Source organism: Sapajus apella, unplaced genomic scaffold, assembly GCF_009761245.1.
Source record: "Sapajus apella isolate SASKATOON/1434 unplaced genomic scaffold, GSC_monkey_1.0 scaffold26, whole genome shotgun sequence".
NCBI classification, from domain to species: Eukaryota; Metazoa; Chordata; class Mammalia; order Primates; family Cebidae; genus Sapajus; species Sapajus apella.
Window position 1 is genome coordinate 734,028 of NW_022436966.1, and position 69,698 is coordinate 803,725.

The window sequence follows — 69,698 nt, forward strand, 5'->3', positions numbered from 1 at the left end:
CGAGATGGAGCCACGTGGGGGCAGGATCGAGGGAGGGCAGCGGGTCAGTTGGATGGACACGTGGGGTTGAGGAGCCTGTGGGATGTTGGCTCTGCATCCGGAATGAAGAGAGAGGCTTAGACTGGAGGGGTAGAAGTAGAGGATACCAACATGTGAATGGTGCTGGAAGTGAGTGAGGGTGGTAGGTGAGGCTCCCACCCTGGTGGAGTCCAAGGACAAGCAGCCAGGGGGTGAGGGCAGAGCCGGACCACATGTGATCAGGGTAGGTGGGCATCCACATGGTTAGACTCTGCGAGAGGTCACACTTCATGACATTACAGAGTATCCATTGGTGTCTCAGGCAGTATAGCCAGACCCTGTCACCAAAGAGGGGGTCCAGGTGACAGGTGAGGGGAAAAATGAGAAAGACAGGTCCACAGCTGCAACAAGATGTGAAATTAGGAGGGGCTTTTATTTATGTATTTGTCCTTTTTTTTTTTTTTTTTTGGGGACACAGTCTCGCCCTGTCACCCAAGCTGGAGTACAGTGGCACGATCTCAGCTCACTGCAATCTCCACCTCCCAGGTTCAAACAGTTCCCTGCCTCAGCCTCCCGAGTAGCTGGGATTACAGGCACTGCCACCATGCCTAGCTAATTTTTGTATTTTTAGTAGAGACAGGGTTTCACCATCTTGGCCAGGCTGGTCTCGAACCCCTGACCTTGTGATCCTCCCGCCTCAGCCTCCCAGAGTGCTGGGATTACAGGCGTGAGCCAGCACGCCCAGCCTATCCTTGTTTTAAATGGGAGAGACAGGGGCTTGTGTAAATGCAGTAGGGAAGGCACCAGGAGAGATGCTGAGGACATTGAGAGGATGGTGCTGGGGGAGGAAAGTCCATGAAGAAGAGGGGGAACCAGAGCACAGACAAGGGGATCAGCCTTGGCATGGGGAGACCCCTCCTCACTTCAGTAGGTGGAAGAGGAGTGGGGTGGGAGTAAGATGCTGCTGGGTATGGGGTTCAGGGGTGGGAAAATTGAAGAAGTTGTTCCAGTGGCTCCTGTGTTCTTGTGACTGAGCAGAGAGGAGTGGAAGGGACAGAAGGTCAGGGGTCTGAGAACACAGAGAAGGGATGAGACATCCAGAGGGGAGAATGAGAGGTGAGGGAGGCTGAGCAACACATAGTCTGGGGGTATGGCCAGGGCCTGTTCACCAGGAGGTGCTATGAGCCAGTACAGGGAGGGCCATAGGTCCTTTCTGCTGGAGTTTTGTCAGGTTGGGAGTAAGGAGGCTTCAGAGATGGGCAGCAGCCTGGAGGAGCCGAGGACCACGGGATCCGTGCTGGGTTGGTGTGAAGGTGGGAGCTAAGCTGACGGGGAGGAGCAGACCCAAGAGGGCCCAGAAGGTGTCTGCCCTGACTGAGCTCACAAGAAGGCAGGGGCTGTGGCCAGAGAGAGTTGCTTCTGAATCTGTGATTTCAGGATGGACCTGCTTCAGTCAGGGCCCCATGTGAGGTGGGGGAGAGGTAAGGGCTCCTGGAGAGAGAAGTTGGGGAAGTGAAAACAAGAGGCTGGGGGTGTTGTGGCTTCGAGGACTTAGAGCAGGAGGAGGGGGTGACCCGCCTTAGGCCCCAGTGTCACTGGGAGGCGAGACCTGGGGTGGCTTCCTTCCAGAGCCCCAGAGTTTGAGGAGGAGACTCTGTGGGAGTGGGACTCCTGTCTTGGGGGACACCATTCAAGACACACCAGGATGGAAGCCAGCAGGACCTCATCTCATACCCACAGGGCCCAGCCTTGTCATGGATGCTAGGATGCTCCCACCCCCACCTCGCACCCCGGGAAAGCTGCAGTCTGGGAACTCCAAATGGAGCCGTGGGCTCTGGGTTGCCTAGGAGCCCTGAAGAGGGAAGGGCGGGTATTTCTCAGTGGTCTCTGGCATCCCTGTCCCAGCCCAGCGCACTGTTAAGCCATTGTGTCTGTCTGTGCAATCAGCCTGAGCCCAGGGTCCTAGGCCAGGGCCAGAGTCACCCATGTGCTTGTATGTACCTCTGTGCTTCTAGTAGCTCTCATAACTCCACATGCCTGCACAGAGAAGGGACCTAGGGCAAAGAAAACGCATGACACAGAATTAAAGACCCTCCCAATTGGAAGGATTTTCAGGGTCATCCAGTTCACCTTGCTCCTGGCTTTGCTGGGGAAATGGTGGCCCAGAAAAGCCATGGTACCAGCCCAAGGTTGCAAAAGCCAGATGCTCATAGGAGAGGAAACACCAGAGGGCCACACTCCAAGTCCAAGCCCCTAGGAAATGCTACATCTGATTGTTTTCTGTGGCTGGGTTTCTCTCCTTAGTCAACCACATTTCCTGCCTTGGGACAGCTAAGAGAAGAGGGAGCTGGGGGCCGTACTGCGGTGGGAAGAGTCTAGAAGTGCTACAGGTCTTTGGCAGATGTTCCTCTGGGGCACATAATGGGGAGATGGCCACATTCAGCCACCAGGCCTCCAGCTCTGGCTGCAAAGCAGTGGTGGAAAGTGAGCCATCCTGGTCTCACAGATGCTGCAGGTCAAAGCCCAGGCTCCCCTCTCCCGCCATGCCTACCTCGAATAGACATGGGAGTTAGTTCTTCTGCGTATTTAACCTAAGTCCCTCTTACTGCAATCCAAGCCCCTCTCTCTAGATTGGGAAGAGGATAGTCATTGCATGTTAAGTCTTTGTCCTCTTAGAAGCATGATTTTCAGAGCTTCCTCCTCAGCTACATGGATCCCAACAAGATGCAGGCTGGCCTGGGCATTATGGGGTGTTTTGAGGCCTGTCTGGGACCCATGGCACCAAAACCTTCAGCCAACTTGCTGAGAGGACCTTGTTCCCCTGTTCACTCTTCCAATTAATTCTCCCTAACAAGGTGCTGCCTCTGCCATACGGGGATCATGTCTCATGTCCCAGAAGCCAGTGGGATTTGCCACAATAAGTCTGGGCTTGCTTGGGCTGACCCAACCTTGCCAAAAGCCACCAAGGTTGTCAACAGAAGTAATCACTGGAACACCAATTAATTAATCAGGGGACTCGGAGATGGAATTTAGGAAGTAGTTCCTAAAATGGGTGGCCTGCAGTGATTGGTATGGGGTTTCCAACTCATTAACCCCAGAGATTGAGGCAAGGACTTCAATCCTTCCCACAATTCCTGAGGGAGAGTTTTGTCTGCTCTTTTCAAATTAGTAGTTTTGCCTGTTAAAATGGTACTGAGGGTCAAATTGCAAATAATAATAATGGTTACTATTTGCCAAGTATCTATTGGACCAGGCAGCGTGCTAGGAGCTTGGCATGCCTTACTGTATTAAGTCTTCCTAATGCCCTTTAAGTCCAAAACATTGAACATCAAGTGGTGATTCCTAAACAGTCAGATGGCTCTGGGGAGAGATTTTGGCTGGAGATATGGAACCTTCAGTGCATAGGGGAAAATTGAAGCTGAGAAAGGGGATGTGGTCAACGACAGGAGAAAGAAAAACCATCAGGAAGGGAAAGAAGCAACCAAGGGCACAGGGAGAACCCAGATGGAGTAGCTTCATGGAAGCTTCAAAGAGGAGGGGCTGTCTGCAGAGTAGGTGAGTGCAGCGAGGACTAGAAGGAGCGGAGGAGACTTGGGTAGCCATAGCTAGACAGGGCAGTCTAGGAGGCAACATGGTAGTCAGTTTCTTCTTTGTTCAGAATATTGAGCTCAGGGATGGGGAACAGTGGGAGAATACAGCAATGAAACTGTGAGATGGAGATTCGGGGGGGCTTGGAGAGAGGGCAGTGATGGGGAAGGAATGCCCAGAGCCCAAGGTGGGAAGGCATGGCCTCTTTGGGGTCCCCGGGTCCAGTGAGTAGAGGGGCCTAGCTGGCTATGGTGGGGAAATGGGGGCCCAGATCCTGACAGTTCTCCAAGGTAGGTACCAATATTCCTTGTTTACCAATGAGGAAACTGAGGCACATTAAGATAAGACCTTGTCCAAGAGCCAAAGTTGCTGACGATGGAGCAGGCTTTGTACCCAGGCAGAAGGAGCCTGACTCCCCCCAGCCCACCCATAACTTACTATAGAAAGAAGAGGCCCACTTCTGGGCCCCAGACTGCTTGCTGCTAATTTATCAGCAGGAACATCCCAGTGCCCTCACCCAGCCCTCCTCCCTTCTGCAGGAAATCTGTGTGTTTCCACAGGGACCTTTTGGAGTAAGTGTTTATGTCATTTCCAACCCAGAGTTGAGGAAGGGGCAGGGCAGTGGAGGGGCTGGAGGGAGGATAAAGGGCCAACAGGTGGGCAGGGAACCTCCTTGTGGTTGTGAGAACTGGGGAGCGGAGCCTGGGCTCCCTTCTGTACCCCAGTGCTCTTGCCCATGCAGGGAGTACAGGGTCTGCCCTGGTGGATGAGGTGGATCTGGAAACCTACCCCACCAGCCTGTCCCCAAACTTGGATGGGCCCATCATACCCAGAATCTGCTCCCTGCCCCATGGAGCCTGGGCACTTTCCTCTTTTTCTTGTTACAAGAATAGCCACTTAGGAGCCCTTTGGTCTCAGCGAGCCTCCCTGCTGGTGGTAGAGACAAAACTCAATAAACAAGAACTGTCAGGTGACAGCACAGGTCATGATGGAACTAAAGCAGAGGCTGCACTGCAGCTTGCCAGGGCCTCTGTAGGTGGGGCTGGTGGTGGATGCCTCCCTTGTGGTAGGGCCAGATTGTGGTGGCCTTTCTGTCCTTGTCCCCATTGGCAGTTAGAGCTCTGGATTCCAAGCAAATGGGGTCCTCTCTCTCTTCCCCACCACAACACAGATATACATTGGGGCCCAAGTCCCTCGAGGGAGATGTGCAGGGTCCAGTGTCCGGGAATATGGGCTTGGCTACCACAAGAGGCTGGAGCGGGTGGTGGCAAATGTCCCTCTAAGTCTGACAGCCGGTATTCCCTACCTGGGAGTGCTTCCAATCCCATTTAATGATCCTCATGTTTCTCTGGAGCAGACAGCAGTACCTTGGCCAAGGCCCCTCCCCACGTCCCTGCCTCTGTTTCTGCCTCGATCTTTCTTTGTGCCTCTTTCTCCCTTCCTTGATTCCTCTGGGGCTCTCCCCCACCCCAGTCCCCTCTCTTTTCCCCACTCTTCCCTCGGGAGCTCGGGGGCTGGGGAACGGGGCTGCACGTACAAGCCGGAGCCATTGTTCAACAATCTGTTTTTGTCTTCATCTTGTTGGCAGGCGGCAGGAGAGGAGCAAAAGGTTAATGAGGCACTGTGCAGCGGGATTACTGCGTGAACGGGCGGGCGGCGGGCGGGCGAGCCAGCCGTGGTGACAGGGAACTAATTAGGAGCAGTTTAACAGGAGGAAAAAGTGAAATCTCCTCTTCACCAACTGTCAATAATTAGCTGATTTGGTGAGGCTGAAATGTGTCCACAGAAGGTGGGGCTTGTCTGTGGATGAGGGAGGCGTGGGGAGTGGGGGGCAGCCAGGAGCTTGACCCCGTCCTTAGGTGATGTTGGGGTGGAGGGGCCATCCTGTGGCCCCAAGGCCTGCCCCCTGCTCCTCTGGCTGGCATCCCTCTGCCTCAACTCTCCTTATGACTTTGGGTCTTAACCTCAAAGACCCAGTTTCCCCAGCTGGAAGATGAGGTGTTGGAACTCAGTTTCTTCCTGTAAGAACTGAGTTTCTCCCAGCAAGATTAGGGAATTGAAAACTCGAGACAGGGCCCTGGTGCTAGACAGTGGGCTGAGTGAGTCCACTTAAGTCATGCGCTGCCCCTCAGGTACCTGGCCTGCAGCAAGGGTGTGCCCTCTGGGAGCCACCCTCCAGGGCTGGACCGGGCAAGTGGGCAGGGCCTTGGCCTTCCTGGGAACTCGTCTAATGGCCCCTAGACCCTCAATGGCTCCTTGGTCTTCCCTGCAGCTGTGGGGGCTGAGGTGTGGGATGAGAGAGCTTGGGCAGTGTGCCCCCTGGCTGGGGCTCCAGGCAGGGGAGAGGGCCCTGGGCTGCCCTTGTAGGGGCTGGAGGCCATGAGCGTGTCTCTTCCGTGCCTCAGCTGTTGCAGGGGCCCCTGGGGGCAGGAGTGAGGCTCACTGGCCAGGAGGCTTGTTTCCTGTGGGCCTGTTCCCTCCTGGTTGTCTTGTTGGTTTGTTGGCCTCTGGCCTCTGCCTTCCCTGAGGCCTCAGCGGAGAACCAGTCTCCCCCTGCACCTCTGCCACCTGCTCCTGCCCCTTCTAGCTTTTGCAAAGTGCCTTGACTAGAAGAAAAGTCATCCTAAGAGATCCCCAGGGCCAGGGCTTCCTGCTGTGAGCCTCCCATGTCAGCCCTGGGAACTCCCCAGGCCCCTGCCTCTGCCCTGAGCCCCTCGTCACGTCAGCTCTAGAGGGTTCTAGGGATTAGAAGCCATGTTCTGAGGAAGGCTAAAGCCTTCCCTGTGTTCTCAGCACCATTTATGAGCCATGTCCCATCCTGGCCACAGAGGGTGGCTCTTAGGGGCCACACCCATGTGGTAGATGAGGCAGGAGGGCCAAGCCCAGCCACCCCTTACTTCTTCCTGCCTCCCCACTTACAGCTGTCAGAGTTAAGAAACAGAGGCACACCCTCCCTTATAGGCAAAAATGTGGGTACCCAAACCTCCACTATCTCTACCCTCTTACCAGCCCTGATGAAAATGGCAGTCCTGATGAGCCAGCCTGGCTAGACAGCTGTGAGCCACCAGAAGCAAAGGTCCCCCCTTCTTATCTCCCTTTCTCTGAGAACGTATTTGGACCCCCAACCAAAAATGGGGAAGAGTAACCAGAAGTAAATGTTCCCCCCAGCTTATCTCCCTTTCTGTGAGAAAATATTTGGACCCGCAACCAAGAATAGGGAAGAGTTGGGAATAAGCTGGAATGTGAGTCCACATTCAAACTGTTCTAGAAATGGCGCCTCCTCCAGGAAGTCCTCCCTAATCTTCCCCACCAGGATCTGTCTCGCCTCACCTGTGTAGGCACTGGTGGTGTGTGTTCTGGTTTGCATCTTCCCCCTTGAGACAATAGACCTTTCTCCCTTCCTTGACACATAAGGTGTTCCTATAGCTAAGAACTGGTACTCTTTATCAATACCAAGTACAGAGCATGGCTCATTTGGGTTCACTGTGACTTTGTTGGCTCCTGCTTCTCCCACTCTTCCAGGGTTTATGCGAGGCTAGAGACAATGTCTAGGGGACATTGTGTCCCTCCCAAGTCCAAAGCAGCGTTCAGCGTCTCCCAGAGCAGGGGCCTCCTCCCCTCCAGTCTTAAATCCATCTCCTACTTTGCTTGGAGATGTTTGTTTGGGGTTTTTCTCGTTTACTGGTTTAATCAGTCCCTACTGAACTCTAAAGTGGGCTATTTTTGCCATCAGAAATCTGCTGCCTCCCCGCCCGCTGCTTTCTTGGAGTTTGCCCACAGGACCCCCCAGGAGGGACGGATGGGAATGGCAAAGCCGCTCGGAGCCCAGGAACGCCAACGCCACCTGTCATGTTGCCTGTTCCCCACACCCCCACCCCAAACCTGCGTGCACACACAGGCTCGCACACATAAGCGTGCACGCGGGAACATGCACACATGCCCGGATGGCAGGCCTCGGCCGGGCTGCCTGACAGCCTTTCCCCGCTTGTTCTCCTTTCCAGGACCTTCTAGGACACCTACCTGAATCCAGGACGGTGGGGAGAAGGGTTGGTCGTGCAGAGCTTCCGTTAAAGGCATTAATATGTACAAAGTGGAACATGCCTGGCTCGCAGCAAGGCTCAGCCCTGCAAGCTGAGTGAGCGGGACTGGGGCTGACTGTGGGGACCTAGGGTCCTGCCCTCTTTACACAGCGTCACACAGGTTTCTAAGCCTCCAAAGGGCCAGCCTGTCCATTTTGTGATACCATCCTCATCCTGTGCCCAGGATATCTTAGAAAATCTTCTCAGCATACATGTGGGGAAACTGAGGCCTCAAAGCTGAGAAGATAGAGGACAGAGAATGATTCTGAGATTGGTCCACCAGAGGGCACCCAGGAATGGTGCAAAGCTCCAAAATGGTAGGGGGCGGGGTGTGGTCTGAGCATTTGCTGGGTACACACAGCACAGGGGAGACGGAAAAGTGTAAGACAGGATTCTCGCCTGTGAGGCACTTCAGTGTCATTTAACTCAGCTGTTACTGAGGACCTACTGTGTACAAGGCACAGGGATACTAAGCTGCCTGGAGCAGCTCAGGGTGGGGTGGGGCGGGGGATGGGGGACTACGGTAGTGACACCTCTGTGGAGTGCAAATGAGCCTGTGCCTGTGGATGGGATGGAGATAAAAGCATGTGCTGGGGACACCAGAGGCAGCAGCAGTGGATTTGATCTAAGAAGATCAGGGGAGGCTTCCTGGAGGAGGCAGCCTTAGAGGGTCAGGATATAGCCTGGACTCAGGCCTCAAAGCTAGACTTAGAATGTACAGGAAATGGACAGCAGTTGATGGGTGAAGAAACTGGAGAAGGTCCCAGAAGGCCTGGAGTGTCCAGCTGAGGGGTCTTTCACTAAGAAGGTAGTGGGAGCCTAGAGCCAGCACCAGAGGCCTGACTCAGGGGTCCAGGGGTCTAGGCTCAGGCCTCAGTGGCTTCCCAGCCCCAGCCTAATGCCTCTGGCCCCCAAGGACACTCAGGATAACTTTCCTAAAGGTGGGACCTGGTTGTGTGTGTGTCTGAGCGGGACACGAGGCCTGCCCAGCCCTGGTGAGAAAGGGTGGGATGTTGTGCCCAGTGGACAAGGCAGTCCCAGGCCTGGCAGAAGCCTCAGGCACACAGGGTCAGCAGGTGCCCACCTGGGTTTTGGGCCCTGTGTCAATGTCGCCACCTCCTCCTGACCCTCAGAAGCCCAGACCTCTGGCCAGGAGCAGGTGGTGGTTTTGAGCTATGTCACAGGGTCTCACTAGACACCCCACCCCCCTAGCCTTTGAAAAGGAGGCAGAAAAGCCACCAGAAGAAAGACCAGGAGGAGGAAGTTCTTTGTAGTAGGTAAAAGCCCCTGAGAATGGGGCACAGGCGGGGGATCCAGTTTCCTGTTTATGTCTCTGCACCTTAGCTCCAGGTTCAAATATGTAAACTATCCGCTGGCCTGGCTGCAGGTGTGTGTGCTCCCAGGCTGTAGAGGCAGAGGTGGCCCCAAATGCATTCCTGACTCTAGCCCCCCACCCACAGTAAGCCATGAGACAAATAGCTCAAGGTTAACCCTTTCCATGCCACAAGGGAAGGTGATTGGCTGTTGTAGCTGGGCCTTGGGGTGCCCGGAGAGGCTGGGGAGACACTGGACCGGATGCTCCATGTCTGGTGACATCTCCTGGAGGAGCAGCAGGGTCTGAGCAGGGTTGGAAGAGTGGGGTGGCACTCCAATACTGAGACGGGCACATCCGGAGGGGGCTGGCTGGGAGCTGGTTTGCAGGCCCTGCCTGGAAGTCAGGGACTGCTAGCAGGGCGACACTGCTTCCTTCATGGCGGGGTGGGGTGATCCTGGCAGCCCACTTCTGTGGCGGTGTGGGGAGGGACCATCAGCCAGTGCTCCATGGTCCCTGCAGCCCCTGCCCTTCAGGGCTTTGGCTTTCCATCCCAACACCCCCTCCCTTGGGAGCCCCTGCTGACTGGCTCTCAGGTTCCCTGGGGAGGAGCCTACCAGATGGAAGAGACTGGACCCACAAATTCCAGCCCCGAGCTGGCCGCCTGGGGCTGGGCCACCCCTTCTCCCTGTGGCTACTCCTTGTCCTCTCTCCTCATCTTCTTATCCCCAGAGAAGGCCCCTCAGAGCCAGTTTGTGGTCACAGCCAAGTCCCTGCACCTCAACCCAATACCCTGGGGCTCTGGCCTTTTCCAGGGTGGGGCTGAGCTGGGCAGCAGGAGGGGATGCTCTGTTGTCCTTGCCCAGACCTGCGTCACCTTCACTTACCCACGGGTCCAGAGGCCACTGCCAGGCAAGGGCCTGGATATGGTTTCCTTGGAGAAAACTTGGCCGCACGCTTAACCTCAGAGAGGTGGTCTTCAAGGGAGACACTTAATTATTGATGGACAGGGGAGGAAATATCACGTATAGGCCAGCAGGCAACTCAGGGGTTCCTGCCCCAGCCTCCCCCAGCCGAGCCCAGTGGGGACCCCAGTGGTCCCAATACCCATGAAACCTAGAGATGGTGGCCGTCAACCTAGCACCTGGCCATGGCCAGAGAGCTTGGAAGGGTCCTAACAAATGACCATTTGAATTGGCCTGGTGTAGAGTGAGCGGCTGTGAACCAGGATCAGCACTGGGTGGGGAATCGGGCAATGTGGATCTCAGGCAGTCACCGAAATCCAGTCGCCAAGACCAAAGCCTCTGAGCCCTTATTGGGACCACTCAGAAAACTCTGTTTGCCTGATGCTCACGGCTGCTCAGTGTTTGTGGCACCCTCTGTCACTGTGTCTACTCCTCGGGCTGGTCCCCCAAGGCCACCATCACGGGCGTGTTCCTTCACTTGCCCTTCAAATGTGCCTGTTCCCCAGGCCTTGGCATCCACCCCTCCGTCTGCTTCCCTGGGCCAGCTCCTCCACTCTGGAGGCTCTGGCTGTGCTCACATATCCCAGGCGCTCTCTCCTGCCCAGAGCTTCAGAGCCTGGACCCATCTACCTCCCAGGCTTCTCCACCTGGGGAACCCACTGGCACCCCAGACTCAATGTGGCCACCCTGAGCCTACCACCCCCCACCCTGGTCCATTCCCTCCCTCTGAGAATGGCGTCACCAGCCACCCCAGCTCCCGAGCTAGAATTAGGAGTCATCCAACGCACAGTCATCCTCAACACCTCCCTCTCACCCCCACGTGGAATTGGTCATCAACTCCTGTGGATTTCATCTTCAGAAAGGCTCCTCCTGTCTGCCCCCACTGGCAGCATTATAGGGCAGGACCGGGCACTTCTCTGATTCCCACAGATGCTCCCCAGGAGGCCTCCCCACCCCTTCCTTACCCCTCCAGTCCATCCTCCACACCCACCATCCTAAAAAAGACCTTTCTAAGACAGTCTAAGGCCAGGCACAGTGGCTCACCCCTGTAATCCCAACACTGGAAGGCTGAGGTGGGAGGATCACTTGAGGCCAAGAATTCAGTATCAGCCTGGGGCAGCATAGCGAGACCATGTCTCTATAAAACATTTTTAAATAATTTAAAAATTAGCCAGGCATAGTGGCACATGCCTGTAGTCCTAGCTACTCAGGAAGCTGGGGCAAGAGGATGGCTTCAGCCTAGGAGTTCGAACCTGCAGTGAGCTGCAGTCACACTACCCCAGCCTGGGTGACAGTGAGATCCTAGCTCAAGAAAAAAATAAAAACAGAGTCTGGGTATGGCCCACTCCTGCTCAGAGTCCTTCTGTGGCTCCCTATTGCCCTCAGATAAAATGCTGACACTTTCATGTAGACTACAAGATTCTGCCTGTCCCAGCCACACCTCCATTTCCTGCCGTATTTCCATGTCCAACATTGCCCTGCCTCCCAGAAATGGGCTGTGCTAGCCAGCTAATATTTTTCTCTTCACCTAGCAAACTTGGTCTGCCCTTTCTGATCAAAATCCTCCATTCTCTTCCTGGCCCACCTCCTCTGAGAAGTCTTCCTTCCTTGTTCCTTCATCAATACATTGGAATGCCCAGCCCCTCCCCAGTTGCCATGGCACTCTGCTTGTCTCTCTGGACTCCATCTGCCTTCACCAGCCAACTGCTCTCTAGACTGTAAGCTTCTCGAGGGCATGAGCTCTCTGTGTGCCCAGCCTGGGTATCTGGAGTTGGCGACTATCAACATCTGCTGACATGAGACTGAATTAACTTGAAATGAGAGAGGAAGCTTAGGATGCCAGGTCTGTCCCTGGGCCCCCACTCCCGATCCCTCGGCCACCTCCCCCAGGAGCCTTCCCACTGCCTGTGTCTCCCCCTGCTCCTACCTGCTGCCCTCAGTGTGGTGGGGAGCCCAGGGGAGACAGGGTGCCGGGAGGAGGTGGCCTTGGTCTTCCCCGGGCCAACGTGCTCTAGGGAGTGGCACAGTGGGCCGTGGCCCTGGGCCGTGGTCCTCCCCGGTGGTGCTGAGCAGCCTCTCCGATTTTAATGTGGGCCTCAGTGCTTCAGTGAAAGCCGGCATGGGAAGTTGCTAATAATGGCACTAAAATAAAATATGCTACATCTGTTATGGGTAGCAGAACAAAATTAGCTGCTCACACCTCTGACATCCAAGATGTCTTAACTTAAAATACTCCTTGGCTTACTTTACATCATTTACTGATTATATTTAAAAGAAATACAATTTTGCAATTACTGTTCTTTCCAGCGTGATATCTATGCATCATTTTCCTTTTATGTTTATATATTTCTCCTTCATTAGTGCAGTCTGAAGGGTGATTAGGATTCTTCAAACATTTTACAGAGGTTAAACGTTGATTAAGATTTAATTATTACTGTAAATAGCTTGGAATGACATATGGTGCAAAAGCCTGACATATGTGCATTTGAATAAATGAAGTGCTATTTCCCAGGATGCCTCAGTAGCTGTTTAACAGCTTTCCCGAAGGGTTATGTTACACCTCATGGTAAGATTGCTGGGATGTTATATTTTGTTGGTTTTTGCAGCTGAAAGCTAAGAACAGTTTTCCAGTTTTTTAAAAACATTGAATATTTTAAATACCTAAATTGTTTTGCACAAATTTTTGCTAATTTGTCTAACTAGGTTAAACATTTTCAAAAGCATTTAGATTTTTAAGCGTGGGCGCTGTGCATTGTGTCAGTGGCAGCGTGGGGACGAGGGGAGCCGGTGGGGTGGAGGGGACCGGGGGTGGCAGGGGTGGGGTGGGAGAAGGTGGTTTGAGGAGAGGGGATGGGGAAGAGGCCTGGGCCCTCAACCTAGCTCTCCTCTGTCTGGCCATCTCGGGTGACCAGACTTGAACAATGGGGTACCAGGGACTATAGAGGAAGGGTCCCCCTTCTCCCACTGTGCCCACCAGCTCTAGTCCTCACCATACCCCCTCTTTGCGTGGACTCTGCTGTGCACGGCCCAGGCATGACAGAGCTCTTCGAAGGCCAGGCTGGTCTGTGCTACCTTCTGCCCACTTCCCAGGGTTGCCACATCTTGACATATGGCGGGTACCTAGAACCAAGTTCAACCAACCTAGGTTTCAAGAGGCCTGGTGCCTCCTTGACTGTGTCCAGGGCAAATGTCCAGCGGGGACCTTCTCACTGCAGGAGTGTCTTCCTCACTGGCCCCCCTCAAGCTAGGGGCTCAGGCGTGAGATGAAGCCCGACCTCGGGGCTGATGTGGTGTCTCCAGGGGGACCCCGTCTTCCAGTGCCTACTGCCTCTTTTCCTTCTGCCCACATATTCCATACTGAGGGAGCATCTACTGTGTAGCAGCATTGTGCCAGGCTTTGAGGACGCAGGGGTGAGCCAGATCCACATGTCTGCTGCCTCAGGGAGCTTGTGATCTAACGTGGAGAGGCCAGGATGGGAGAAGTTCAGGGAACTATGGGGGCCACAGAGGTGGCCACACCCAGCCGGGGGGAGGAAAGGTGGCTAAAGCTGAGACACGCAAGATGATGAGCTAAAGATGGGAGAGCGGAGTAGGGGCAGGAATGGAAGTAGGAGGGGGCATCTCTGGACAACTCAGGCAAAGACCAGAGTGCGGACGAAGCCCCGGTTGTGTGAGGAACCAAAATCAGTCCATGCACCCTGTGTCTCCAGTCCAAGGAGCAGGGTGGTGCAGGAATCTGATTTGATCCCTGAGGATCAGGGTGCCACGGAGCCATTTCACAGTGAAGAGAGGCAGGGGCAGACTTGCAGTTTAGAAGGTGGGCACTGGCTGTGGTGGGGGATGGACTGGGCTGGGTGAGACCTTGTGGGGAGGGTGGGGGAGAGGACGCAAAGAGGCTCCAGAGTCTTTGGCCAGAGCACCACTCACTGGATGGCCACGTCATTCCCGAGATGGGGGGCTGGGTGGGGCCAGGGAAGAGGCGGGTTCAGTTCCATTTCAGGTGGGTTGAGTTCAGGGTCCTGTGAGATGTCCACAGCAAAGTCTGGCAGGCAGGCAGCTGTGAACCTGAGGCTCCAGGGAGAAACAAGGCTGGAGAACTCTGGTGTGGAGTGACCCGGGGCATGTGCAGAGAAAAGTGCCCAGCCAGGCCAAGTCCCCAGGACCCACAGGACCATGCAGTGGGTGTCGTGAAATGGGAGGTGGCAGTGACCTTGGAGAGAAAGATTTTTGTGGAGTGTGGTGAGAACAGAAGCCAGATTTACTGTGGGTTGAAAAGTCAGTGGGAGGGAAGGAGGTGGACACAGCCATTGTAGACAGTTTTTTAAAGAAATGTGGCTGCTGGGGAGGAGAGACACCAGGTAATAGCTGGGCCTGCCTCAGGGTGAAGGGGAGGTGTCGTCAGGGAAGGTTCCTGTGTGTGGAACACTAACAGGCAAAGGTGGGAGAGGGGGAGGATGACCCGGGGGGGGGCCCGGGGGGGGGCGGGGGGGGGGAGCCAGGTGGGCTTCTTGTCCTGCGAGGGGAGGGATGGCAGCTGTGGGTCAGCAGGAGGGCAGGGGGGAAGCCGTGCATGGACACAGGAGGCAGTGGGTTTGATGACAGGAAGCTGAGGGGTTCCCCTCTGACACCTTCAGCTTTTTCTCTGAGTAAGAGGAAGTCTCACCTGCTCAGGATGAGTGGGAGCAGGGTGGGTAAGGTGGCCAAGGAGAGGACAACAGAGCAGGTGTCCGGTGGCTTCTGAGAGTGGGTGAGGGAGCTGACCTGGCTGTGAGGGCTGGGTTGGGGTGGTTGTCAGCCATGAGTGAGGGTCCAGCCAAAGTCAAAAACAGGGAATTTTGAAGGTCTCCATTACATGATCAGGTTCAAGTGTAGGAGCAGGGTGCATGGTGGGATTCTCCAAAGCAGGGCTTCTGCTAGCAGAGTGGGAGGAACCCTTGGGCTAGGGAGTAGCTGAAGGGATGGCCCCCCGAGTCCATGCTGCAGGGGTGGGGAAGATGTAAAGACTGAATGGTGGGAGTGTGGGCCCTGAGGTCTAGTGGGCTGGAGACAAAAGCAGGAGTGAGTGGGATGCGGGAAGGACAGGGGCTAAAGAACCTAGGAGGGTGGGGTTTGGATGGAAGGAGTTGAGGTGGAGCAGCCCTGGTGGTCATCAGGTCCAGGGAATGTCCCTGGGTGGGGCTGTGGTGGGTCTGCAGTTTGGCGGACATGGTTCTTGGAGGTGAGGGAGATGCAGAATTCAGAGGCCAGCGTGTAGGATGTCCACCCACGTGGACGTGCCATCAAAAGAAAGAGCCCAGGTCTGGGCTGGAAGGGGTGTTGTGAGCCCCATGGCGGAAGGGCGGTGGAGAAAGAAGATGTGTCACTAGGTAGGGCACGTGAGCCCTGGCCGGGGCGGACATGGGGGGTGCAGAGGGATGGAGCTCTGGGCCCCAGGGTGGTCCTCACTGCAGCTCCCAGCCCCACTATTTGTGCCTTCCCACTCGCCCACTTACCCTCTCTGTTCTCTCTCTGCAGATTGAAACGTCCCAATTAGAGCCGGAGATAGCCCGGGCCACAAGCAGCCGGACAGTGGTATACAACAAGGGGCTGTGAGTGTGGTCAGCAGCCTGGGGACGGAGCACTGTGCAGGTGGGGAGCTGAGGGGCAGGGCCAAAGACTCAGGCTGCACATGCGGGGAGCCGCATGCCAACCCCAGCAGTCCCGGGCCCGGGAGAGTGCTCGACCTACGGTGGAGGGAGGCTGATCCATTCACATTTTAACATAGGGGAGAGGAGTTCTAACACATTTCCTACAAAGCATAATCAAGTGCATTTCTGGGCCTTACGTGGGGCTGTCAAAACTCCACTCAGCACAATTATGTGAGAAGATGAAAAATCGTAGCGTGCCCATGGGGTAGAATTAGAATCCTTTTATACTTTTGATTTCTTTTTTATTTTTATTTTTTATCAGAATCAAATCTGAGCCTTAGTTTCAGCTGACCAGAAATGGCAGGAGGACAGGTGGGGGGAGCCAGATTAGGTCTAGAGCTGGGTTGGTTTGGTGGCCAGGCTGGTAAATTTAGGATATTAAAGTGGCCAGCCCAGATGGCTCCCCAGGCTAGCATGGGGAGGGGAGAGAAGGAGGTCTGCACCCCACAGGATGAACTGGCCATGACGAAGGTCCTCAGGAAGTGGTCCAGCGAATCAGGGAGCACTGGAGGCCTCTGCACAATTGTGTGGGCAGCTGGCTCTGAATGTAGCCAGCCCATGTCCATTCCAGAGCTGTAGAACCAGCACCTCTGAGTGAAGCCCGGTGACTGTGGAGCTAGAGTCCCCCTTTGTGGAGCTCTGATTCAGGGCCCCTGAGGTGACCCCCGCTCCAGGCAAGAATCCCAGAGAAGGCTTGGTGCTTGGCAGGAACTGTGGACCTGCACTTGACCTCTTTGAGAAGATCCTCCTTCCAGGCCCCAGGCTGGACGCTGTGCACTAGGGCTGCTGAGAGTGGTGCTGGAACTGGGCTCGCTGCCTTCTGCGGAGCTTCTCCAGCCACCAAGGCTGCCTGCCGCATCCCATCCCTTTCTAAGCAGGAAAGTCTCCTGCCTGAGAACGCCTGGGCCAGCTCCTTAGACACCTATCAGAGAAGCAGCATCAACGCAGAAACAGCTGGGCCTGGCTCTGGCCCTAAATGGCATTGTGATGTCGGACAAATTCATTTCCTTCTCTGAGCCTCCACTCCCTGTCTGAAACCAGAAGACTGGATCAAGGGGTTCCCACTGGCTCCTCCAGCACAACCTTGTCTTTGCCTGTCATGCCTAGATGCTGGTCATCCTGGGCACGTCCCCAGTGTGGACACTGGACTGGGAAGGGGGCAGGCCCCTTTGGACCAGCAATTGGCCTCAGAACCTGGACCTTGCCTTCTGTATGTGACCCCATATCCCAGGAGCACTTGACCTTTGCCAAACACTTCACAGTTCTGGAGGAGGAGGTAACATAGATGCCTGGGCCTGATGGTGGGGCCACACCTGCGTGTCGCCTCTCACTCCTGCAGCCTCAGAGGCCCCCGCTGCCGGCTCCCATCTCCTTCCTATTTGCTGGCCAGGAAGGAAGAGCAAGCTCTACAGAGGGAAGCAGAGCCTGGGGTGGGTGTGAGCAGGTGACCCCTCATCTGAAAGGCCCAAACCAAGGGGAAGCACCGGCCTCAGTGCAGCCTATCCTGACCCCACCTGGAAAGTAAGCCTCCACCTGCAGCCTCGGGCCTCCCTCCCCTGGGGACTCCACCTCAGGGGAGATTTGGGCCAGAGGCGAACATGCATGTGTAGGAAAAGGCTGGCACAGGGCAGCATCTTAGTAAGTGGGCTGAGGCAGGTCTTCCTTGGGCATTGCGGTTGCCTCTCTGCCAGCCCCTGGTTCCCACAGCTGGCTCTGCAGCGCATTGCCCTGAGGAGCCTGCCACTCTCTTGAGGAGCGGCCCACCTGCTGCCTGTGAGGAGAGGGAGAGGCTTAAACAAGCCTGGAGGACAAAGCATTGGGGGAATGGGGGGGGTGCCATGGTGTTGGAGGGGCAGGCTTTTTTGAGCCAATCCCACCATTATGTGAATATGCCAATGACTGCTGTGCTGTGCGGGTCTCTAGGCCTGGACTAGGGGCTGGCATGACTCGGTCTTCTTTTGAAAAGCTCACTTTAAGCTCACCCTGCTCCTACCTATCATAGAGTCGTCATCTTGTGCACTTTATCTTGAGACCAAAACTGCCTAACCACCCCCCTGCCCTCCCCTTGCCAGAGGCCTGGCAGAGATGGGTGCCCTGGCCCAGCCTGTGGCCTCAGATCTCATAACTTACTTGCTTTGTCTCCCCAGTGATTTCCATCATGCTCGAAAATGCAGTTTCAGGTGAGCCGAGGGGTCTGCTCCTGTGTCGGTACAGTGACAGAGGATCCAGATAGCCCAGGGTGCGGGTGACAGAGAGACAGTGGGCCATGCCACTGGGCCCCAGTCTGGCTTTGGAAAGCCCCATGAGGGGAAACCTTCACCCAGCACCCATTCCCCACTTTGCTGAGGCCCAAGAAGGGAGGCCTGAGGAGTAGATTGTTTCATGCCTGGGGCGGAGGCTGAGCCTGGAACCACAGTCAGGGCGGGTGGGGCTGGCCAGCTGTGCCAGAACACAGGCCACACCTGTGGTGGTTCTCCAGCCCTGGTGTCCCTGCCCGGCCCTCCTCTGGTCACTTCAAACATTCCCTCAGGCTTGGGGATGCCCTTCTTCCATTTCCAGACAGTAATGTGAGGGTGCTGGGACCAGAACCCCAAGATGTCAAGCTAGCCATGGAGTCAAGCTGGCCGACAGACTCCTTTCACTTCCTGGTGATGAGCTGACTTGTTTCACGTTCCAGCCTCTGGCCTGGGAGAAGGGCAGGAGCCTAGAGGAAGAGAAAGGCCGGTGGACAGACCCAGGGTGGTCTTCAAGCCTGGACCAGTGAGAGTGGGGCCCCAGCACGCAAGCCTCAGCCACTCCCAGGGACCTTTGCAGTGTCTTTTTAACCTTCTCAGAAAATTTCTCAATCTATGTGATTTATGTAATACTAATGAGCTTTGGGCAATAAATAAGGGATTTAAAGCACCAGGGTGTGGCTTTGTGAATTGTGGGTGGGAAGGGGAGCGGTGTATGGAACCCAGTGGGAAAGGGAAGGACTGGCTGAGGATTTTGTGGGAAGGCCCCCAAGGAAGGTGCAGGTTCCAGGCTGGATCGGGCCAGCTGGGAGGCCCAGAGGGAAGGGGAGAGGAAAGGATGGAGACCATGTGAGGGCACAGGGGGTGAAACTGCAGGACTCTCATTACAGAGCCGTTATTGAGCACTCACTAAGGAGCCCGCCCTCAAGGAACATGAGTAAATAAGACTTGGTAGATTCCCATACTGTTTATATCCATGGGGCTGGAAGGCCGGAGGGGGTCATTCCTGGACCACCTGGGGCCAAGAGAGGCCTCCTAGGGAGGGAAGATTTGAGCCAAGTGGAAAGGTGCTTCATGGCATGGTACCAGCCCTGGGAGCTCTTCCTCTTAACTCCTCCACTATCCCTTGTGGTTGGGACTCGGCCACCTCCGATAGCAATGGTTCCTCTTCTACCAGGCAGCCCCCAGAGTTCCCTGCAGAGAGACGGGGGCAAGGAGCTAGAAAGCCATCATGGTTGGGGTCAGACAGACCCCAGTTCCAGCCGCAGCTTGGCCCAGCGTGACTGGGACTTCTAGTCAGATGCTTCCTTTATTCACCCATCAATTTGGTCAGACATTTATTGACACCGTCTCTAACTGAGCCTTGGTGTCCTTACCTATAAAATGCCAAGAACAGCCTCACTCCCTGGACTGTTGTAAGGATGGAGAGCTGGAGCAGGAATGTGCCCAGACTCCCCTTTCCCATCCCAGGTGTGTTGGGGAGGGCCTGCCTCCCCTCCTGGGCCTGGGCCCCTCACCATTAGAGAGTGAGGAGAGAAAGGGACGGGGGAGGGGCTGTTCTCAAAGTGATACCTCTGGGCCAGGGGCTTCTGGTCTCGGGAATTTCTTTGCTAAGAGCTCCACAGGCCACAGCCTCCATCCGGGGCGGAAATCCTTGACTCTCAGGACAGACACAAATCCCTCCTGGGAGCTGTTTGTTGTTTTTAGCTGGTTTGGGGGCTCAGCTCCTACCCAGCCCAGAGATCATTAACACTCCAGGAATGTGGCCTCCCCTGCCCCCAGCCCCTCCTGCCTGGCCCATGGGGCCTCCCTCCTCCCACTCAGGCCACGGTTAGAAGGAGAGTCAGAATGTGAGGGGATGGGGACCACGATGAGTGACCCTGATGCCTCAGGGACCTAGCCTCATTTTCATAGCTCCCTCAGTCCTCTAAAGCTGCGGCAGCTTCTGCCATCCCTCTGCCACCAATTAGCTCCCAAAACAGGAATGCCTTAGCCACTTCCTCAAAGGCCTAACCCCTGCATGCCCACCCTTCCCTGCAGAACTGAGTCTCTCTGGACAATGGCTGAAAAGTGTTCACTTTCCACCCTGCACACCGAGGCAGCTGCTGGCAGCCTCGCCTAAGGCCAGAGCCAGTCTCCTTCCCTTCCCCACAAGGACACCTTCTCAGCCACAGCAAGAATCTGGGGCCCACCCCAGCTCCCTGGGCCTTACGGAGGGGTGGAGAAGAGAACAAAGGGACAGAGAAGATGGACAAATGGACAGACAGGCCCAGACCACCAGACCCTCTCCTGGAAGACCCCATGCAAATCCATGAGGAAGGGAGGGAAGGGGCCACCCTCCATCCCAGGCCATCAGGTGTTATTAGAGAATAGAAGGGAGACCCAGGAGCGGTGGCGTGGCCACAGGCCAGCGGAGAGCCCTTGAGGCTTTAAGTAGACAAGTAGAATGACCTGGCTACAGAGTGGCGGGTGGAGTGGACACAGCCAGGCTGCTGGGGGAACTGGGTGAGGGACCCCTGCAGCAGTCATGGTGAGGAAGATGTGGGCCACTTGGTGGGGATGGAGGGGGAAGGAGAGAAGTGAAGATTCAGGACTGCTTAGCTCTCCATGAGGGTGGCAGAGAGAAGTAAGGAATGACCCTAGGTTCCTGGCTTAGGCAGCAGAGAGGGGGGCATTTCTGAGCTAAGGTGCAGAGAAGGAGGAACAAACCCACAGGAAAGGGGATGCATTTCGATTTACAAGGTGTCGGAGGCTTCTGGGAGGTAACCAAGTGGACACCAAGAGATGAGGGATGCTGGCCTGGAGCTCAGGAGACAGGCAGGGAAGGGGAATGTGGATGTGCCTGTTACCCATGTCTAGGGAGCACCTGGAGCTGGAGCAGCAGAGATGGCCACCCAGGGAGGAAAGGCCTCTTCTGAGAGGAAGACTGGAAGGGAGCTTTGAGGAGCCCCACCTTTGAGGTCTGGGCAGAGACAAGGCAGCTCAGCCACAAGGGAGGTGTGAGGGCTGAGCTGTGTCCTCCCAGAACTCATCTGTGGAATACCAATGCCCAGGGCCTCTGAATGTGACTGTATTTGGAGAAGGGTCTTTACAGAAGTTATGAAGTTAAGATGTGGTTATGAAGGTGGCTGTCATCCAAATGAGAATCCAAAATGACTGATGTCCTTTTAAGAAGAGGAGATTGGATGCAGCCACACTAGAGGAAGAAGACCCTGGAAAGACGAAGGCGCCGTCCACCGTCCAAGGAGAGAGGCTTCAGAAGAAATCTGTCCTTCCAGCCCCTACGTCAGGCCAGCAGCCTCCAGTGCTGGGAGGCAATACATTTTGCTTGTCGAAGCCACTCAGTCTGAGTGCTTTGTCATGGTGGCCCAGCGCACCAAGGTGAGAGGTGAGGAAGGTGGGGAGGGTGTGGCATTGCAGAGGACAGTGATGGGGGTGCTTCAGGCAGAAGGGGCTTCCATGTACTTCACTGAGGCCGAGAGGTAAAGGCAGACACAGACCAAGGCAGGCCCCATGGAGGCCTTAGTGGGATGTGGTCAGGGCAAAAGACAGATCTCCACGGGTCAAGAAGTCAGTAGGACTCCCACCGATGGCCGGTGTACCTCATTCCTTCTTGAAATTTGGCTGACGGGCAGAAGTGGGGCAGCATGACATGGAGCTGAGGGGGCGCTTAGAAGGTGGACCCTCAGGCAAGAGTCAGAAGAGACCGTGTAGCAGAAGGAGTTAGAACAGCCTCTCAGTGAGCACCTCCAGGCAGGGAGACTCTGAAGCCAAGGTTGGAGGTGGGGGTAGGGGTGGGTCCTCCTGAGCCAGAAGGGGAGAAAGTGGCAGGTGGTGACAGGAGGCAGGTGGAGAGGAAGGGCTGGCTGCAGGCAGCGTGGGGTTGAGGGCGGGGAGCTCCTGCCCCTCCAGATCCACTCTGCACCTGTCCACCTGCTCTGACGCTGGAAGCCAACTAAGGGCTTGCTGTCTAGCTTCCACCACTGGGAGTCTAAGCAGGAAACTGGAGGGTTGGAGGAGTGAGGCTGGGGGATTTTCCCTCCTGGTCCCTCCTGCCATCTCTGGGCCTTTCTGTACCGAAGGCCACAGCTCCTGCCTGGAAGCCCTCTCCAGCCAGCTGTCTCGTCCAGGTTCCAGTAGCTGTCCCTGCCTCCTGCCTCTTCAGGCCTCAGGGCCATATGGGCTCCCCATTGTTACAAGCTCTGGGGTACTGCACCATCCCTGTGGGTTCCCCAAAATTCAGTTGTTCCTGTAGTAAACTCCTCAAAGTGCTGTCTGAAGGTACCATCTGACTGATGCAATGGTGTCCCCTTCCAGGGCTGTCTCTGAAGGTGGGAGTAAGGCCCTCTGCTGAGAGTCAGGAGGAAGAGAGGCTTGGAGGGAGGGGGACAGGTTGAGACACTGCCTTTGAGGCAGGAGGGGACTTACCAACAGGGCGAGGCCTTAGCTGAGGCTGGGACCCGCAACATTGAGGGGCGCTGTCCTGCATACCTGCCTGCTGTCCTCACGGACTCAACTGCACGGGCAGGTGGAGAAGCTGGTTCAAGCAGGGTTTCAATTCTGTCAGGCCAAGAGCAACCAAGGAATAGTGGGACAAAGACGTGTCGGAAAGAGAGCAGAGGGGGCTGGGGCCCCCCCACAAGGTCCTGCACTGCTGCAGAGGGAAAGGAGCAAGCCAGCAACTGGGAAGAGCTCGGGGTTCAACGGGAAAAGACACCTGCACGTGTGATTTGAGAGAAGGCCCCACTCTGGGCTCTGCTTATCCCTGAGAGAGGGTGGTAAGGGGGAGATGAGGGAGTGAGAGGCTGGGATGATAGGTGGGCTGTCCATGCAGACCCCAAGGTCTGGGGGACAGGAAGACCATAAGCCATAGCCACAGTTTTCACAAATGAGGGGGCATGACCGGGCCACGCAGCCACAGACCGCACACGTGCACAGCCGCACACATGCACAGCCGAACGCCCACAGGCACCCACAGTCACACTTGCGCACACACCCACAGCCCTCCCAGACACTCCAAACACCCTCACATGCACTCACCCTCACACACACCCCAGACAGCAGATGGGGCGCTCGGGTAATTGGTTAAACCTGTTCCGATGTCTGGCTCCGCCTTGGCAGCGCCCGTCTGACAGGAAAGCTGGCTGGGCCTGCACCGCTCAGCCTGCTGGCCGCCCCTCCCCTCCACTCCCCTCGCCTGCAGGGCTGCCCTGGAGTGGGGCTACAGACGAGGCCCTGGCTGGCTCCCTTTGGGCAGAGCCCAGTTCACTTAGCCAGGCCCAGTTCGATGCCTCCTGGGAAGTGGTCCCAGCACCTGTGAGGAGGAGGTGGTGCACACCCAGTGCAGAGATGCTAGGAGCCTGAGCCGTACTGCTGTGAAGGCCATGGGGACAAGTCCTGGAAAGTTCCACGGACAAGAGGATGTGCAAAGATCAGTCCCTGAAGGGAGGCGTGTGGATTCGGCCATCAGGGTTCAGAACAGGTCCCTGAGCTACCTCTGCTTCAGCTGCACACAATTTGGAGCTCCTACAGGTGCTCATGATACCTCAGCCCACGAGATCTGCAAACCCTGGGGGACCAGCCCAGCTGAGGGGAATGGCCGACCTGGGCTCCCTCAGAGCAGGCCTAGCCACGCAGCGCCTGCCCACCGAGGGCACCAGCAGGCCAATGTCCGAGGGTCCTCACCCTCTGCAGGCCCCCCCGCCTCCCCATCCCCAGGTGGGAGGAGCCGTTGGGGGAGGGAAGGGAGCAGCAGTCCTCATCGTCTTCCCTTCTCGGCTGCATCTGTGTCTCTTCGAGAGAGACTTTGGTTTGTTCCCTGGAGAGGGCCCAAAAACTCCCAAATTAGCAAACCTGGCAAGCCCGCAGCTCAGAAAATAGTTCATCCTGATTCCATGTTTTTCAGGCTCACAGAAGCCTTTATTAATGAAGTCACAACACCAATATTTACCGTCTGCAGGGAGAGGCACAACATGGGGGGTGGATGGGAGTACGGCAGGGACTCCCCGCCCCGCCCCCCGCAGGCCTGGCCTCAGGAGATTGGCAGGTTTCCTTGGATCCCTTCCAGCCCTTTATTCGGATGACAGGGGGTGCTCTGCTGTGATCTTCCTGGACCCCCTCCCCCTATCAAGTGAGGCAGGATCTTGAGAGGAACAGCTCAGCCCTTTCTCCATCCCCCACTGGGGCCAAAAGGATGACTCTTCCTCGCACCTTCCTTCCACACCTGGTCATGTGTGCTCCCAGAAGTGATCCCCCTGCTTGGCAGCAAGGGTCTCCGTGTGGGTTAATCTGGACTTATCCAGGTCAGGACTTTGAAGAGGTGCAAATGCATTCCTGGCTGATGCAAGGAGACAGGGTGTTGGGATGGGACAAAGCCCTTTGGTTTCTAGCATTGACTGGACGGACGCAAGTGAGGTGGGCAGAGGCAGGGGAGAGACACTGAGAGTGCGAATGGACCTGGGTCTGTGGCCCCAGCAGAAGGACCTTGTGTGCTTGGATCCCTGTATGTGGTCCACGCCGCAAGGCTGGGCTTCTGACCTCTTTCCAGTGAGTTCAACATTGATCAAGCACCCGACATTCCAGGTGGGAAGAACAGCATGAGCGAAGGCATAGCACAGGGAAAACCTGTGGCTCACTCAGGGACAGGGATGGGGACACTGAAGCAGATACCAGGAGCAAGGCAAGAAGATGGGGTGGAGGGTCTTAGAATGGGGTGACTCTGCCCTGTTTGGATGCAAGGAAGAGAAACCTAGCTGCAGCATGGAGGGCCTCCTTTGAAGTGGGCCTCGTCCTTGACATTCACAGAAGCCTTCCTAGAGAAGCAGGGCCCAGGCCGGTGGCAGGGGGAGCTGCGGGAGGAGGGACAACGGGGGGGGGCTACAATAGGGAGGTGTGGTTGGGAAGCCACTTTAGACTCCACCCACCAGATGGGAATGGATGGGGCTGGGGAGGAGGAGAGGAAGATTCCCAGGTTTCCTGTAGCTGGAGAAACCATGTACATGGCTAATGCTGTTTGCCGAGGTGGCTGATCCTGGAGAAGCACAGGTCGGGAGGTGAGTCCAGCTGTGGATGTGTTGGCTTTGAGGTGCTGAGGGACAGGGGGTGCAGCAGGCAGCTGGCTTCATGGGTCTGCAGCTCAGCGGAGGTCAGCTAAAGACACAGAGCAGGGAGCCAAAGAGAAGTCCTAGAAGTGGATGTGAGCCCCCGAGGCAAAGGGCACAACTACGAGGCAGGGGGAGCAAGGGCGGACCTGGGGATGGCCAGAGGTGACAAGGCATGGCTCACACTGAATGAACTCAGGCTGGAGGAGGAGTCAGAGCTACCGAAATGAAGGCAGAGCGGGGAGGGAGAGTCCAGGAGGGCATGGTCAGCGGATCGGGGAGCAGGTGAACCCAGACAGGAAGTGGTTGAGTTTGGCCACAAGGGGGTGGCCAGTGACTGTGGTTGGTGACTGTCATTAGCACCAGCGGAATGGTGGCACGGAGACCACAGAGCAGAAGTTTCAGGAGCACATGGGAGGTGAAGAAGAAAGAGGTCTGGATATCGTAAGGGTAAGACTTAGGAATGCAGATTTGCTTGTCAGGAAACCTTCATCCTGACAAGTGGGGAAGATGAATGGACAAACAGAAGGGCAGGTGAACGCAAGAGCTCAGCGGGCCTGTGCATTGCTCTTTCTTGGGCTGGGAAGGCCATGAGTCCCTCGGGACTGGTTGCAGGCTCAGCCTCAAGCCCTGTCTCTGCAGTCTTAACCTGCCCAGAGGTTCTCCAAGGACAGGTGAGCATCCTGGTGGGCCCAGGACTTCGGTCTGGAACCATCAGCCTTTGCGAATGGTGTTCCCTCCCCCAGGCCCCCGTGCTCCCCTTTCCTCTGGTTTCTTCTCCACTGGAGAAGCCACCAGGATCTCTAAGCAGAGGGAAGCACTCTCCCTCTCCCACTGAACTAGCTAGACCTGATCCCCACACCTCAATACGTTAGGAAAGACCTGGGACTGTCCTCCCTCAATACAGGGTGGCCCTTCCCTAGCGCTAGCTTGTTTCTCCTGCTGTGGAGCTGGAGGTAGAGACCAGGGTCCCCCAACAAAAAAGAGGAGTTAATGAATTACCCTTGCCCCACCCCCCACCAGTACCCCACCCCAGGCTCCCAGACCCTGAATGCGTTTGCTCTACCAGCCCCCACTGGCCCTCAGAGCCAGAATCTATCACCCCAGGCTCTGGGGCTGGAGCTGGATGCCCGTGTCATTAAGAGAGAGGCTTTTATTATTCCCATAGGGAAGGGAGACACAGGGGATCACTAAACTACAGTGGTGCCTGGAAAATAAATTAAAACAGAAACGCATCAAAACAAAAGGGAACTCGGAGACACAGAGAGCAGCTGGGAGGCTGCGGTGGCAGGTGGCCCGCCCAGGCAGGCAGGCTCTCCGAGGAGAAGGCCAAGTGGTCCCAGGCCTCAGCCAGCCCATTGCTTGTCCCTCTTGTCAATGGCGGCCCCGGGCTTCGAGCCCTGTGGGGCTGTGACTCCAGGCTTCCCTGAAGCCTGGCCAGGGAGTGGCCAGAGTCCAGCTTGGGCCCATGCAGGGGCCTGGCCAGCAGCAAGCAGCACTCTGCCCTCGTGGGTTTGTGGTTGCCCACCCTAGTCATTGGAGGTGACATCGATGTCCTCCCCATTGGCCTGCTTCGTGGCGATGCGCCACCGGTTGATGTGATGGGAGCCCTTCTTCTTCTGCTCGGACTCAGGCCCTTCCTCCTCCAGCTTCTGCCGTTTGTACTTTGTCCTCCGATTCTGGAACCACACCTTCACCTGGGCCAGGGAGGGAGGGGCACAGATGAGAAACTCAGGAGGCCCCCAGAGCAGCCACGGGGGCCTCAACACTCAGGCCGAGCTGAGAGCCTGATGGGAAGACAGAGGCTACACGGGGTCAGGGCCCCCAGGCCAGGGTCCCCTCTGACCAGCTGCCCCTGTGGGTCTGACATTCACAGAAGGGGATGGCGGGGCAGGAAGAGGTCACAGTGGGCCAGAAAGAAGGGTGGTTTTCCTGCTCCTCTCACACAAAGGGTCACAGAGCCACTGTGCACCGTAGCTCCGCTAGCCCCTGCAAAGCAAAGCCATGGTGGGGGTGCCCAGGCTCCGGAAGCCGGCAGACCTGGGGCTATACAGTTTCTAGAGGAGAGCTCATAATGAATCCTTCACGAGGTGGATGTGAACAGTAAATGAGAGAGCCTCGTGGGTTCCCATGAGCTCCCACATGGCCCAAAGTGGACACCACCCCACGGCCCAGCCCCATGCTCTTTTCCATACACAGAGGCAGAGTGGGCATGGCGTCATAACCAGGAGGTGGTGTCACTACCAAAAGCAGTGCCTGGACAGCCAGGCTACCCCTGGGGGCACAGAACCTGCTACTAGAGACTCCAGCCTCACACACTGTGTGGTCTCCTTCAGGGGAGACTTTCTTAGCAACCTCATGTGGCTCTCCCCTGCCCCTCATCAAAGGCAGAGCTGTAGAGGCTGGAGCTGGGCAGGTTGGGGGGGGGCCTTGTCCCTCAAGTGTCAGCTCCTCAGGGTAGTCCGAAACCCACCAGTGAGAACGCATTCTCCTTGGGCAGACAAGGACAGGGAGGAGGCGGGTCTGAGGGAGGTGTCCCGCCCTTCACGGACAGCTCTAGACCTTCTGTCCCCACAGCACTGGCTCCTGCAGCCCATCCAGATGTGGGACCGGGTCACACAAGAAATAGTCAGGAGAAGCCCAGGGGACAGAAGCAAGCTCCACTTTGAACCCAGGGAGCCCCCTATTCTGTGCCTGGCAGTGAGAGCCCTGGCAAGGGGTGGGGTTCAAACAGAAACTGGATAACCATCCTTCATGATGGAGGAGGCATGAGGTGGAGGGCAGGTCTATGGTTCTAAGCCATCTCCTCTAGGAAGCCTCCCTAGACTTTATCCCCTTTCTTATCCCACTCTTTTCCCTCCTCCTCCAGCATCTGTTCAGTGTCCAGGACATAGCCCTGAATGTCCTCTCATGTATAATCTGGCAGGCTTGTCCTGGCTGCTGGACTAGCCTTAGTACTTGTGGGCTGTGGAGAAAGCCTTCATCTATCAACTCTATCTGACTCCATGGTTCCTTACTTGGCTTTGCAGAGTCGGGCCAGACCCAAACCATCTTCAGCGTTGGCAGGAGGATCCTGGGTGCTGATTCCCAGCTAAGTCCCTTCCCCCTCTGGGCTTCAGTCCTTCATGCCTAGGAGAAATGTTTTGGGGACCCCTGCAGCTCCAGGGTAACTTTTGGTCTCTTGCTCCAGAGGACCCCTGGGGAAGGAGGTGCAGAGGGCAGGCTACAAGGCACGGATGGTTTCCAGGAAATGACAGCACATTTAAAAGCAAGTGGGTGTGACCAACTGCAGCTGTGCAAACGGTGGTGCGTGGCAGAGCTGCGGGTGAGGAATGGTGGGGAGCCTCTTGGTTTCGGCAGCAGCAGTGATGCTGAGGGGAGATCCTTCAACCCTGGGCAGGGCTGAGGGCAGGTCTCAGAAAGACTGCCAGGTCCAGCCCCTGCTCCCAGAGAACTGGGAGAAAGCACAGGCCTTAGCCACAAGGCCAAGCCATGCATCCAGAGGCAGGCCTGGCCCCTGGGCCCTGCAGCTGGTTTCATGCCCAGGAGGTGCTGCCCCCACACCCTTCTCAGGCTGTCCTCTCTATCCCACCTACCTCAGGACTTCCCCTCACAGTCCCCTCTTGCCAGGGTCTCCACTGTGCCATCTGCCCTGGTTTGAGAGCACTGATTTTAGAGCACTGAGGTGAGGATGGGGGCAGCTGGAACTCAGTGCTGGCAGAGCAGCCAGCCAGGGGCAGGAAAGCTGGCCCAGGAAGGGGGGTGCCTGGCCTAGATGGATGGAGTAAAGGCAAGGGGATTCTTCCCGCATTTACAAGCCCATAGCCTGCACATCTCACCTAGGCTGGTAGCGGAGGACGGTGGGGGCTCTGGGCACAGACTGCCAGACTCCAAGCCCACCTATCTTTGGGCGCAGAGCCACCTGGACCCTGGGTGGTTCTCAGCACAATTTGGCAGCGGCCTGGCCCCTGCCCCCCACCCTGGAGCCTGCTGTGACTGTGTCTGCCAGTGGGCGGGTGAGCTCCCCCTGCCTCCTGCGCGTGACTCAGGGCTAGATGCAAGGCCAGGGCATCATTCCTGAGAAGCCCAACTGGGCTGGCCGAGGGTGCCCGTCAGGTGATGAGGGCAGCACCAGGGACAGAGAGCCCTTTTCTGTACCTTCTTCCCTCCACACACACTTGCAGGTGTCCTTCAGGAAGGCGACTCTGACAGTCACATTGGCCTGTAGAGGGACGGGCCCAGCATGCTGCCCTTGTCTAGCAACACTGGCTCCAAGAAGGAAAGCTTTGATGGAGGCTTCAGGCACAGGGTAGGCCAGAGGCAGCTTCCTAGGGCACCCAAGTGAAAGGAGAGTCTGAATATTTTCTCCATGAACAATACTGGGGTCAAGTAGGCATCTCTCTAGAAACAGGGACATACATCCTCTCCCTGTGCAGCCTGGCCATCTTCCAGAGAATGGCCTTCGGCTGAGTGTCCAGATGCTATTTACAAAGACTGCAATAACAGGGTGGTGCTTATGACTTCATAGCATTAATGGAAATGCCAGGATGCACAGGCCTGGCACCGTGTGATCACAACCATAGAAAAACAAAATCTACACACAGCGAAAAAAGACTAGAAGGAAATGTACCCAAAGTGTGGGTGATGTCTCTTTCTTCTTTCTACTTTTCTGAATTTCCCTTAATAGTTATTGATCAAGATAGTATTTTTTACTTGGAAAAAGAAAAGGAACAGGGCTCTGAGTGTATTAGGAGATAAGAGTGACATTTCATGACCTCTCCAACCCAGCTGGGCAACTCTGGATCCTCCAGAGCCCCTTCCCTAGAGAACACAGGCCCTGGGAAGGAGCCAGGTCATATGGCTGCCCCATCACCTGCCTGTATTCCTTAGTACCGTTTCCCAGTCTCAGTAACAGTGACCCCCACTGTGCACTAATTTATTTCTTTACATCTGTCTCCTCACCGGACTGTGAGACTGGAGAACCAAAGTGGTGTGTTAGTCCCAGTGCCCTGCCCCGAGGACATGTTCCATGTATAGTCATCTGGCTGGACAGAGGCAAAGTGACCTAGCCCTATGCTCTAGGCAAGAGGTACCTGGGCCAGACCTGGAAAACAGGAGAAAATGAATAGAAGAGGGGGAGAATTCTAATCAGCAAAGGGTTTAGGAAGTGCTCAATGATGGAGAGACAGGATCTTTTTCTTAGTTTTGTGGACACTTTTGCAAGAGGGCCAGTTCTTAATACTCCACGTGGTAAATTGGATTGGCCACTTTTAGGGGAAGTTGGAGGAGGGAGACCTACTGCTGGGCAGAAGAAGGGTTGGATTGAGTCAGGCAGAATGAAGAAGGTGAAGCTGCCATGGATGAATGAATGTATCAATTTGCTAGAGAATTGATCAATGTATGCATTAATGAATGAAGGCATGGATGTGAACAAAAGGAAAAATGAACTAACAAGCAAACTATATCTCCAGCCGATGTTTCACAACTAATCAGACTTTACTTTGGAATAATCTGTTATTTTGAATGAATGAGGTCTGGATTCCTTCTTTTTCACCATTCCTGCAAATGGAAAAGTCTGTGGCTCCAGCCCCCTGCACACTCTCAGGTGAATAACTGTCTTGTCTTCAAAGAGTTCAAATATCCCAGAATAGACAGAAGCCTGGAGACATCAATCAAGCCACCCTTCAGCCTACTCTCTTCCTTGGGGACCCATTTCCTATCATTTGATCATGTGAGCTGTTCCTACACTCAAGGTCAAGCCCAATGCCATGCTAAGTTCAACCCTCACTCCAGTAAGCTGAGGTCACCTCTAGCTCCCCACCAACAATAACCATAATCTCCCTAAGCCTCCCTGTCTCCTCCTCTTTCAGCCCAGCCTGGACCCTTCCTCTCTCTCTCAGGGAGACATCATAAGATTCTCCTCAGGACATGTCTCCAGTCCCAGCTCCTCAGAGAACCACTCTAATCTCCTTTATCTCCCCCTCATCCTCCCACACAGGACTCCTGGAACATGAGATGCAGAAGTTCTTGAAGAAAAGCCAAGACTTAGAGAAGAGATGTGGACACACCGTGAGCTAGAAACAAATGTCTCTTGATTTTTCCCTAAAATTCAGGTCACCTGGATATCCCCCTCTTATCCATCCCTCTAAGGATAGAATATTCCAGAGCAGGAAAGGACCCTCCAAATCCTCCTTTCCATGCCTCTGAGGGGGAAAAATCCATAGTCAGGTGACCATATACTCCTGCCTCCCAAGATCTCCCTGCCCTCGGGCTCCAAGATGGTGGCTGGTCTTGACAGCTCCTGCTCTATCCACCTGCCTGCCTCAAACCCTCCCCTTCTTTCCCTCCAACGTAGGATCCTAGGTATCCCCCTCAAGCCTTCCAGGCCTGAGGCCTCCTCGAGCCTTCTCAAGCATTTCTCTCCTGACACCCCCAAGCGCACAGCTGTGACTTCAAGGGGACCCTAGTCATTCATCCTGTGCATGTTTCACAAGTGTGCAAGCTTTGCACTTAGCCACATCACTCAGTGAGGAATCTTCAAAGCCACAGACCACATTTCTGTACCCTTTGCCCTCACCACTCAGCTAAACTCTAAGCCAGGCAAGGTCAAGAAACACCTGCTAGTCTGTTCAGAGGAGAAGGAGTAGATGGAAACACTGACCAGATCAGCCTGGAGCGACCAGATGCTTTCTCTCACTCCCCCTTAAACTAACTTACCCCTTCCCCTTATACACACACGAACACACACAGAAGCATACAAGCTGCACACTCCATGCCATGCGACTACTTATGGCATCTGACTTGTACCTATGCTATCATCTGACCTTTGGGCTTCAATCACATGAAGCCCGTTGGTGCCCCACACGGTGGGCAGACACATGTTGCACACACCCGTTATTCACACTCATTCAACCTGAGCCTCTGAAATGACCCAGGCCCGGGTCTGCCCAACCAGCCACCAGAACTGAAGCTTGGACTGGTACCTTCCTGGTCATCCTCCAGGGCTGCACCATAGCAGTGATGAGCAAGTCATCAGAACCTGAAGGTAGAACTAGCTCCTCTCCAGGGCTCTTCCCTCACCTCCTAGATTGAGGCACTGGCCTTCCCAGCACAAATACCCCACTCCTACTAAACACACAGTCACTCAGGGTGCCCACCTCCCAGGACCTCATGTGAAGCTTTGGGAGTGCACAGACCTCTGAGCTCTGGATTAAGAGCTCACTCACACACTGAGCTGAGTAACTAACCGTCCTGGAAGTTTTATCTACAAAGTGGTATATGTATAATCTAAATCAACAATCAGCTGAGGAAGTGCAAGGGAAAGATAGGAGGAGAGGGACAGGGAGGGGGCAGTGACAGCAGAGAGCAAGGGCAGTGACTGACAAAGTTAGTATTTGTTTGGGCAAAGAGAAATGTGCTCATTAATTCAATACATGTTTATTGAGCATCTACTCCATCCTGGGCACTGACCTGGGCCCTGTGAGAAATAGACAGGCTTGGCCTCTGCCTCCGAGAGCTAAGATGCTCAGGCCTGCTATTCGTCACAATCACCCAGATAACTGTTTTTAAACTTTTTCCTGCACCCTATCCTGGACCTCCTAAGAAAATCTCCTGGGTGAGGCCCAGGAATCTGTATTTTAAGATCTCCCTGAGAGATACATGCTGCTGGTCTACAGATTGATGTTTAGACATGGAAGATAATTAAGTAACAACAGCAAAGTTTGATGCATATCATGATAGGCAGGGGCTGTGCGGCGAGCTCTGAGAATGGGGAGAAGGAAGTATACAGAAACACAGAGAAGTAGAATGTAGAGGAGCCACAGAAACTCGGCTAGAAAAAAACCCTGGAATTTGTGTCATTCGTTCTCACAGATACAGAAACGGAGGCCCAGAGAGAAGACAAAGCCAGAGCCAATAAGATAATAGATAACCATTAGCAGACGTATGAATATGCTGTCAGTTGCTAAATAGCTCTGCAGAGATGAAGTTTGAGATGAACGGTGGACACAGAGAAGACAAAATAGATGATGAAAATAATGAACAGATGGGTAAATAGTACTTATTGTTAGGAAGAATGTATAATTAGTAGAAAAATAAGAAATATAAATTAACCAGTTTGGGGATGCAGTTTAATGACAGTAGACAGAAGTAGATGGCTAGATGTAAAACAGCTAGGGACAGATTAGAGCTTTGAGAGACAGGTATAGATATTAACAGTAGAAATGCATGGCAGGGGGCTGATGGGGGTGACTGATGCTTGACAAATAGCTGATGGCTGCAAATGACAGGTAAGCTTGCCTGGTAAGTACCAAGAGGTGGCTAGAGAAGTAGTTAATTATATATCCTGGCTCCAAATGATAAGTTATGAGGGCAACAGAAAGGTAGTGTTGATGATGGAAACCAGATAAGGCAGGAAGAATGCTGGACTAAGAGGACACCCGGGTTTGGATCTTCTTATGCTACTAATCTGACATCCTACCTTAAACAAAGGGAAGGGACTAGGGATGGTGATTAATATTATTTGAGCTCATATGAGGTACCTTTGTTAATCATTAAACAACCCATTTTCTCGGTGAGGAAACCTGAGCTCGGAGAGGTGAAGTCACTTGCCTAGGGTTACACAGTAAGTTAGCAGGTATTTCAAATTGTGTTTGCCTGCCTGGGAAGCTCTGCCCAGTCCATCTCCCATCTCAGGGTCTTCACCTGGAAGGACAGGCTGCCACAGAAGGTTCCTCAGGCTCAAACCTCTCCTCATTCTTTTTGTTGTACCATATGCAAAAAGCATTTACAGACAGAAAGATTAGCCCTGAGTTTTGATAGTTAATGAAGCTGGATACCTTATGTTATTCTGTCTGATTTTGTTTAAAATATATGTTTGAAATATCTCAATAAAAATGAAAGAAACAATCAGTCCGTTTACTAACTAGCATTGTTAGGAGCAAATATTGACAGGCAGCTAGATTCAGTTTGAAAAAGAGTTAATTAAAAATGCTCTCACTGAGCTAAAAAATTGAAAGTTTAAAAACAATGACATTATTTCAACAAGTGTTAATCCATGGGTGGTAAGATTATAAACCATTTTTGTTTTCTTACACTTCTGCAATTAAAATTTAATAAATATTACTTTTTAAATGAAGTTAATTATAAACACCATTCTTAAACTGACACCTTGTTTCAAACAATAATTTTAAAACACTGCCAGGAGGGAAAAGGGAGTGTTATTTTATTAACTTATTTTTTTAAACAGATCTTTCTTTGAAATGTTTTTAAAATTAACTCTTGTTTTGTAAGCTTTTCCCCTGTAGTTAGAACAGCCCAGCCAGCAAATCTGAAAACCCATGGGTCCTGCCTCCGACCTGTGAGCGATTTTTCGATTGTTAAGTGGGGCATCAGACAGATATGATGACAATAGATGCCAAAATGCCACCGAAGGAGGAGAGGGTGAGGTCCCCTGAAGAGAGCTTGGGATGCAGTCTGAGTCTGGGCTTCCTCACCAGGCTCCCTTCCTACTCTCGCTGCTAAAGGGAGGCTCCGGCTGCCCCCTAAGCCGGGTATCTTCTCACTGCCCGGGACGTGGGAGGGGACGGTGGTGTCTCGGGAGGGGAAAGACCAGGAGGAAAGGGGACCTCAGCCGGGAGGGAGCTGGGGGACCGTAGGGCAGACCTCTCGTAAATCTGGGAGCCCGTAGGCACGCAAGGCCCATCCAGAGACTGAAATCTGCCTTGAGGGCAGCAGCTGGGCTGAGGGTCGCTGAGCTGCACTCCAATACGTGGGACCCCGGTGGACCAAGAGCTTATGCAGTGCTACCAGGCAGCATTTATTTATGGCAAAGTCTTTACTTACAATGAACCCAAATGCACCTCCCTCTAATTTTCATCTAATTATTTAATTTTTTTCCCTTAAATTAATGATCAGTTACAAAAATACTACACAGTAATTGTTAATTTCAGTCGGTTCAAGCCTGGACACCGCTGGAGTTTATCCCCTCTCCCACTCAACAGCCTTCTCAGTGATTCAGAGCAGCCCCTGAGAACCCGGGGTCTACTTCCCACCAGGCCCAGGCCCCTCAGATGCTCCGCGAGTGCACACTGTGGGTTCTACAGCCCTGCCAGCGGGCCTGCGCCGGATCAGTGCCACCCTTGGACCCCATGCAGGGGCTGTACCCTCCCTGGCTAAGCCCCTCTGTTGATATTCTGAGGACACCTGGGCTTTCCCAGACTATCCCTGCTGGTGGGCAGCCAAGGCTCCACCGGTTTTGCCCAGGAATAGCAGCAAAGCCAGTGCGGACTGGCTCCCCGCAGGACTATGAGCGCCCCGGCACAGTGTGGGGGAAAGGGCTGCAGGAATGCCAGGGCTGGGGCCAGCTCCAGTAGCCTCGGTGCTGCCTGCGCTGCCCGCTCCCGAGGCGGCCCGCTTCCTCCAGGAAAGCTGGTCTCCCTGTGATGGTCTTTGGGAGCCGGGCTCGGGATACAGTTTGCATTTACTCTGCCTCCTGCTAGGTCCTTGGCGCTTGACAAAAGTCCTGCGGACTTTACAGGGGCACGCAGTCTCCAGGAAGGGGCTCTAAAGACGGGCTTGATCTCACTCAGCGCCGCGGGGAATGGGGGCCTTTTGGAACCCAGCAGGTGAGACTCGAGGCTGGGCTGGAGCGGGCTCAGGGACTCTCCTGCACCCGCGTACCCTCAACTCCACTCGGGCTCCGTACGCAGTGCCCGACGCCGGGCAGGCCACGAACGGAGGTGATTACCTGCGTCTCGGAGAGGCTGAGGCTGCCGGCCAGCTGCTTCCGCTCGGCGCCCACTACGTAGTGGTTCTTTTCGAAGGCGCGCTCCAGCCGCAGCAGCTGCGAAGGCGAGAAGGCCGTGCGGATCCGCTTGGGCTTGCGTGCGAAGGGGCCGTGCAGAAGCAGCCCGTCCTGGGGCACATCGCTGGCTGCTGCCCCGCCGCCGACGGCAACACACGCAGGTACAGACAGAGAGAAGGAGCGCCGTGAGCCGGGGCCAGCGGAGCCCGGTCTCCTGCCCCGCTCCCACATGCCCTGCCCTCTCCATTCCTTGGTACGCACACACACCCCATTTCTCCCTTTGCCCCTTTGCTGCCCCTTTCCTAGTCCCCTCCCCTCCCCAACACCTCCCCACACTCGAGAGCTATTCCGCGGGGGGGAGCGGGGGCTAACTCGAGGAATAACAGCGCTGCAGAGCCCTCTGTTAGGCCAAGAAATAGTCCAGACCCCGCGAGGCGCCGACTAGCCCAAATCCACAACGCCTGGGGCAGCGGAAGTGTCCAAGAAAAGTCCCTTGGCGCTCTTTCTCCGCCCTTTCCCAGAGGGGCTGCCCTGGCCTCCAGCCCCAACCGTTTGCTTTTAGTTAACTGGTCGCAAAGCACTCCCTCCAAGAAGACTAAGGGTAGAGGCAGCGCTGCGGGTCAGAAAGGTGATAAGGGGAGCAGCAGGGTGCTAGGCACACCCTTGCCAAACAGAGATTCAAGAACTAGAAGGTACCCAAGGAGCAATCCCTTCACACCTACTTGCACTATCTTGTGGTTGAATGCTCAGGCTACTGGCTCATTAAAAACTCCTGCCAACAGGCTCGCTCTGTCTTGCAAGGGGGTATAAATAGGCCAGTAGCTAGGTCAGTGGTCCAGGCAGCACCTGGAATGGAAAGTCAGGCTCCTTCTTCCCCCTTCTCCACCTCTGCCTCCCCAGGTCTTGGCTGTCCAGAGACCCAGCCTCTAGCGTAAGCCCCAAACCCCCACCCCAACACACACACTGGAAACTCCAAGTATTGCCTGGTGGGAAAAGCTTCATCCCTGCTTCATCCCTGAATAGTCCCTTGCTAAAGAAACATGTGTATAAATATCTAGATGTCATCTTTCTCTCTAATATATATAGATATAGATATATTGGTTTCTGCATGGGCGTGTGTAAATATATGTTCCAGCCTCCCTACTGTCTTTTTCTCCCATCTACTGTATAGGATTTTTAGAGTGTGACTGTCCCTTAGCAAATGTTGGCCAGCATAGGGACTCAGCTCCCACATGCAGGAGGAGGGGATAACTCTGGAGTAGATGAAGCTGGGGTAGGGGAGATGGGGTCAGGAATGATCAATGCCAAAACAAGCCTCCACCCACAGCCCCTGTGTCAATTAACCCCCCACTAGACCTTCACACAAACTCTGGCTTGGTTGCACATGCTAACAGGCCCTGAAAAAAATCACCCATGGATTCTCATGCAAGGGCACATAACAGCCTCCTGATGCACCAACAACAGAGAACCCTAGATGGAATATTTTGACAGAATTAGCTGTTGGGATTGACTGCTCCAATTAACTTCTTCAGACATGGCTACTGGTTGGATTTGATTTGACCTGTTGTTTTGCTCTAAGACAATCACCTGGATAATTCAGTTGACATCTCCCATCTCTGGAAATATGTATGTAAGTGAAGCAAAGGCACATAATTGAGATGCTGCAGGTAAAACTCTCCAGGTATCTGTCCTTGTCCCTCTTCTGGTGGAAACTGCCTGACCTTCCTTTCTCCAAGTCTCTGGGCTTTGGGTACTTAAACAGGCCAACTTTTTGCTGGTGTTTTCTGTGGAACAGAGTTGCTAGGATTGGGGGACTATTGCCTGGGAGGAGTCAGTTACCTTATCAATTTCAAGTGGTTAGATCTGTGTGGCTACAAAAATGGTGGGACCATATCATAGGGAGAAGGATGAGGGACACCCCATTTGGTTATTCAAGTGGGGGCAGATCTAGGGCCCTCGGGTCTGACTGAAGGAAGAGAAGTTTGACTTGGGGTCGTGGAACAGACAGATGGTCAGGGGAGGTGGTCTGGCAGAGAGAAATAAAGGGCAGAGAAACAAATATGGAGCCTGCTCCAGGTGGGGAATAAGGAAGATTAAAGTCGCTGGGGTGGAGCCAGTGAGGTAGGCCAAGGAAAGGTGGGTGGAAAGCAAATGCTGCTTGCTAATGTTAACAACTTGCTTCAAAAAACAACATTGTTATGAACCTGGGTGAAGTCCCAACAGTGGTTTCCTCCAGACAAATGAACCACAGAGGGACAGAGAAAACTTAGCTCATCCAAGCACTGGCAGGGTTTGGCCTCAGCTGCTGGGCTGGCCTAGGTTGGTCAGAAGTGAGGCTGCAGTGTGGAAAGCCCTGTAAGCGTGTGACTAGGATGCAGAGGTGTGAAGGGCAGTGTGGGGCTGAGGAAGCAGGTTTGCAGCCCACCCCAGTGTACGTGGCTTAGTGACTATGTTGTGATTCTGTCGTGTATGTCACCTGTGTGGTGGAGTGCTCTGTGTTTGTCTTTATAAACCCAGATTAGAGGATGAAGGCAACAAGCTTCTGCCCAACATACACGCTCCTCTGCCTCAAGTCTGGTTATTTTAGGGAGATGTTAGGTTGCTTTGGGTCTGCCTTACTGAGAAAATGGTCCCAGGTCATTGTCATGTCCAGTTGTGGTAGACAGCATGTGTCCTGAAGGGCATATTCACATGCATGTGCAAAAACATAGGGGTCCTTCTACCCCATCACAGAGAAGCAGGATACTGCAAGATTAGTCAAGATGCTAAGTGATTGACAGGTTATTTGATTCCAAAAGAATAAGGACGTTTCCCTGTTAGAAAGAGGATGTTTCGTACACCAGCCATCCTGAGAAACAGATCAATTGCTACAGGTTTATGCAAAGACAAGGGTCATGCCTTAAGTGCACAAGTACCTGTACCCCTCTGACCTGTGAGAAGGAGGCCTGAACCCCCACTACCAGGGCTTCAGTTTCCCTTGACTGGACCACAAGGGCAGAACAAACTTGGGGCTAGGATGCGGCCTGTTTGGACGCAGTAGTTCCGAGCTGTGAGAGCGCGATGTCAGTTTCAGACTAGGACAGTTAGCAAAGTGGAAAGGGACTGGCATAGCCTTCCCAGGAGCTAGGGAAATGAACACCCCTCTCCCCACTGCCTCCCTACCCCTCCGATTTTTCTACAGCTGCTCTTTTAGGGCCCCTTCAAGGGAATGGCTGGGAACTGGCAACAGAATCCCAGGAATGAGGCGGCTGGAGGTGGGAGCTAGGGTTCCGAAACACCCGGCGTCAGAACTGCAGTCTTTGATGGAGAGGCCTCCGCCGGCCTGGGGCTCAGGGCCGGACGGCTGGGCGGAGGGCCCTAGGGCTAGGAGGGGGAGAGGCAGGACAGGCAGCCGAGATAACCTCATTCCCCTTCTTCCTGCCCGCACAAAGGCGACCTTAGAAGCTCCGGCCCAGTTACGTTGCGGGTCCGGGGGAAGGGGGAGGGCTGGGTCTCTACTGCCCCATCCCGGCCTTGCTCCCAGGCCCGGAAAGTTCCTGATCTCGGGGAAACAGCACCGAAAAGCGGCCCAATCCTGGTCTTCGCCTGCCCCTCCCCTTCGGGCCTCGCGAGCAGCCCCGACCTTCGGGTTCCGGGGGGATTCCGCATTCGCTTTTCCCCTTCCACTGCCTCGGTAAGCGGAGACGCCGCTTCCCTGTGCGCCAGGACCGCGGCGCCCAAGCGCGCTGCGCACAGAGCACAGACATGTTCGTTTTCGTTCGTGTGGGGTTTCGTTTGTTGCATTAAAACGGGGCTGAAAAGAGCATCGCCGAGACCCGGTTCTCTAGAAAACGCGGCGCCGGAGGGCCCGAGACGGCTCGACTCCCAGCCCCGAGGCCTGGCTGGGACCTGAGGGCGCATAGCTGCCGGGGAGCGCAGCGGTCTGCAGCGGCGACGATGGGCCTCGAAGCCACAGCGCTTCAGGGTTCGAAAAGTCCTTCAGTACCCAACGGATTTCCGGGTCTGAAAACGCAGCCACACTTGGGTTCATATCCGCGTCCAGACTCGGTTCTTGAGAGAAAAATCCAACTGTGCAACTCGATAACGTACCCGCTAGAACTGAGGGCTCGGAGAGCGGCGGCAATTTCCAAGAGGGTTTTGCGGAGGATTTATTCGCCTCGCCCGGCTGGAGAAGCTCAGAGCCGGAGCTGGATCTCTCTCGAGGCGCCCCCCGGCCCTCGGCGCCCCGAGGCAGGCGGGAACTGCAGAGCGGAGGGCGTCGGGGACTGTATTCAAAGCCGAGGGTACGGCCCAGGAGGCCGCCTCCGGACAAGCTGAACCGCTGGAGGCCACGGGACTTAGGAGCGGCCCCGCCCTCTCCTCCCAGCCCCTGTCCCTCCACCAGCCTCCAACCTGCCAGCCCCTCGGCAGGCCGCGGTGGACTGAGGGCTCCCACACTGCCCCAACTCCAACTCGGCCCCTGGGCGCCAGGTTTCGAGACCCAGGCTGTGGATCGAGCCCACGGAGGACCACAGTAGATTGCTCAATTTTGAAAACATCCTCATTTTATCAGTAAACATTTATTTTTAAGTGGCAAAAACTCTTGCCCAAGGCAGAGGACATTGTAGGCATTTTTGTTTTTTCAGATTTGGATTTGGGCAAGTCTTTGAAATCTTCAAAGAGGAGATAAAGCTGCCCACAACAATTCTTATTCTAGTAATTACATTCTCTGGTTTTGTGGGATCTGCCAGGTCAGCATCTATTGGCCAGGTGGGGCTGAAAAAATTGCCTGACAAATTGGGACCCAGGGAAAGCAGCTTTCTGTGAAAGTCAAAGCGTCAAGAGGTAATTTTCACTTTATTATCTAAATAATTGTGCCAAACATCTAATTGACTGTAAACCTAGACTGTAGACCGTCACATTAGCTCCCGGAGCCGAAGCTCCAGCCGTGCCCCTTTCATTTGTTTCTCTAAAAGCAGGGTTACCTAGTTCTGAGCCATGGACCCTCCTCACAAGGCTGTGGTGTGGTGTACACTAATAAAACTAGAAACTAAAACGATTACTGTATAAATCAAGGCCACTCTTTAAAATAAAAAGAAATAAAAGAAAAACTCCAACAATTTTCAAGGAAGAAAACGAACTCCAACAAATGCAACTCTCTTTTCTCCAGTAAAGTCAGATAATTGAAATGTGTGTGTGTGTGTGTGTGTGTGTGTGTGTGTGTGTGTGTGTGTGTAAGAATAGGGGGGGATCCTTATTAGCAAGCCGATTTCAGGTACAAACTCCGAGGCTCGGACTGGCTACGACCTTAAAAGCCCTCTGCCCCCGCCCCTTGCCCGGGAAGACTGGCCTCAGTACTCCAGCAACCGGGTGGGCTCCCGCCCGAAGGCGGCTAGCAACGGTGGAAGCCAGTTTGCTTATAGCAAACCTTCCCCACCTTGGGTAGCAGAGGCACGTGTGACTTGGAGAAGTCGGGCCAAGGTTGCAGAGAAACATCCCAAGACAGCCGGGCCCTCCACACTGAACATTAACTCTCCCGATTCGCCCTCCCCGCTGCCCTTGCGTCCCACCGAGCTGGGGCACGAGGATGGACTTTCCCCTGCCCGGACGCGCCAGCGAAGGCTGAGGTCTGGTAGGTGGTAGTGGACATGCGAGCGAAGTGTGGTGTCAGGTCAAGCCTGGTGGAGGGAGAGCCGGGGGAGTTGTACTCTGGGGCTGAGACTGGCTCAGCCGGGAGAGAGAATTGGGCAGGCCGCGGCGAGGGCCAGCAGAGGCTCCGAGGACGCGCCTGGGCTTGCGTCCGAACTGTTATCGTTTCTAGAAAAGCCTGGAGGTCTCCACCTGGTTTCCTGGGAGAGAGACCAACGCGGCAGAGGCGCCGGTGGGTCCTGCACTGCTCTTCCCTGCCTGGGAATCTACCTCCGCGGACCCGCAGCCTTCTGGGCAGTAACTTCTGAACAGCCCCGCGCGCCCCCGAGCCTCCCCCGCATCGCCGCAGCGCAGCGCGGGCGCCGGCCGGCCGCCTAGGCGGGCACAGCGTGGGCACTCACCCTGGAAGCGGTGGCCGAAGAAGCGGTTCCGCAGGACCCAGGGGTAGAAATGGAGAGGGTCCCGGTGTTGGGCGCCGAAGAAGGAGTGCGGGGGCTGCAGCGGGGAGGCGCCCAGCTGGTGCGCCGGGTGCACGGTCAGCGCGGGGTGGTTCATGGCCTCGGGGAACACAAGCTCGGGCCCACCATAGAGCGAGCGGCCGGCGCCCGCAGCGGCCGCGGCGGGGAAGCCACTCACGAAGGCCGCCTCGGCCGCGCTGGGGTGAGGGTAGTTGAGCGCCGTGGGCCGGAGCGGTTCCTCGGAGGCGGCCGCCGCCAGGAGATGGGAGCCCGCGCCCCCGCCGCCAGTGCCCCCGCCGGTGCCGCCGTCCTTGGCCACCAAGGACTCTATGGTAAAGCCGCGCTTGGCCGCGGGCTGGAACATGGTCGCAGCCGCCGGAGCTGTGAGAGGCAGCCGGGCTCTGGGGAGCGCTCCGCGTCCTGGCGCCGCCGCCGTGCGGGGTGTGCACCCAGCCAGGCACATGCACACCCGCCCGCACCCCTCACCTCCCCCGCCCGCCCGCTCGCGCTCTGCCCCCGCGGGCGAGCCAGGCGCGGAGTGGCGAGGGGTGTGCGAGCTAGCGAGCGCGGGGTCCGGCCACAGCGCACAGCCAGGCGCGGCGGCTGCTGCGGCGGAGCGGGCAGCTACAGGCGCCCGCACAGGCGCGGGCTCCGTGCGAGGCTGTGAGCTGCCGGTAAGGCCCGAGGGCTGAGCCCGGCTCCCTCCTTTCGGAGTCCCGCCAGGACCGACCCCAGACCCCGGACTCCCCGCACTGCCCTGCCCGGCCCCGGCCGCCCAGCGCAGCGAGGCGCGAGTTAGCGGGCACCTGCCCCGCGCTCGCCCATTGGCCGCCGCTCACCTGCCCCAAGGTGGGGGGCGGGGCGGGGCGGGGCGGGGCGAGGGACGGCGGGTGGGGAGGGAGCCCGCAGTCGGAGGCAAAAGACGGACTGGAGCCTTCGCGGGGAGATCCAGGCCTCCTCCCCTCACCACTGGCATCTCCTCGCGACTCCGCCCTTTAACTGAGTCTGGTGGCCGCTGCCGCCGTCTCGACCCACGCGGGAGCAGAAGAAGGCGCCCGAAGGGCTTAGAGCTAAACTCCAACCCCCACTCCGCGGTGTGTAGCTCAGCCGAACTCTCCCATTCGTCCCGGGATGTCGTTTCAGTTCTGAGAACTTGGATCCGAGCGGAGGGTGGGTGTTTGGGGTCCAACACATGGGTTTTCCCGAAAACCAGCTCTCTGCTCCCCTAGTTTCTGGGACCTCCCACTCACCCACCATCGACCTCCTGGGCCGCGGTCTGAAGCTGCGGCCTTGTTCCTGAGGTTTCGCGCTTTCTGGATGTCACGGGGACAGCTCTGGAAAGGGGACGCTTACTCCCTTCCCGAGGGGCCAGGCAGGGCACTGTGCGGGAGAAGCCACCGAGCGGTCACACCGCAGCCCTTCAGCTGTTAGCAGGGCTGAAGCAGCTCCTGTGCCCAGCCACGGCGCCGCGACCGGCTCGGACCAGAACGGCGGGCCTCGGCGCAGGGCGATCCACCTTCCACGCCTTCTCTGCTCGTAGGTCTCAAGTGTCGGTGGGCTGGACCAGGCCAGGGCCTCGGAGACACTGTGGCTTCACCTGAAGCTGGCCAATAGCCCGAGCCCATCCCGAGAGGACACGCCGGCCGTCCGGACACGCAGCGGCAGCCTGACCTCCCTCGACCTTCACCTTCCACCCGTGACCGCGGAACAGCGGACGACTCTGCTCCGGCCAGTTTCCGTGTTGCGCACGAATTCCCCAGGGGCGAGAGGACGACTGGCCGTGAGAGCCTGGACTCCGCAAACTTTCCTACCCCGACCTTCCAGGCCGTAGGAAGGCGCCGCTGCGAGGCCTAGGAGGGCGCGGGCTGCGGTGGGGAGGCTGGGACCTGGACCTTGCCAGCGCACCGCGGAAAGGGAGCCGCAGAGAGTTCCGCTTCCTTGACGCTGCCGAGGTCCGTCCGAGCGGCCTGAGCGCTGGCCAGGCGCGCGGATCCGGGCTGGGCCTGCCGACGCCCCAAGGCTACGGGGTCCGCGCGCTGCGCAACTCTGCGGGGACTCCAGGCCGGGTCTTGGCAGCGGCCCGCCTGAGCGCCGGGAGCCGCGGTTTGCAGAGCGCTCCGGGCGCCCCGGCCGCCACAAAGCGGGTTAAAGTCTATTTTCCACTCCACTGCTCCGAAAAGCCCCCGCGCGCCGACGCCGTTCCGGCCCCCTTGGGCGAGGTGGGGAGGGGCGGCCAGGGGCGGGGAGGCGAGGCTGCCGCACCCTGCACTCCTCCGCGTCCTGGGAACCCCGGGGCCTGGCGCGGCGCAGACACCGCCGAGGCGCCTTCGTAAGGAATGATGGAATCCGTGGCGAGCGCCGGTGTCTTTTTCGCTGGCCTCTCCGAAGATTTCCGGCTTTCTGTGATGGTCTTTTCCTCTCTCCGGTTTCTGTCTCAGGCACTTTATCTTCCCCTGCTCCTGCCTCCCGGCTCCCCTCCCTTCCGACTTTTCCTCCCCTGATTTCTTCACCCTCCTCCTTTTCCCACCCTCAGTCTGGGAAAAGGGGAAGTGCCGCCGAGTGGGGGACCAGGACTCGACCAGGCCGTATCTCTGAGGGAGCGGGGGCGCGGAAGTGGGCAGAGGTACAGAAGGAGATTTTCACTCCATATGGAAGGAGACGACGACGGGATTTTGTTGGAGCAAGGTTCCCACAGGGATGCGGGTTCAGTTGGGTAAACGTTGCCTGGGCCTGTGCTCTGCGGCGACAGAGCAAGTGCTGGGGGCTGAGACAAGACAGGAGCCCAGCAAGCTGAAGGCCCCAGGGCCTTGCGCTCTTAGCTTGTGAATGAATCCCACCCGTCCTGTCGCAGACCCCCGCTTCCTTCCCTTCCCACCGCGAGGCTGGCCAGGGGCTGCGAACTTGTTTAACTGGTCAGGTGGAGCCTGGAATCTAACGTCTGCCCTAGACTCGCATCTACACTGGCTATCTCTTCATTCGTGTGGCTCTGGGTATACTTGTTCATATCTAAATCGATAGACCTTTATTATAATACCACTTTCCCTTGCGAGGCTTTCAAATGCTGACATCTCTACTCGGGAGGCTTAGGCAGGAAGATCTCTCGAGCCCAGGAGGTCGAGGCTGTAGTGAGCCGTGATCCGACCACTGCACTCCTGTCTGGGCGACACAGGGAGATCCCATCTCTAAAACAAACAACAAAAATGTTGACATCCAGCTGTCTGTCATTAACTCCACTTTACAGATGAGGAAACAGCAGAGGATCAGTAACCTGAGTCTGGTCACCGTCCGGGTTGGGCTGGGACAGCCCAGGGGTCCCAGCCTGACCTAGGTTCCACTCTCATTCCATTCCTACCAGGATGCAGCCGGAGACTTCCCTGGGGAGAGGGAGGGGGTGGCTGGAATGCGCTGGGCGATAGCAATTGTGTTTCCATCCTCCCTCATCTTTCATTCTCCCAGCGCCGCTTTCTGTCAACTTCCTCTCCTGTAATTCCCTAATTTTCTTCCATAGCTCTTCTTCTCTCTATCGCTTCCCCAGTTTCCTCTATTTTCACTCCTCTTAGGACCTCTTCTCCTGTAGTTTTCCCTGCGGCAGGTTAAGAGAAGAATATGTCACCCGCAGGGGTGTCTCTAAGCCTGCCACTGTGTTCTGGATTCAGTATCAGTGCCCCCACCCCCACCCAATCTCTTCCTGTGCCATCTCCCCTGCCCTGTTCCTCCCAAAGTCTCATACTGCTCCCTCTATCACCATCCCCTACAACTGATCTTATACACAGATACTTCCCCTCTTCACCACCGGACAGCTGCCCATCTTAACCAATACCTGTTTCTCCCACCAACTTCTGTTCCCTGCCCTTCCTTTCCTCCCACCCAAGCAGCTGAGCTCTGCCAGAGACTGGAGGCTCCTCACGCTGGAGTACCCTACACACCACCTATCTTCAGGCTGCTTACCTTTCACTTTGCCCCATCCAATCTCCCACCCGCTTCCTGGAGTTCCCATCTCCAGCAACCCAGAGCCTCACTCTCTGGAGAACAGCCCAATGCCTCCTAGGCTGATACAGCCTGGCCTACCTGTTGTGGCTCTGGCCCCACATTAACGTTTTCTCTCCCTCCCTGCCTCCCTCTATCTCTGGAATAAGCTGGCCACAAATCCAGACTCTCTTGTTTATTAGTGGTGAGCCCCGGGCCAATTGTTTTACCTCAGCTTGCATATCTATGAAATGGCAAGCGTTATATGGGACCTCTGTGAGAATTAAGTGATATAACATGTGTGCACTGGATCAATGTCTGACTCCAGAGAAGCACTGGGTTCGTTACTGTTCCTGCCTTTGTCCATGCGGAGAACTTGGGAATCACCTCAAATCCTCACTTTCTCATCCTCCACATCCAATCAGTGCTCAGTTGTCCAGTTATGTAATTCTCAAGTCTATATCCTTTTCCTTTGGCTTATTTGCTGGCTAACTTCATTCTTTACAACTCAGTTATCTCCCTGAGAAGCCCCCACCCCATTCTTTCATAGCATTCACCTGCGCGATGGGGTTGTGTGTGTCTCCATCTGTCTCCCTCAACAGGCCAAGACTCCCTGCTCACTCTAGCTGGGAAGCTGCTATGTACATCCCCCCGCCCCACCTCCCGCACAAGCCAGGCGATGTTTCACCAACAGAGCTCTTGTGAGAATTTGGACCAGCAACACCCCCAGCCATCTCTCTTTCACCTTTCTCCTCCCTTTTTCCTATTCAGCCTGACTTCATCTTTATGTCTCCTTGCCTTACAAAGAGGTTTCTGCCCTCATGTTTCCCTCGATCTGTTGACAAAACTTCTTGAATAATTTTTAGTCTCTCCAACTCTCTCACTTGCCCTCTACCCAAGCCTTTGCAACCAGACTTGGACACCCATCATAATAGGAAAATGGCTTGCAAAAGCTCCAGACATTTCATTATGGTGTTAGGATGAGAGCAACATGTGCTTTTGGAGATCACAATAAGTTCAACCTCGTGGAGTTACTGAGACTAAATGAGTTATAATTTCCACCTGATGAACTTAGAGCAGTGCCTGGAAAATAGTAGGCTTTCGATAAACATTAACTGCTATTATTTCATAGAGTTGTGCTGTCCAATATAGAAGCTAGGAGCCAAATGTGGTTATATGGCACCTGAGAAGTGGATGACCCAAATTGAGATGGTCTCTAAATGTGAATACCCACTGCATTTTGTGTTTAAATAGGCTTAGTGCTAAAAAATTTTAAATATTAATATTTTCTATATTGATTACACATAGTAATGGATATGAGTACAATAAAATATCTTAATAGATAATTTTATTAAGCCACTAGAACATTTAAAATTACACATGTGTCTCACATTGTATTTCTATTGGACAGAGGTATAAAAAATACAGATAATCCAAAAGGGGGGAGTAAAGGGAAAACAGAGATCTTATAATTGTCAAATCCTATTACCCAGAAACAACCTTGTGAAATTCTTATAGTATATCCTTCCAGTTCTTTCTATATGTGCCTCCCTTTTTAAAAAGTGTACTGTACATATTATTGTAACTTCTTTATAAGCAATCAAAGCATCTTCGCCACATTAAATATTCTTTAGTTTATAAATTCACTGTTTTTACAAAATTTTGACAAACAGCTCCAGAGCTGTATCTTACTGATGTGTGTTTCTTTTCTACATATTTCTAGCCATATAATTTCCAGATATGCAATATTTTAATTCTATTGATTCACTGTCACCAGTTTGGCTTTGGAAATGTTCTATACAGTTATTATTGCACAGGCAGACTTTAAGAATCTCTCTTCATCCTCTGAAATGTTCATTAGGACACCTTATTTCCAAATTTGAGTCTTTTTTGGTCACGAGTGTTCACAGGCTCCTCAGCATTAGAGCAGCCTCAATCCCGTTTTCTTTTGGAAACTCTCCTCCCTTTATTTTTCAAAAAAGATGCTTGCCTGGATCTGCCACCTCTGGGAGTTGTTCCTTCATGGGCTACACTTTCTTCTCCTAACTGTGGTTATCCATGAAGGCATCTTTATCCTTAGCCTTTCCCTCATTCCACATATTATGCCATTTATCTATCATCTATCTATCTTTTATCATTATCCATTCCCGCAGTTTCAACCAATACCGTAATGCAGACCCTGGCAGGTTTGTAATGCCAGCCCTATATTTTTCCCTAGATCAAGTCACTGATTTTCAAATGCTTGTGAGATGCTTCCTGGAGGGGTCCTACAGGCCCCCGAGACACTCACCATACCCTCCAAACTGAGCTCAGCATGATCCCCGCCAAGTCTGTGCCTCTCTGGCTTCTCTCTTCTGATAATGGCTGCCCCTTTCTGCAGGACACCCAGGCTCAGCAGCTAAAAGGCATCTGTTATATCCCCTTTCTCTCGGTCACTGCTCTGTACATCAGTTAGTCTTTGCATTCTTTCATTTCTTTCTGTTCTCCTTGCCTCTGATTTGGGTTCTTGTTACCTTTTCCCAGTGATTCTCTTTTGATAGCCATTAGTGATCTCCCTCTGCAATTCATATTACACGTGGCTGGCTACCAGATTTTTATACAACACAACTCTAACCTGTTAAAATTTTTTACACAACTCTGGAACCCAGGGTTCTTTCTTTACCTCTCTGTGACTCAGTTTTTCATCAGCAACCTTAATAAGACCTACTCTGAATAGTTAAGAGAATTAGAATGAGGTGGTTCATGCTTAGCTCTTAGCACATAGTAAGCCCTCAGTAAACATTAACTGTTGTGTCACTGTTCCAATAAACTTTGAACTTCTAAGCTTGGCATTCGAGGCCCTTCATGAGCAAGTTGTACCTTTCTAGCCTCATGTCTTCTGCTCACCTTTAGGTAGCCTGCCCCCTGACAATACTGCCACCAGCCAGGGCATTCATCCAGGGACTCTGTGATCTCTGTGCGTGTCCTGTACATTCGCTTTGCTCAAAAACATTACTCCAAGCCAGGTACAATGGTTTACACCTGTAATCTCAGCACTCTGGGAGGCTACACCAGAAAGACCGCTTGAGACCAGGAGTTCAAGACCAGTCTGGACAACCTTGTGTCTACAAAAAATTAAAAATATTAGCCAGGCATCATGGTGCATGCCTGTAGTCCCAGCTACTCTAGGGGCTGAGGTGGGAGAATCACTTGAGCCTAAGAGTTCAAGGCTGCAGTCAGCCATGATCACACCACTATACTCCAGCCTTGATGACAGAGTGAGAGCCTGTCTCAAAAAAAAAAAAAATTACTGCAGAGTGTGTATCAGTCCAACTTCTGAGAGGAGGAAAATTGTCAATAGTGCACATAGTCAACTATTTAGAATGCCAACTTCATGAGAACGTCTAGTTTGTTCACTGCTGTTTTTTCAACACAACATGGTTGCCTGGCATATAATAAATGCTCATTAAAGATTTGTTGACTGAACATATAAATGTGAGAAACATGACTCAAGGTTCCATTTGTTCTGAGATGTGTAAAAATGCAAGTTTTCATCATAATAGAATGTAAAGAAGATGCAATCCTTGCCCTGTAAGGTTTGCCACACCTCCCGAGAGAGCTGGAATTCTTGCCTGACCCTCAGGGTGGGCTTCCCATCCTAGGCCCCATCTTTGAAGAAGATGCTTCTTGCAGAGCCTCTGACTGCTGGGAACGGAAACCCAGACACTTTGAACTGAGAGCCTGCCCAATAATTGGCTAAACTCTCGAGTGGGAAGGACTATAAATTCCAAGTTTCTAGTGTGACTCTATTACATAAAATGTGTGAACTTGGAGCAAATATCCCTTTCTTCCCAAAAAAAAAACATTTCAATGGAAGCCTTGTAAATGCAAAGATAAATCACTTCAACGGATGCCTCATTTTTGCAAAGATAAACCAGAGACTTAATTCTTTAATGGAATCTACCAGAGATCGCAAACTCAAGTGTTCTGCATAATGTATAAATGTCTTCTCCTTAACAGGATATTATCTTTGCAGGTTATTTTATCTTAGCAAAATGTTTCTTTTCAACATTTGGGTCTAGTCTGCTCTGTCTCTGAAAATTAGGATTCCTTCTTGGGAATATATATGCATTCTGATTCAAATTGTTCTCCATCAAACTGGAAAATGAAGAGTAGGGAGGCCTATATTTTCATCTCCCACTGGTAGAGGACCTTTTTTTTTTTTTTTTTTTTTTTTGAGACAGTCTCACTCTGTCACCTAGGCTAGAGTGGTGCAATGATGCAATCATAGCTCACTGCAGCCTCGAACTCCTGGGCTGAAGCAATCCTCTTGGTTCAGCCTCCCAAGTAGCTGGGACTATAGGTCTTTGCCACCACACCCAGCTAATTTGGTAGAGAGTGTTTTGACTTGAATTGCCAAGCCCATCCTGAGCTGTTCTGCTGATTGCTCACTCAGAATTTCAGTTTAGAAGGAATTTTTGGACTTTGGGAAATGTATTTGTATCAGATAATTAAGTGGTGGGAGATTGGCTCAAGGGGGCTCTGGGCAAGCTCAGCCCCTAGGAGTTCTGGAATGGGCACACTGACTCTTGCGCATAAATGGGAGGTGAATGAGAGCAGGTGAAATGTGGGCTGGAGCTGGGAGATGGTTTTCCCTCCCTAAAACTAGAGGGGTTGGACCTATGGGAGGAAAGAATTGTGATTTTGCTGTTACATGGATGGGACTATCAACCAGCAGACATCTGGGCCATGAAATGCAATTGAAAAATGGGGCCATTTGGTATAGCTCAATGTCAAGACACTTCAGTAGGCCCATCCCTACCTATTTTGTTGTTCTGCTGGCCTGATGACCTGCCTGCCTCCCACCTGCCCACTTATACAAATTCATTTGTTCATATCTGGATCTGAACAGCTTTGTATTACACAACAAACACATTGTGTACGTTTTCTGAGTTGTTGAATAATTTGTCCAGGGTCATTTGTAGATTCTTTGTAAGCGTAATCATCTGAATATGATGTCAAATTTGTTTCTAATAATATGGTACACTAGATGTCCAGAGAGACTTCCCAGTACAGATCATCTAAGAACTTGTTTGTGATTTTTAATTTAAAAAATTTCCAAACATACCTAAAGATAGACAAAATAGTATAATGAATACTCACATCCCTGTAACCTAGATTTTATAATTATTAACATTTTTCCATTTTGCCTCATCCTTTTTTCTCTGAAGTATTTTATTTATTTATTTATTTAACAGAAACATGGTATCTCTCTGTCACCCAGGCTGGAATGCTGTGGCACAATCATAACTCACTGCCTCCTCAAACTCCTGGGCTCAGCCTCCCAAGTAGCTGGGACTACTAGCATATGACTGCACTGGGCTAATTTTATTATTATTATTACTATTTGGAGAGATGGGGGGGTCTCACCATGTTGTCCAGGCTGGTCTTGACCTTCTTGCCTCAAGCAGTCCTCCCATCTTGGCCTCCCAAAGTGCTGGGATTACAGGCATAAAGCCACTGTGCCTGCCTTGAAATATTTTCAAGTAAATTACAGGCATCATGATGTTTCACTACTAAATCCCTCACTATGAATCTCTATTGGGAATTCTTTTTTTAAAAAAGCCAACTTTCATTATGGGAAATTTTAAACATATTTTGTAGAGAGAACAGTATAACAAACCTCCATATATTTACTGTTTAACATTAGTTAATAATCTTTTGCCCATCTTAAAAATATCTTTTAGAATGATGGTTGCACTTACACAAAAGTAAAGAAAAATCCCTGGTTTACCCAGAGATTGTAGGAAGTTTGAATTGAGACAAGGAAGTGAGTTCTGAAGCTAGAGTGTGTGTTTGAACAAACTCCAATTCCCTGGTGGCCCAGAGCTTGGGTTTTAAAGGGCTCCAAGTGGGAGGGATAACACTTGGGATTCATCCAAGGCAGGAAGTCAGAGCAAAGATTCCTGAAAGGTGACATCCTTACTGACTGAATGAGAAAAAATTTCACCCCAACAATGGGAGGTGGTGGGCATATGTGCCTGTCTCAGCTTTGATGCTGTGTAGAGGGGGAAAAAAAGAAAACATGTTTTCCTCAGAGTTTCAAGCCACAGCCCCACTCTCACTTGGATTTATGACCAAACATTTTAGGAGGCCCTAAAAGACCCCAAGCTGAAAATTTAGTATTTATTGGCAGAAGAAAACAAATGTAATTATTCCTCTTCTAGAGGAATACATTTGATAGCCAGACGATTTCCCCAGATAAAGTTCCAAGAAAGATAAACTCATAATCAAAAGTCATCAAATATACAGGAAAATAAACTATCACAAATTGCAGAATGAGGCCTTCAAAAAGACCATATATATTAGAATTATCAAACATAGACTATAAAATATGTCAAAAAATAAAAGAGGGAATTAAAAAGAACTAAATAATACCTCCTGTAAGAGCATAAAATGGTACAACTCTGGAAAATTATCTGGTAGTCTGAAATAAAGTTATAACCACTCAACCATTCTACTCTTAGATATATGCACAAATGAAAAGAGTGCATATGTCTACAGGTGATTGTTTCCAGTCACCCAAAATTTGAAACAATCTATATGCCCATAAACAGCAGGATAAATAAATTGCTAGATTCATACAATAAAATGCAGCAAAAAAAAAAAATCAACTATTGACCCATGCAACAACATAAATATATCTCAAATACATTATTGGGTAAAAGAAGCTAGACAGAAAAATGTATGTGCTGTAAGATTCCATTTATATGGTACCTTAGAACCGGCAAAATTAGTCTATGTTGTTAAAAGTCAGAATAGCAGGCCAGGTGTGGTGGCTCCACCTGTTATCCCAGCACTTTGGGAGACGAAGACAGAAGGATCCTTGAGCCTAGGCGTTTGAGATCAGCCTGGCCAACCAACATAGAAAGACTCTGTCTCTACCAAAAAAGGAAAAAATAGTCAAGTGTGGTGGCACATGCCTGTGGTCCCAGCTACTTGGAAGGCTGAGGCAGGATTATCTGAGCCCAGGAGGTTGCTGCTGTAGGAAGCCATTATTGTGCCACTGCATTCCATCCTGGGCAACAGAGTGAGAGCTTGTCTCAAAAAAAAAAAAAAAGAAAAAGATTCAAAAGTAAGAAAAGCAGTTATCTCCAATGAATTATTGACTGGAAAGTGGCACAGTGGAACGTTTCAAGGTACTGGAAATGTCTATATTTTAGCCTAGTGTTTACATGGATGTATACATAGAGAAAAATTAATCAAGATGTATACTTCATATTTATGCATCTTACAGAATATAAATTTCAACTCAGTGTAAACGAGGACCCAACTGACTTGGGAAAGTACCAAAGAGAAATAAAAATTATAATAACTAAAATTAGAAACTTAATAAGAAATTAGCAAATTAGATGTAGCAGAAGAGAGAATTCATAAACTAGAAATCAGAAGAGCTGAGGAAATGCAACACAGAGAAAGGCAAAGCTGTGGGTACATTGAGAGGTTATGCAAGATGGAGGGTTGTGTCTGAAGGATTATCATGTATCTAACCAGGGTTCTAGAAGTAGAAAATAGAGGGACTCAGGGAGAGGCTTCCTTGGAAGAGCTAATGGCTAAGAGTTTTTAAAAATTTGATAAGCCAATTGCTGTGGTATGAATGTTTGTCCCCTTCAAAACTCATGTTGAAACTTAATCTCTAACTTGGCAGTATGAAAGGGTAGGGCCTTTAAGATGTGATCAGGTCATAAAGTCTCCGTCCTCATGAGTAGACTAAACCATTAATGGATTAGTGGGTTAATGAGTTATCATGGGAGTGAGACTGGTGGCTTTATAAGAAGAGAAAGAGCAACGTGAGCTAGCATTTTAGCTTCCTCTCCACGTGATTCTCTGCGCTGCCTTGGGACTAAAAAGACTCTCACCAAATGCGGCCCCTCAACCTTGGACTTCTCAGCCTCCATAAGTGTAAGAAATAAATTTATTTTCTTTATAAATTGCCCAGTTTTAGGTATTCTGTTGTAAGCAAAAGAAAATTAACTGATACCAATCATTGAAATAAAGCCCATTGAAATCCAACAAGATAAAGAAATCTACATATAGGCAATGTAATTGCAGAATGGGAAAGGAAAAGGAATCTTAAAAGTAGCTAGAGAGAGGCCAGGCATGGTGGCTCATGCCTACAATCACAGCACTTTGGGAGGCCGAGGCGGGCAGATCACTTGAGGCTAGGAGTTCGAGACCAACCTGGGAAATATGGTGAAACCCCATCTCTACTAAAAATGTAAAAATTAACTGGGTGTGGTGCCATGCGCCTCTAGTCCCAGCTACTTGGGAGGCTGAGGCAGGAAAATAATTTGAACCTGGGAGGCGGAGGTTGCAGTGAGCTGAGTTCATGCCACTTCATTCCTGGGCAACAGAACGAGAACCTGTCTTTAAAAAAGAAAGACAGAAAGAAAAAGTAGCCAGAGAGAAAATATAGATTATTAGAAAGTGACAGTTGGACTGACAACCAATACTCAAAAGTAGATACCAGGAGAGAGTGGATATATCTTTAAAGATAATGATATATATAGTTATTACATAGATATAACTTTGATAAGTCATTTTTCAAAGCACTGAGAGAAAAGAACTTACAACCTAGAATTGTATTTCCAGCAAAAATTGTCTTTCAAAATAAGGGTGAAATAAAGACATTTTCAAACAAATAAAAAATGAAAATTTCTACCAACTGACCCTCATTACAGGGATTTTAGGCAGAAGGAAAATTATTGTAGAAAAAATGTCTGAGCTGAAAAGATGAATAGTGAGTACAGTTAATAGAATATAAATGAATATTGACTATATAAAACAGTAATGTCCTTTTATAATTTGTGGGACTAAAATATAGAAATAAATATTGAACAACAACAGCATCTAAGTCGGGGCAGTGTGGCGATTAACGTTAAAGTATGTTTGGATTGTACATTTTTTCTAAAGGAGAGTAAAATGATGATTAACTTTAGATTTGGAGAAATGAAACATGCCATCCAAAAAATAGAAATGGGCTATTACTTCCAAATCAGTAAGAGGAAAAAAAATAGAATCTAAAAAACTAGGACAAAAGATAATTAAATAGCAATAAAACAGTTTCTTAATAAAAACAATAGTCGGGAGAAAAACCTTAAATCCATGGTTTCTAGGCTATAGCAGGAGTGTGCCACTAGGCTGAAAGAGCCTTGCTTTGGGACATTAATCTTGTTAGAAAATAACTGAGAAAACATGGAAAGTGTCTTAACAAGAAGTGTTAGAGAATCTGTCATTGGCATTCTCTTCTTGTAGATGGAACACAATCACTGAGCAATTCTAAATAAATACTTAAATCACAGGAATCTAAAAAGTGATGTCAAAACAAAGGTTTGAGTTTCTATTTTTCACAAAAATTTCCAAGAGTTTATCACCAAATTATGATGCCAATAATAATAGTGAGGAGTAGTCAAATATTTCATCATCAAGAAGAAATGTGAGTTGACATGAGGGTGGGTAGGGAGAGGAACACATTTTAAGCCAAGATTCTGCACATGGCTTGAAATTTGAAAGGAAGTAATAGGCCTTCTCACCCCCAAACTATCTTTAAAGTACAAAAAGTTCAAGGCAAATGAAAACGTTAAAAAAAAATCTGAGTAATTGGATTTTTCATGGATGGAACAGAGCACTATAAAGGACATGCAATTCTGTTACCCATTCTAGTTGTTCTGCTAAAACAATTCAGGAATGAAAGAGCAATCATAACTTGAAAAAATTTTCTGTAAGTTTTCAGAACACCAGAAAAAATATAAAATTCATTTATATCTGGTGTCGTTTTACAGTAAACATATATTTTTTGGTGACATACACTGTCTTTTGTGAAGTATTACCTGATTAACTAAAACCTAATGAGGGAAGTAGGATGTATTTGAAGCTGAAGATATTTTACTTCTGGGTAAATTGTGTCTGTCATGGGCATAGGGAATCTAATTTGTAAATGAAGGCAAGTGTTTTGAGTTTGAAATAAAAAAAGAGGACTTCATAACTAATTTAAGTGGGTCTCTACAAATTGTGCAAACTTGTTGTGAAACTTGCAAGTTACTTAATCTTTCAGTGCTAATTTCCTTATCTGAAAAATAGGAATAAATCATAAAACCTACCTTAGAGTTTTTTGGAAGGATCCAATGAATGTGTATATATGTGATGCACTTAGAATAGTAATAGTGTCTGGCACATAGCAATTATTTAGGATTATTAATGAAATAATATACATGGGTGTTGTTTCCATAAACCACTCATAAGATACAATGAGACAGCTGAGGGTATAATGGTGCCTAGCTCTCAACCTGTGCATACTCCCTGCAGAAAATGTCCAAGCCTGTCTTAATTAAACAGCCCTTCACAGGTGCTATGATGCGTTAGTCTGCTTTTGTGTTGCTATAAAGAAATACCTGGCTGGGCGTGGTAGCTCACGCCTGTAATCCTAGCACTTTGGGAGGCCGAGATGGGTGGATCACCTGAGGTCAGGAGTTCAAAACCAGCCTGGCCATCATGGTGAAACCCCATTTTGAAAAAAAAAATAAATAAAGTTAAAAAAAAAAAAAGAAATACCTGACACGGTAATTTATAAAGACAAGAGGTTTATTTGGCTCATGGTTTTGCAGGCTATGCAAGCCTGGCTCAGCATCTGCTCAGCTTCTGGTGAGGCCTCAGGGAGTTTTTACTAATGGCGGATATCAACTGGGGCAGGCATGTCACATGGTGAGAGAGGGAGGAAAGGGTGAGGGGAGGTCCCAGACTCCTAAACAACTCAAACTCAGAGGGCGTCTCCGGGCCAGTCATGAGAGATCCACCCCTATGATTTAATACCTCCACCAAGTCCCATGTCCAACATTGGGGATTACAGCTCAGCATGAGATTTGGAAGGGACACACATTCAAACCATATCACATGGGTATGGATAAGATCACTGGGAGGCTCTCACACCCAATTACTATGGAAGCCAATTTAATAAAACGTATGGCTGTGTCTACACTGGAGCTGCTGATACAAGTGGAAGATTTAATGTGTTGCCACAACGTTTATGGAAGATGAGCCAAAAGCTTTATACACACATTGTCATGTACATCTTGGGGAATTATTGGTGTTGAGATTTGTCGGGATATGAAAGAACTCTGAAGTGATCTCAGTACTGTCAATTATTTGTATGACACTATTCATCCATCTCTGAAAAGCTGGCAAATTTTCAAAACATTTGTAAGTGGAATGGAGGCATACTGGAAACTCCAGAACTATTGAAAATGTGTTGGATTATTGATCATGATCGAGGGGCTTCTGCAGATTATTCAAACATGGAAATATGTGTCAAAATGTACAGGTGGCTGGTGCAGTGAGGTCTTGACTGATTTTTGTTTCCAAATTTCAATTCACCTTTTGTTTATAAATTTTAACAAAATTTAAACAATGGGCTAAGTATTACAGGCACTGTTTTTCTAAGTAGCTTCTAATTGAAACTAAAGACATTTTTCTTTTTTCCATCCAAGGTTAAATCAGTATTTCGTGGTTTGTCATCTCACAGAAGCGATAAATACTTTAAAAACCATTTGAGACAGAACAGAGAAATTATGCCAATAAGTAATCCCCAAAGGTTTCCAAGAGGAAAAAAAAATCTTTTAAGAAAAAAAAAGTTTGTGATAATTAAGGTAATACATTTTCCCCTACTACGTCAGAAAAACAATTTAGTATAAATGCTTATTTCCAATAAATAGTGGCCATATTACTAAACTTATGTTTTTCAAAAACCATTAATAGCAAAATGAAAGAAATTTCAGCAACACTTTCTCATGGGACAGTATGTTAAATGAAGAAATAATTGGATACATGCAAAAATTTTCAGTGTGTCTGTCTGCTATGCCCACACCTCCACACACCCCCTACTGGTCCTGGGTGAACCCCATGGCCTTCCTTCTGGTCACAGCCGATTGCATCAGGGTGGTCCTCTTGGGCTTATCACTGAACTTGATTTGGGGCCAGGCTCAATGAGGTTCTCTCTGAGGCATTTGAACTAAGTGCCCCAAAGGGGAGGGATATTTGGTAATGGGTGGGGGCAGAGTGAGTGCGGCAAAGGTGGGAGGTGGGACAGTGGCTGGAGCATGTAGGGCTGCCCCTCAGTGTGAGTCCAGGAGAGCAGTCCCCCGTGGAGAGGACCTCCTGGCTTCAATTCTCATCCCCCACCCCAAAGGCCTGTTGTATTCCAGGTCAGGAGCACTTCCTTTAACATGAAACTGCCCTACCCATGTCTATCTCCCCCAAGCAGCTCTTAAGACGTTGAGAGCAGTGCTTATGTCTGTTATCTCACCCTCCTCTCCAGCAGATGGTCTCCAGGCACGCTAGGAAATGGGTTGATTAGGTTAAGAGGACAGTCAGGAAGTCCGGCCAGCTGAAGGATGTGATGAATGTGGAAGGCACTGCAGGAGGGGACTCTCGACTGGATCCCCTGATTGGTGGCCATCAGTGGCGGGGAGAGGCCTGGAGAAGTCTCAGAAACCTGCTGTTGAGAACAGCGGCCTGATAATGTAGACACTCGTCCCCAGGAGAGCGGCTCCATGTGAGCCTCTCTGCTTCAAAGGCATCTGTTATCTGGTCTCACCCACCTCTCTCTAACAGACCACAAACCACCAGGCTAGCTGGAATCCACGTTCCCACCCCATGCCCATTCCCTGCACAGTGCTTTTGCTCACAGGGTTTTGGCCCGCTAGTGTGCCTTCTTTCTCCCCACCAATGCCAACCCTGCTCAACCTTCAAGGCCTGTTTTAGTCTCACGTCTTCCAAGCAGCCCTCCCTACCCATCGCCCCTAAGCGGTGCTCTTTGGAGTTGTCAGATTGCCACTTACACTTGCATTTGCACAACTCAGGAAGGCCATGTGGAAGAGACCACGGATTCCAGGGCCAGGACATGAACAGAACAGGGTGCCCACTACCCTTGGTTCTCACGCAGAAATTCAGGCCCTCCTCACCCCCTTTTTGCCTCAATCTATGGCCCATCCCCCAAAACAAAAGGAGAGTCAGAGAGGTTCCTGTCTCCCACATCCATGTCTGGGTCTGCAGTGTGTCCAGGGAGCCTCTGATTTTAGCGCTTCTAGAAAGAAGCCTCCTCAAAGGCACAGGGACACTTCTCCCACGCTGCAGCCCACCCATCACCCCTACCCAGTCCTGGGGACAGCCCTGTCTCTGCCCCATTTTGGAACATCGGCCCAGGCCCCCAGATCCAGCCCTTTGCAGCCCTTTGACCTATGAAGGGGCTGAAAAAGAGGCCCTAGGCCAACCAGATGCTCCCTTTTAGAAATGTGAACTGAGAGACATGGAAGGCAGCTGCAGTTCAATGTGGGCCTAGGCCTTGAGAACAGGCCTGCATGCATGCTGAAGTCACAGGGAACAAAGATGAAGTGTGAGCAGAGGCGGCGTGCTGGGAGAGAGGGAGGGGATGCGTGCCGACTGGCAGACACCACAATGGCCCCTGAGAGACAAGGCTTGGGCTCCTGTTCCCACTCATCAGGCATCTGGACAGCAAACCCCAGAGCGAAAGAGGCCCCACAGGAACAGCACAGGCCAGGCGTGCGCCAGGCGTGCGCGGGGAGTGGGACAGGCCAAGGAAGGTGCTGAGGATGTGAAGGATGGGGAAGATTTAGCTAAGCAGGAGAGGAGACGGAGGGACTTTCCTGGGGGTGAGAATGTTTACCATGGACCTCCAGGGGACATAGCCCGTGACTGCCATAGCTGCAAATATTACAACTGTGGGTAAAATGGTGGAAATTTTTTTTTTTGAGACAGAATCTCAGTCACCTACACTGCTGGAGTACAGTGGGGGATCTCGGTTCACCGAAACCTCCCCCTCCTGGGTCCAAGCAATTCTCCTGCATCAGCCTCCTGAGTAGCTTGGACTACAGGCACATGCCACCATGCCTGGCCAACTTTTTTTTTTTTTTTTGTATTTTTAATAGAGATGGGGTTTCTCCATGTTGGCCAGGCTGATCTCAAACTCCTGACCTCAGGTGATCCACCCGCCTCAGCCTCCCAAAGTGGTTGGACTATAGGTGTGAGCCACTGCACCTGGCCAAAATAATGGAAATTAATAGAGGTCTGAAACAGCGGAACTACATTTGCTTTAAGCAGAGTAAATACATCTGCCTTTCTTCCGTCTTCCCTTCTCCCCTTCCTTCCCTCTTTCCTTTCTTCTCTCCTTCCTTTTTTCCCTCCCTCCTTCCCTCCTTCCTTCCCTTCTCTCCTTCTTTCCTTCCTTTCTTCCCCCCTCCTTCCTTCCTTCTCTTCTTCCACTCTCTCTTACAAATTACACTATCTTATTATCAAGGTATTGCATGTTCTCTGTGGAAAAATTGTCAAGATACAGAAAGCAAAAAAAGCTCGATAAAACCCTACCACTCAGATAATCACTATTTTAAAATCTTACTGTTAATAATAATCATAATAGATAACATTTGTCGGGCTCTTTCTAGATACAAGACACTGCTCCAAGACTTTTCATGCATTATTTTAATTCTCACGACTGTATGAGACGGATATTCTTTTTTACTCTACTTAACAGATGAGGACACTATTGAAGTGGGTCGCAGAACTGTGACTTGAATTTAAGCAGGCTGACTGAAGCGATAATCAGTGTTCAAAATTTTGATGTACATATTTGTGGTCTTTTAAAAAAGATCGTAAACTGACATGGACTTCTTTTCTGTTTCTTTTTACAATATAAGTTTTGAAAAAATGTCAAGTAATGAAGGCATAGCTTATATACTTTATATTGTTCAAATAATGTATCTGTGCAACAGAGAGTTAAAAATACAGATGATTTGAGAGAGGAAAACGAAAATCACTTGGAATCCTGCCACCCAAAAGACCGCTGTTCACATTTAGGCCTCTATCCCCAACTCCTGGAGTGAATTTAAGATTAGGAACACAGGTGTGGCACCGGAAGCCAGCAGAGACACTCAGGGAGTCTTTCAATGGCCTGGGGAATCACAGGCGCTTTCAGCAGTTAGGTGTACAGTGAAGGATGTGAATTGTGTTTGGAATCAGCCCGTTCATGTTGAATGGTGCACAAAATCTTTATAAACCACCCTGGTTGCAGCAGAAAGAGAGCTGAGCTGGGGAGTCAATGAAGCTGGACTCTCCTCCCACTCCCAAGATGCCCGAGGCCAGGGAAGTCATTTCCTAGGCCGGCCTCAGTTTTCTCATCTGTATAGTGAGCCGCTACAATTCTAGCAAGGAGTGACTGGCAGCAGAGCTCCCTTTCTGAGTTATCTGCAGTATTTTGGGCGATTCCTGACACAGTTCCCACCCAGCGCTGGCACAAGAAACAAGAGGGCCGGTATTATGAAAGGGCTGGGGTCAGGGAACACCAAAGGCTTAAGGCCTCCCAAACGAGGGTGTGAGCTCTATTTTCCTGGAGGGCTGGGCCAGCCAAGCCGATTAGGGGCCCGGAGCAGCTGTGGGCCGAGGGAGGCCACTGGGAGTGAGGGGATTGAAACGGCTCTTTCCCACCCTCTCCCCCACCAGCCTGCTCTGTGTAAAAATTCCAAACTCCCAATCAAACCCCCTTCTCTTTTCTCCTTTCATTCACCTGCCCATCTTCCTCTCCTCTTCTCTCCTTTTCTATCCAAACTCATAATTAATCGCTCAAGGCAAAAGTAATGAATGTTAATTGGCCATCTGTAGGAAGACTAATTAAAATCTACCACGCTGGGGTTTCAAACATACCTATAGCAACGGAGTGAATCGGGAATGAGGCGAGGAGGGCTGAGGTAACAGCTGAAAGCCTGCAAAACACCATTGGGCTTAGGTGTGAGGGAACGACGCCAGAGAGGGGCCGAGATGCTGGGGAGAGGGAGAGATGGCGAGGGAGGAAGAAACTTCCTCCATTTGCCGCGCCACTGCAGGACCTGGCATTTTGTGGCTGTTCTGTTTTGTGTTCAACAAACATTTACACATTTCCTTCTCACTGGACATGGCCTAAGGGGTGTCTGCAGCTTGTCAACACACAATTGTTGTACCCCAGTCACAGGCCTCAACACATTCATTTATCCAGGGACACCAGCCCCGTGTCAAAATCACACACACATGCTGGTTCAATCTCATGCACAGCTTTGCATGAGTTCCTGCTTGCAAGGTAACAACCTGTCACGTGTGCACACGTGCACACCCGATTATGAGTGGAGAGCAACCCAGAAATACAACATGTGGTTATATACCACCACTCATAATCACATACAGGTACACTGTTGATGCATACATGATGGAAACACACAGACCCACTGTTACTCAAATACAAATGCCCCATATGCGCTCACGGTACTTTTCAAAGTTACACTCACATTCACACAATAGGCTTATAGGTGTGCATGTACAGCTACACACCCAAAGCCACATTTGCACACCACACCGTTATCTGGTAAGTTTTACATTGGAATGCTTATACACAGGTACACATACAATTATACCCTTTCATGTGTAAGCAAAGCTGAATGTTGAAACCCCCATAAGACTAATTCTAGGGTGGCAAACAGTTACACACACACACAGACACACACACACATGGCTTGGCCCAGGGTAGGCCCATGTGTGATTCATATACATCCATAATGTGCATACATGGAGACCCAGGCCCCTGGCGAGAACACACTCCAGGTGATGGCTTCTGGGCTTGAACTGCTGATACAAATCTTTGGCTTCATCTTTTCTCTCAGAACACCCTGCTGTGAGCACCACAAGCATCCAAAGCCTGTTAGATTGTCCCATCCAGCCTTCAGGCAGCAAGAACCATGGATTTGAGGACAGTCTGAGAGATGGCCCAGGGTTAAGATGGTCTCTGATGAGGCCAGGACGGGGGTGAGGGTGCCAGCCTGTGAGATGGGTGGCAGGGCCTTTCTATTCATGTCTTGAAGGGGTCAGCTCCGTGGGTCAGGGGAGGATTAAACGGCATGGCCATGGCATTGTGGGAAGCGCACTGATACAGGGGTGGGGTCCCTTTGGCCAGGATCCCTCTTTCCTCTGACTCAGAGTAAAAAAGCTGCCCTCCTTGGAGGTTGCGGTGAGCTGAGATCGCGCCATTGCACTCCAGCCTGGGTAACATGAGTGAAACTCCGTCTCAAAAAAAAAAAAAAAAAAAAAGCTGCCCTCCTTACTAGATAGCTTCTGGGGCCTCTTTCTCATTGCTATAAAATTTCTCTATGATAAGCTTAGATTAAAGCAGGAGGAAGTGCAAACACAAAAAAAGAACGTCCTGACATTTGGGACAGGGAGGGGGGTTGAAAACCTGGAAAGAGTCAGCAGAGAAAAGTTTCTATCCAAGATCCTTACAGGAAAAGCCTCACCATTCTCAAGTCATCCAGGCAATGTGCCAACATGCCGTGTTCCTGGAGACTTGGTGTTTGAGGTTCTTGGACCTTTTGCAGCCCAGAGTCGGTGCCCAAGGCCCATCCTCAGGTCCAGCAAGGAGAGTGGCATGGAGAAGAGCTGGTTGGACTAGGGCAATGTTCTCGGCGCCCCAGAGGGACCTGGGTGTGGGATCCATTCCCAGAACTGGGAGTAAGACACAAGAAGGACTTCCCAGCTGTCGGAGAACAATCCCTGACTACCAGAAGTGAAGGATGTACACAAAGCCAAGTGCTTATCACTGCCTCTCTGGGTTCCTTCCAGGTGGCATAGCTACCTGACATCCCAAACTGACAAGTAGAAGACCCAGATGCTCTGAGAAGTGACTGCCCAGGCCACGAGACAGGCCACAGAAGTCCAAGTCCAGTGGGCCATTTCCTAAAGCTGGGCTGCCCCATGTCCACTCCCTGTGCAGGAAGGGAAGGAGCAGACCTGCTTTTCAGGGCTTGGACTTCCTGGAGAGCCTCCAGGCCCTTGGGAATCTCCCTCTGCCGACTAAGGCCTCAGAATTCTCTGGGAGGAACAGGCATGCACACATACTCTCACACTTACACACACACAGTCCTATGACAGCTTCTACATTTGGAGCTGACAGATGTGCAAGGTAACAGCTCGGCAACGCCTGTGCAGCTGAGGCCCTGGCATCGCGAACAGGATTATTTCCAGCAAGGCTCAGGGCGGCTGCGTGAGCGCACGCCCGGGTGTGTATGTGTGTGTGAGTGTGTGTATGTGAGAGAGAGGAGGGAGGGAGAGAGGGAGTATGAGCGTGTGTGAGTGTGTGAGGGTGTGTGGCTTCTCCCGCCATCTCTCTCCCTCCATCTAAATCTGTCTTACTATATTTTCGAATCTTTCTGCCTCTCTGTTTCCTCCCTGTGTTTCTGTCCCTCTCTCCATCTTCCTCTCTCACTGTCCGGCTTGCCCCGTCTCTATCTTTGATTCTTGTTGTGTCTGCTTTTGTTTCCCTGCCTGGATGCTCCAGAGCAGAGAGGGGACTTACCTCCTCTCAACTCCTCACTTTGCCCCTGGTCCCTTTCCTGTGTCACCTGGGCAGGCCAGAAGGAGGGACTCAGAAAAAGCCCATTTTGTTCCAGAAAATGATGCAGCTGTCTCTGTCCTCTGCACAGGGCTCCTGTCCTGCCCAGGGGGTCAGATAGGGGATCTGGGGCTGTCCTCGGGCGGTCCTGTGGATAAGAGACCGCTAGACAGCTTTCAGATTAGTTAGCTGAGGAACCATGCTGAGCCACTGAGGTCAGCAGGGGGAGGAGCCCCCAAGGGATAGGCATGTCTTTCTCTCTCCCTTCCTCCTTTCCCCCAACTCCTCACTGAAAATAGAAATCCGGGGCTCTCCCAGCTCACACGAAGGGCTCTTAGGGCTGAGGATGCACTTAGCATGGATGAAAGGAGAGACAAAGGGTGAGGTGGGGAGGCTGGCTGGGAAGTAACAATAATTCCCTGGTGGGAGTGGGCTCTACTTCAAAAGTCTGAGACAACATCTGCGCTCTGCGTTGCTCCCTGCCTCCCAGCACTGCAGGTGGGAGACCTCGGAACTAGGGAGTGGGGCAACGATGGCTGGCCTCAGGCTCAGAACCCTGCCTTCTATCGGCTCCTGCCGCTGACCCCAGAGGTTCGGAGTGATTCTTCAGCTCACTTCCAGCAAGCTGTCTTGTGGTTTCTGGTCCACTCCCCTCCTCTTTTACACCCGAGATCACTGACAGATGATGTGAGGGCTGGAGAGGTACCACCCCACAGGGTCTCCACCCAGGGGACTGGGGGTCATCTTCACCCACGTCCCTGTGACCACACAAGAGCCCAGCGGTGAGGGCACGCATGGGCGCTCTTGGTTGTGCTCACGCAGGGGTGTGCAAACCTGCCATGTGAGTCAGATTTATCACGTGCATTCTAGCCTACGCCGCCCTGTTCTGTGGGGAAGGACGAAGGTAAAGGAGGCCAGAAGGCAGCATCCCAGGGCCTGACTCTCTGGGCTGAGGCATGGGGAGATGCTGGGAGGGAGTAGTCCTGGGTGAGTGACCCTGATGGCTGACAGACTCAGCACCAGCCTGGCTGTGGGGCACGCGTGGGTATTCACGGGAAGGAAGGACAGGAATTGGGGATTGACGGGAAGCTCTTGTCCACACTAATCCTAGCTGGTCATGCTCTTGGACACTGACTTTGGCCTGGAATATTCCCCTTACTCCCCTCCTGCTCCTCACAAGCCAGCTGCTGGCCCCAGCGCAGGCGTATTAAGCACAAAACCAAAAACTGCCCAGTGCTCTCACACCAAAGACAAAGAGGAGCCTTGTTTGTCTTTAGGCTCATCCATGGCCCTGCTCGCTCCAGCAGCTGGGCCCTGGGCATGTGCAGGCATGTATTTGTGTGTGCACTCGCATGTGCTCACGTGTGTGGTGGCCAAGGCCAGGTCATGCAGGCGGGGAACACAGATGGTTAGCCCCGGGAGGGTGGCTGCGTATGGCCTGGAGGCCACCACAAAAACCTCCCTGCCCCAGTGTCAGGGGACCTGGGGAGGCTGAGTCCAGGGTTGGGAGCAAGGTCTGGGAAATCCCTGTGGGCAGAAACTGTGGGTCACTGAAGAGGCCTTGGGACCTGGCAGGAAGAGTGATGCTGCCCCTCCCTGATCTTCCCAGTTCCCTGGTGCCTGCCTCCCCTGCCCCTAGTTTAGAATCCTGGGCTGCAGGGGAAGACAGGCTAAGGGGAGCACTTCCGAAGCTCCTACGTCTCTGGGCTCAGAGAAGACAAACATCAGGCATGGGAGGGCCTCGCCACCTCGTGGGGACATGAGGTACTCCTCACTAAGCTCCTGGGCAACCGGCCTAGAGGGGAGGGAGGGAGTCAACCCCAGTGGATTATCCACAGAGTAGGACTGGCACTGACCACCCTCACACTCCCACGGGAGCAAGGGGCGGAGGAAGGAAACCTACCCACCACCCACCACGGCACGAAAGGAAGCCCAGACTGCCATAATCCACCACCTGACCACATAAGAAATGCCTCAGAGGAAGGTGTCCAGGAAGGAATCTTGGAGTTCACTGCTCTAAGGAAACTGAAGCCCAGAGAGACAGCAAGGCTCTGCCCAACACCCCACGGCACCTCTGTCACAGATAGCGTAGTGGGACTGAAGGTTCCTGACTCCAAAGCTCACACATTTTCCTGTAAGCCCAAGACAAGGTGTCCAGACCAGACTCCACCCTCACCTCCAGGAGGCTGAATAGGGGCAGTACAGTGAGAGTTTTTGCCTCAAGTCAGCCAGGGGAGGATGTCTGGGCCGACTAGAGGAGAGAAGGCTGCCAGCGGGGCTCCAGGATGATCTGGATCTTGATACTGAAAGGCAATGAATACTAGCATCTATGGGGCACTTAGTGACTGGAATGCTAGCACTGTGTTGAGCATTTACAAACATTAGATCGCTTAATGTTCAAAACAACCCTTTAGGGTAGGTGCCATTAGAATCCACATTTTCCAGATGAGGAAACTGAGGCACAGAGAAGAAACTTGCCCTGGGTTACCAGCTGGTAAGTGGCAGAGCAGGAACCTGAGCCCAACGATTTTGACTTCAATGGGGGCGCGAGGACAAGGGCTCTGCTGGACCAGTAAAGAGCTCGCTCATTCCCTCCTAGGGGACCAGGCAGGGTGTTGCCAACTTCAGCTGCCGGCCTGCCCTTCAGCAAGAGGAGCTGCCCGGGGTTCTCCAGGAGGCGCGGCCTCCATGCGCCCTCTGCTGAGCACAAGGAGGAGTTAGTTCCCTTCTGCACACTCAAGAGGCAGGCTGAGTCCTGTAGTCAGCTGGCAGGGGACCATGTTCCCTCCTCCCAAATATGGCTAGGGCCAGGGTGCTGGCTGCAGACCACCACAGCTGTGACGCTCCCAGCCCAGCCTACATCCACCAACCTGCACAAGGGTTGGCTTGGTTGCAGCCCTGATTTCTCAGAGCTTCCCTCCTTGGAATCTTGCCCATCTCCCCCAAAGGCATGCTGGTCTCAAGCTCAGCCCACCGAGGACCTGGACCATGGGCCAGATGGACAATGCCAAGAGGCCCAACAGCAGCTGGCATCCATTCACAGCATTGCCATGTGGACAGGGGGTAGAATTGGGAATCCACAGAAAGTCAGGGAGAGGATCCAGGCTCCAGGGCCAAGTGGAGGGCAGGCTATAAGTTGGGCCCTGAAAGATGGGTATTCTGAACAGCCCAGGGTGAGAAAAGGGCTGTCAAGGCTGGGGTCAATGAGGGCAACAGCACAACAGAGCAGGCATCTGGGCATGCCGACTGTGGGCAACTTTGGACCTGGGCTTGCCACTGAGTGGGGCTCAATGATTGGAGGCAGATGGCCCCAGGACAGCTTCCTAGGAAATAAGGACAACACCTCACATTTGGGTTAACTGCCTCGGGAATGACTTTGGGCCCAGTGAACCAGGCAGTTAGTCACAGGCCCTGTATCAGATGAGAAAGCAAGCATGGAGAAAGGACAATCTGTATTTTATTTGTATCGGCCTTTGCGGTGTATACAGACACCCAGGAGCCCCTTCTCCCAGCCTGGGGAAGGGATGGTGGATTCTGGAGGAAGGAGACATCAGTGAGGACACAGAGTTCAAAAGAAGGCCCTGCTCCCCTCAGCCAGGGGCATCTGTGTGGGCTGGAACTTGTACTGTCTGCACACTTCCTCCCCACCAGGCCACAGAATCCACATGGGTCCTCCTTCTCGACACCAGATCACTCTTTCGTCTCCCCATGGGCTTGCTATGAGCAGGAGACGCAACTTCTTCTCCAGCTTCTTTTCCTGCTCTTCCCATCCCTTAAGTTCTGTTCCTGGGGATAGAGACGCCAATACCCACAACCTCTCTCCTAAGCCTCCTCATAACCCAGGGTGCACAGCACACACTCCTGACAACTGGTTAAGGCCAACGACCTTCGAGCTCACAGCTGGCTGTGCCTGAGGGCAGGGCAGTAGGCATGAGTGCTTATATGTTGAGGGCAGGACTGCCCTATGACAGGGTGTGGGGAGCCACGGGGCTCTGGGGTATGTCTGAGTGGGGACAAAAAGGTTCAGGAAGCCAAAGGCATGGGCTTATTTGTCATAGAAGTCCACGTGGGCTCCAGACTTGAACTCGTCCTTTTGCAGCAAGCTCAGCAGTTTCTGGGCTGACACCCTGCAATCCACCAGCTCTCCCTTTGCCTTCAGCTCCTGCAGTCCTTTTCGCATGTCTGGGTCCATGGAGGTCTCCCGGGCCAACTGCTGCATGTCTGTGTCTAAAGGACCTAGAGGATGAAAAGCAGATGATGAGTGAACATGGCCGAGGCAGGGACAGAAGGTTTTAGGTCCCCGTTGTATGTTGGGGGTGGGGCTGAGTCAGGTCTGGCCAGAGGAAACACATCATCTTGGCTGAAATGTGTGGTCAGGGTTGCTGAAGGCTCCAATTTGTCACTATTGAGTTCTGGGCTGAAATTCAAAAGCTCATGAACACGGACTCTCCAGACTACCATGTCTAAACCCAAGCTCCTCATCTGTTCAACCAGTACTACCTCCTGACATCCCCATTCCTATTAGTCAAGTATTCTTTTTCCAGAGTCAAAACCTCCATCACCTCCTCCTTCCACGCCCCATAGCCACATAGCCAAGCAGGCACCAGGTAGGACCCTTCAGCATCTACACATCCCAACCATCAGGCCCTTTTTACAACCTTGCTTCTCTCCCTGCCTCAGCTCCTTCTGTAGCCCACTACTAAACTCATTCTACTCAAACATCACTGGGGGCCAGGCGCAGTGGCTCATGCCTGTAATCTCAGCACTTTAAGAGGCTGAGGCGGGAGGAACACTTGAGGTCAGGAGTTTGAGACCGGCCTGGCCAACATGGCGAAACTCCGTCTCTACTAAAAATACAAAAATTAGCCAGGCATGGTGGCACATGCCTGGCTAATTTTTGTATTTTTAAGAAATGAAGGCTTTAAGAGGCTGAGGCATGAGAATCGCCTGAGCCTGGGAGGCGGAGGTTGCTGTGAGATCACAACACTGGACTCTAGCCTGATGACAGAGCAAGACTGTCTCAAAAAAACAAACAAACAAAAACATCACTGGAATCACACCATTCCTCTGCTCAAAACCCCTCAACAGCTTCCCAACAGCCTGGCCCAGTACTCAAGGCACCCCTGTCTGCTCTCCTCTGGGCACACCACCTACCCTACAGGCAAACAGGATGATCTGCCACTCTCACAATGAGCCTTCACATCTTCATTTCCTTTTATCAGGAATGCCTTCCACCTGCTAATAACCAAGGTCAATGTACAGTTCAGCTACCTCCAATAAAGCCATCCCTAGTCTCCCCCGCTGAAGGGAATTGTTCCCTTCTTGAACTGTTGTAAGCATTCCTATGTTCTGTTCTTCACATAGGAATCACTCATGCACCCCAGAATTTGCAGTTAATGGTCCTC

The 69,698-nt window shown here is 52.3% G+C and overlaps 3 protein-coding genes across 13 annotated transcripts in view; 1 reads left to right on the forward strand and 2 right to left on the reverse strand.

Moving 5' to 3' along the window:
• Positions 1 to 18,553, forward strand: part of SFXN5 (sideroflexin 5) — a 129,117-nt gene extending 110,564 nt beyond the window's left edge. For 8 of the 9 annotated variants that reach the window (XM_032291734.1, XM_032291736.1, XM_032291735.1 and 5 more), the window contains one exon: positions 15,477 to 18,553. In XM_032291734.1, the coding sequence (XP_032147625.1) occupies positions 15,477 to 15,554 (78 nt within the window). In that variant the 3' untranslated portion in view covers positions 15,555 to 18,553. Of the gene's footprint in view, positions 1 to 3,464; positions 10,970 to 15,476 lie in introns of those variants that run through there. The other variant, XM_032291741.1, reaches the window with a different exon arrangement.
• A 7,565-nt stretch (positions 18,554 to 26,118) lies between these two features.
• On the reverse strand, positions 26,119 to 42,709 carry EMX1 (empty spiracles homeobox 1). 2 transcript variants are annotated; one of them, XM_032291745.1, is made up of 3 exons: positions 41,817 to 42,709; positions 35,731 to 35,915; positions 26,119 to 26,680 (listed from the first exon to the last, which is right to left on the reverse strand). In XM_032291745.1, exons 1-3 carry the CDS (start codon positions 42,334 to 42,336, stop codon positions 26,513 to 26,515), a joined length of 873 nt encoding a protein of 290 aa, XP_032147636.1. In that variant the 5' UTR covers positions 42,337 to 42,709; the 3' UTR covers positions 26,119 to 26,512. The 2 variants fall into 2 exon arrangements, with proteins under 2 accessions (XP_032147636.1, XP_032147635.1); XM_032291744.1 differs by having other exon boundaries at positions 35,731 to 35,918.
• Positions 42,710 to 67,731: 25,022 nt separating this feature from the next.
• SPR (sepiapterin reductase) overlaps positions 67,732 to 69,698 on the reverse strand; it is a 4,805-nt gene continuing 2,838 nt past the window's right edge. Inside the window, exon 3 of one of the 2 annotated variants that reach the window (XM_032291746.1) lies at positions 67,732 to 68,529. In XM_032291746.1, the coding sequence (XP_032147637.1) occupies positions 68,339 to 68,529 (191 nt within the window). In that variant the 3' untranslated portion in view covers positions 67,732 to 68,338. The remainder of the gene's footprint in view (positions 68,530 to 69,698) is intronic. The other variant, XM_032291748.1, reaches the window with a different exon arrangement.

Bases quoted from the DNA above. Each gene is read 5' to 3' on its own strand.
- EMX1 (XM_032291744.1), bottom strand. From the start codon at position 42,336: ATGTGCCTGGCTGGGTGCACACCCCGCACGGCGGCGGCGCCAGGACGC. The intron at 35,919-41,816 runs GTGAGTGCCCAC...GCGGCGGGGCAG, and splicing joins CTTCGGCCACCGCTTCCAGG to CAGCCAGCGATGTGCCCCAG. The intron at 26,681-35,730 runs GTAATCACCTCC...TCCCTGGCCCAG, and splicing joins TCAGCCTCTCCGAGACGCAG to GTGAAGGTGTGGTTCCAGAA.